Below are 72,089 nucleotides of genomic sequence, written 5' to 3' on the forward strand. Positions count from 1 at the left end.
GTGGTACGTAGAATGAAATGTGAATGAAGAATAACTTCTTGGCCATCCAAGAAATTCCTGAAGCAAGGCCTCTCGATCTAAAGCCTGTCCACGTTAAATTTCGGACACTCCACATCCCATGCGATTTTTAAATTTTCATAAGCCACTGAGAAGATCAATTTACGACCTGTTTTAAATACTGCTTGCTCCTTGTGGTATATGGAATAAATTCCGAGTGAAAATAGTCACGTAAATATCCACCCAAGTTAGGGACGTTGTACGGGTCGGGCAGGAGAGCGACATCGATCCTCGACTCGAGACCGACTGCCACAGCAGCTGCTGGACAGATGCACGCACAGTGGTTAAGATTCAAATGTGTTGCTTGCGTGGTTTCTTCTCCGATGGGACACGGAGGTCCACCCATAACGTGATTACATGCTTGCTTTTTGCTGGCGCATATGGACACTTTGTTAACTTATCGCATTCCTGCGCCTTGTGCCTTTCCCAACCACAACAACGACACAAGTTGCTACGGCCTGGGCCCTTAAAGTCTTTTTTATCTTCATTAAAGAGATTTTCAGCCCTAGGCTGGCTCATCTCTCCCTTAAAGTCGTAGGACTTATGTCCCGACTCTAAGCACCATTAGTACCAATCCAGTTTGTTTATTGGGAATTCTAACCAGACGATTTCAACTTCCCTCGCTCCATTACCTAGGGTAGGCTAGCTGGGTGCCAAAGGGACGACTGCTCTCTGACGGCAGAGAGGACGTCGTCCGCGTTCGTGATCTCGTCCAGTTGCTTACGCTGGAAGGTCACTTCCGTGCCCAACGACTTCACCTCGGCGCCGTCACCCAAGATCTCTTCCCGAGCAGCAGTCAGTCAAAAATGGTTGCAGCAACTTTATTGTGACTAAATCTGGTCACTTGTGACTAAAAATATCACATATGTGAAGCATGTGTGCTGCTAAGATTGGGTCAGTCGTCCCACTAGCTCTACGTTTCAGCACCAAGATCATTTCACCAGTCTTCGTGCGTCTGACGCTCCGCGCGTCCGGTCCCAGCGCCGAAAGCTTTTGGTCGCCTGCACCGACGTCTGCGTACTTATGCTTATCGGTTTTGAGTAGCAAAGCCTTTACTCTGTCCTTAACTTTCTTTGCGGGTCGAGATGCGCTCAACTTCCGCTTTGAGCTACTGACCAGCCGATGGCACTAGCCGGCAGGTACCCTCTTGCGGCCCGGCGACTTGCGTTTGGTTAGTGCCTTTTGCCTTTTTGGCCGAGAAGTCACCTTCTCGGGTCAACGCCCTTCGGGCATCACTACATCCCGATCTGCTCCGTCAAGACGACATTTGGCCTACTGCTTGGCTTTGCTCTGAGCACCTTCGCCGTTTTGCTGCCTGAGCCGTTTTTGGTTAGGCGCAATATTTTCCTCGTTGGCCGTCAGGGCAAAATCAATCACATCTTCTGCCATAGTCGATGTACCAAGGAAGGAGAAGGCCTCAGTTGTAGCACCTTTGTCGGTCTTCTCGCTTCTCCCCGGTGGCTGATAAAAGCGTCCTGTTCTTTTCTTACGACTCGAACACCAGCAGAATCTGTTTCAGTTCATTAATGATGTTCTGCCTTTTGCTTGCGAACTTAATAATATTATCGAGTTACTCGACGACAACCCACATCCCGGGTAGTGGTCTAAATATAGTACCCAAATCGGAAAGTGGTCTAGATTATAGACACTGTAGGTTCTATAGATGAGATGAGGCGAAGACGAGGGTAGCCAAACGAACTCTCAACTAGTGTAGCTAAACGAGTATGACGCCAAGATTGCAATCCAAGCTATGAAACGTGTGACGTCTTCCAAGCTATGAAACGTCGCATCTTAATCTCATTTTTTCACATTTTACATCTCACTATTCATTTCTCGTCTCTCACTTCTCACTCCTCGCTTCTCACTTCTCATTTTTTTGCTTCTCACCTCTCACATCACACATCACACACCTCACTTCTCCCTTCTAAATTCTCCCTTGTCCCTTCTCACTTCTCACATCTTACAAATTACTTTTTATTTCTCACTCTTCACTTCTCATCATTCACTTCTCACAACTCACTTCTTGTCCCCTCTCACTTCTCACATCTTACAAATTGCTTTTTATTTCTCACTCTTCACTTCTCTCCATTCGCTTCTCGGCTTCCATTTATCGCTTCTCGTTTCTCACATCTTACTTCTCACTTGTAGCTTCTCATTTCTCGGCTCTCACTTATAAATTCTCACTTCTCACTTCTCACTTTTCACATATCACATGTTTATCTCATTTCTCATATATCACCATTCACTTCTCACCTCTCACTTTGCACTTCTCGCTACTCAATTCTCTTTTCTAACTTCTTACTTCCCACTTCCCACTTCTATCTTCTAACTTCACTCTTCTAGCCTTCTCTTCTCACATTTTACTACTTTTCATTTCTCGCTCCTCACTTCTCTAATCTCACTTCTCACATCCTAGTTCTCTCCATTCAATTCAAGCTTCTTACTTATTTATCACTTCTCGTTTCTCACTTCTCACATCTTACTTCTCGTATTGAATTTCTCACTTCTCATTTGTCGCCTCCATCCTATTTCTCAGCTCTCACTTCTCGTTTTTCACTTCTCACATTTTACATCTCACTTCTTGTATTGAATTTTTCAATCTTCATTCTCACTTCTCATTTCTCGGCTCTCACTTATCACTTCTCGTTTCTCACTTCTCACTTCTCACAGCTTCTCACTTCTTAATCTCACTTCTCACTTATAGCTTCTCATTACTCGGCTCACACTTATTACTTATCACTTCTCGTTTCTCATTTTTCTAATCTCACATATTTATCTCATTTTTCACTTCACACTATTCACTTCTCGCCTCTCACTTCTGACTTCCCGCGTCTCATCTTTCACTTCTCACTTCTCACTTCTCTCTCCCAACTTCTTACTTCTCGCTTCTTACTTCTCATTTCTGCCTTCCTACAACTCCCTTCTTGTTTCTCACTTCTTACATCTTACATATTACTTCTCACTTCTCCTTTCTCACTTATGATTTCCCACATCTCAATTCTCACTATTTACTTTTCACTTTTCACTTTTCAAAATCTTTTTCCACTGTTCACCTTTTACTTCTCACTACTTGCATATCATTCCTTACTTCACACCTCCTAAATCTCACATTTCACTTCTCCCTACCGTTTTCTTTCTTATCATTTCTCCCTTTCTTTTTCTCACTTCTGACTTTGCACATCTCACTTCTCTCTTATCCACTTTTTACTTCTTCCTTCTCGTTTCTGATTTCTTTGCTTCTCTTGGGTCACACCACTCGTTTCTTACTTCTCAGTTCTTACTTCTCACTATTCATTTTCTACTCCTCACTTCTCACTTTACACTACTTACTTCACACTTCTCATTTTTCACTACGTACTTCCTACTTCTCTCTTCTCGCTTATCACTTCTTTCATCTTAAATCTCACTTATCGTATTTAATTCCTCATTTATCACTTCTCACTTATCGCTTTTCACTTTCCGCTTTTTACTTACCGCTTCTCGTTTTCAGTTTTCCTTATCACATCTCACATGTTTATATCATTAATCCCTTCTCACAATTCACTTCTCGGCTCTCACTTTTCACTATTGACTTCTCGGCTCTCATTCTCATTTCTTCCTTCTTATTTCTCACTACTCGCTATATCACTTCATTCTCCTCAATTCTCCCTTCTTCCTTCACACTTCTCACAAATTATTTCTCATTTCTCACTTATCACTTCTCACATCTCATTAATTATTTCTCACTTCTCATTTCTCACATATCACTTCTCAATTCTCACTTGTCGCCTCTCACAACTCACTTCTCACTTATTACTTCTCACTTCCTCACTTCTCGCTTCTCACTTCCTCACTTCTCGCTTCTCACTTCTCCCTTCTCATTTAATGGTATTAACTTCTCACATCTCACATATTACACCTTTTTTTTCTCATTTCTCACTTATCACTTCTCTTTTCTCACTTCTCATTCGGCCTAACGGCTGTGGCCAAATGACCTTCGGGACTTACGGCCTTCGCATCAAATGACCCAGCATCGTACCTCCATTAAATTCTCTAATTGTTTTCCTTTGAAAAGGACTTATTTTTTTGAAAACCGCGTAAAATCCGAAATCCGCGTAAAAAACGACTTTTGCAAAAATTGATCAAAAATCAACTTTTTACAATTTTCACGTGATTTCAAGACTTTTTCGAAAAATCGCGTAAAAAATCAGTGTAAATCCTAAAAACCGCGTAAATCCCAAAATCCGCGTAAAAAAGTCGCGTTAAAAGCGACCCACGTAAAAAAACAGTGTAAAAAGAGACCCCAGTGTATTGATTCACTATAATGTTCTACATGGCTGAATGTCTGTTAGTTAGTTTGGTATTTTTTATCCACTTGGACTTTTAGAATGTGTCTGTGAGTGACGGGATTCAATACCATCTTTATTTACGAGACTTCTGGAGTTATAATCACTTTAAAAATAATTTTAGACAAAGTTTTACTACATTTTTTTTAGGAAATTTAAAATATTTGACATTTTCTTACCATATTTACATGTAGGGGAACGGTTCGGCACTTCATCCCATAGCTCATATTTTCATCCTATTAAAAACAAAGCAACGAAAAGGAATTTGATTTGTTTCTTATTTTTGTGATTTTTTTCACCAGTGAGTACGTGTGTTAGCAAAAAGAAGCGACGATATTGGTGCTGTAATTCTTTGGTTTGCAATTAGATGAATATATGTTCAGTGAGATGGAAAACGCCCCTACATTTACTAGCTACTGGTTAGGTTGTCACATTTTCTTCATATGCTTTATCTAGCATATGTAAGACCGTATTGTGAAGATATTTACAATATATTGAAACTTTTTTGCCCTGCTACATTGAATTTTTACAAAGCAACGTTTTTACCTTTCGTTTGGAGCCAATTTGTAGAGGTCGAGCGACCTATAAAAAAGCCGTGTGATTATATTTTTACTTTGCGAAAATAGCTTTTCGTTCAGTTCAATCAAAGTTAATTGTCTATTTCCGGGGATTAAACCACCAGACTTGGACATTAATTTCCAATGTTATGAAAACTCATATGTGAATATGTATAATAGAGTGGGGCGTCAGGGTTATATTTTCAAATCAATGGTTTTTCGAAGCCATTCTGGGTCCTGAACAACTGTGCAGAATTTGGGACCGATTGGTTGCTTCCTCGCTTTCCGCATTGCGTTTGAAGTTTGTATGGAAATTAGTATGGGAGAACGTTTATTTTTGCATTTCTACTACTAGAGGTTTCAGTTCATCGTAAACCAAGTGGCACATTGCGTTAAAGTGTAACCCAAAGGATGCCGAGAATCTTTGCAGAAGAGAGCACGTTGCTGGAACGTCTACGAAAAAAGTTATAACGCTTCGAACATTGAGTGTTCAAATCATATGCAGAAAATCGTTTATTCTACCAGCACTGCCGTACTACGTAGACCAATAATTTAACTGAGTTTTATTTCAACATAATTGATCTTTTAGGGCCTTAGAGCTAATGGGAGCTATCCGGAATTATTTCACAAAGAAAAAAATCCGCTAAGAAGGAAGATGGGTTTTGCCCTTCAATAACCATAGGTTGCCCGGTAGTGCTGGCAGAAACATTGATTTCTTGCATATGGTTTGAACAATCAATTTTCGAAACGTAATAACATTTTTTGTAGACCTTCCAGCAACGTACCTTCTTCGGCAAAGTCGTTCGGCATCTTCCAGACTATATGCTAACGTATTGAGTCACGTGATTGATGGTAAGGGTATGCGATAACACACTTTTTCCTAACGAAACGAAACGAAACGAAATTCAAAACGTCTATGTTGATTCGAAACGAATCGAAACGAAATATAAATTTACTTTCGAGACTTCGAAACGATACGAAATCAAGGTCCATTTAATTCGAAATTTTACGAAACGAAACGAAATTTTATTTTTTTTTCCGCGGAATTTTTATTGAATTGGTTTTACATTATGAACGCAATTCTGATTTCATTTTTTCGAAGTCAAATAACTGCTTTGCGACCAATAGAGTTATAGTAACAGAAGAAGCAGTCTGTGATAAATTGCCGCGTTCCCGTTGGCGATAAGGTAATATCCCAGCATTAATGCCGCTTTCAAAGGAATTCTTCGTGAACTGTGCACACTCAGTTTTTATTTCTGCAGTTCGGCTAAATCCGCACAGCCGTGTACCCAACAAAATAAAAAATGATATCCCGTCAAAAATGAGGTTTGTTAGCTGGGTTTCGGCAAATTATTTGCTGATTTTCAGCAACTTTGACAGATATTTCAGCGAAAAACGTGTTTGATAGGGCTGTGCGAATCTTGGTAAAAGTTAATCAAAAAAATATTTGGTAGGCGTAGTAGCAGACACCTTCCTTCATATCTGGTACCAAAAAGTTTTCCATGAAAAGCTCCTACTGTTGAGAAAAGTCGCGTTAGATATCTTTCGCCATACATACTTCCAGTTGTTAACTCATGCTGGCTATTATCGCATATGCGTTATGGCCCGTTTACATATTTGCTAATTCTAGAGGACAATGCACTGTCCGACAATACTAGCGCGATATTAGCATAATGTAAACGCTTATTAGCGAGGACAATTCCTGTTTACATTGTGCTAATATCGCGCTAGTATTGTCGGATAGTGCATTGTCCGCTAGAATTAGCTCATATGTAAACGGGCCATTAGCGCTAGAAGCTGACTGCGCCAGGTAGGAAATAAACCACTGTATGCGATTCATTGCTGAGATACCGGTAAAAAGATATAAGTGTTTGCTCCCGAATACGATTAATTCTATATCAGTTCAGTTTTATATCAGTAAGTATATAAAAATTTAGAAATTGCGTGATTTTTTTTGTGTTCAATTTTAAATTCTGTTGAAAAGCTTATTTCCCTTAAGAATTATGTAATTATGCTAAAGCATACTTCAAATTATCTTATCAGCTCGATTTGATGCCCCGTTTACATATAGGCTAGTTCTAGCGGACAATGCACTATCCGACAATACTAGCTCGATATTAGCATAATGTAAACACCATTAGCACATGACATTTCCTGTTTACATTATGCTAATTTCGCGCTAGTTTTGTCGGACAGTGCATTGTCCGCTAGAACTAGCTCATATGTAAACGGGCCATGATGGTATTGAGCTAACTCAAATCCAGGAAATGAATGCATAGATTTTATTTTTTTCTTCCAGCATTTATATACACATCTGCCAGGCGTATACGCAGATAAAGAATAGTTAATAGCATACATTAGCGAACTAGAAGAATACTCTGCACCTTTCTAAAATGCACGAAGAAATGTATTTCAGATTCTATTTCAGAAATGTAATTTTTACAGCAGAAGTTTGCCAGGTATGAAGAAATAATTTTTCTTTTCTCGTACAAACAGTTTCCTTCCAAATTCAACCTTGTTATAGGAAGCTCGGAGGCCTAAGCGGAAGTTAAGAAATCGGCCTTTAGTAAGAAAGAGGCGGTCTAAAAAGACTTTTCAAGGGCCCTAGAAATCTGAGCCACGGCTTTGCCTTTTTGATAAAGTTATACTGATCCGATTCATATATGATTACATTCACACTCTGCGCCTGACGTCTTGAATGTTGAGTCGGATCACTTTTGAAAAAATAGGATAGAATAGTTAAAGATACTTTTGTTTTCTGTGTGACATTTCTAACAAAACACTGAAGACGTTTTATAGAAGAAAACTAAATACGTATTTATCGACTCAGAATGGGATTATGTAGTAAACGTTAATAGAAAAATGTGAATAACATTAAGTTTTAAAAAAGTTTGTTCTGCGGCGCAGCCAAAATTTTTGATAATACACGACCGCATGTGGCAGTATGGTTTAAGTTTAAATTTGTTTCGAAATTCCGCGAAATTCCGTTAAATTTCGTTAAAAGCTAGTTTTTTCTAGCGAAATTTTTGTAATTTTACGAAACGAAACGAAATCAAAAAATCAGATTTCGCCATGCTCAAATTCCGCGAAATTCCGCGGAATTTCGTTTCGAACCACCTGAAACGAAATTTTTCGAAATACCGCATATGCTTACGTGATTGATGATAAATTTAAACCGCTAGGAGCAAAAATGTAAAAAAGTACGTTTTTCCATACTAATCTCCATGTAAATTTAAAACGCGATGCGGCATGCGAGGCTGCAACCAATCGAGCCCATATTTTGCACTGTTGATTGGGGTCCCAAAAAGATTCAGAAAAACCTTGATCTCACTTGATCGGACGAAGTTTGCGTTTTTCCATACAACTGCGCCCCACTCTAATATGTACGTTATGTGGAAGATATTGATTTGGAAAATGTATTGGAGGTAACCACTTTCCCTTCGATGGGACTCGTACCCATGACCCTACAGTACGCTAGACTGGTGCTTTAACCAACTAAGCTACGAAGGACCTCCGTCGGCCTTCGCAACCTAGCGGCTACTGAAGCTCGAGATTCCCAAATTGGACGCGTAGTCAAATCACTCGCAATCCATTTCTCAAGCCAACACTTCCACATGTGTATAGTACACGTCCACATTAGAGGAGCCGACGGAGGTCCTTCGTAGCTTAGTTGGTTAAAGCATAAGTCTAGCGTACTGTAGGGTCATGGGTTCGAGTCCCATCGAAGGGAAAGTGGTTACCTCCAATACATTTTCCAAATCAATATCTTCCACATAACGTACATATTCACATATGAGCTTTTCGTTGACAATTGCCACGAAAACTCTTTTTTAGAAGAGTCGCTGAAAGCTGCGCGTTAGTGTTAGGAAAGTATCGAGATAGGAAACACTACACTTATCACTTCTAATTTTTAACTTTTCACTTCTCATTACTACTTCGCACTTGGAATTACTCATTTCTAATTTCTCACCTCTAATTTCTCACTACTTACTACTCACTTCTCATTTCTCACTTTTCACTTCACACTTCAGGTTTCTCATTTCTCTCTATTCCACTTCTAACTTCTAACTTTCCACTTCTTACTTTTAACTTCTCATTTTTCACTGAATTCTTTCTCACTCAATTCATTTCTCACTACAGTCCCTTCCTGATTTTGGCAATTGTTGCCAAAAACGGGAAAAAAATTTCATACAATTTTTTTTTTTCATTATTGGAGCTAAATACTTAGAATATGTACTACAAAATATGTGGAGTGTGTTTACGTGCATCATAATTGACTTTTTTGCGATATTATTCATAACACGATAGCTCAAACAAAATTGAAACAAACTCAAGAATGGTAATCAAACGATAATGTGAATAGTTAGTTAATTTCATAATACATATTTTATAATGAATAAAATTTCAAATTAACAATAGCGTCGGCCACGTCTCAACAAAAATTTGTGGTGATATAAAAACGTTTCTATTGTAGTCCATTGAAGTGCTGACTTCAATCTGACATCTCATATACATTTTAGTCCACCAAAAATGCTTTTTTTTATCAAAATTCACTATACTCGACGGATACAAGATGACTATATGTGCTATAAATTACGAATTCTTATATGAACTTATGGAAAAAATGAACGCCAGGCATAAGATGTTCCAGTGTTTTTGAAAATGGTAACGGAAATCTGCATTCTGCATATTGGTCAAGCGTATAACATGTAGTGTGAAAAAGGTTAACTACACTCGACTCACTAAAACCAAATCCCTTTGCACTAGTCGGTCTCTTAGCACTCAACCCTGGAATATTTCAGGCGGCAATGATTGGTCCATGAGCACAATGTGCACCTCGCACTACGAGTGACAGTGTGGCCAAGTGGAAGCTTGAAGATCATTTGCGGCATGCCACCTCTGACACTCGACAGCAGTCAACCTACGGACAAACTGGTGCTCGCTGCAGGTCATCGCACTCCAGTTCTCCATGCACTACTTTCATCATTATAACTTTGAAAAGATGGAAGAATCCTTCATCGGACTGAAGAGGGAAGTAACGCAGATCGGCCTAGTCATTAGCACTTTGAAGACGAAATAGGCTCAAGAGAAGACAACGGCTATCATGGCGAAAAAATCAAGGTGGTTGAAGAATTCGTGTACTTGGGCTCACTTGACCTCCGATAACGATACAAGCAGACAAATTTGGAGACGCCAAACGGACGTCAAAAACGGGTGTTGCCAAAATCGGGGGTAGACAAAAACGAGTGTTGCCAAAATCGGGATGGGACTGTATTCACTTCGCACTTCGATTTTTTTACATCTAACTTCTAACTTCTCATTTCTCACTTCCCACTACTCACTTTACACTTCACACATCTCATATCTCACTTCCGCCTTCTCACTTATTTCGTCTTCTATCTTACTTCTGACTTCTCATTTCTCACTTCGCACTTCTCATTTCACACTTCTCACTTTTCACTTCACATTTCGAATTTCTCACATTTCACTTCTCTCTATTTATTTCTAACTTTTCATTTTTCACTTTTCACTGCTCATTTCTCACTTATAACTTCTTATATCTCACTTGTGGTTTCTCATTTCTGTCTTATCATTTGTTACTTCTAACTTTTCTTTACTCACTACTACTTCGCACTTCTAACATCTCTCTTCTCACTTCTCATTTCTCACTCCTCTTTATTCGCTTCTCACTTTCACACTTCGAATATCTCACTTTTCTCAATTTATTGCTCACTTCTCCTTTTCACTGTTCACTTATAACTTCTTATATCTCACACCTGACTTCTCATTTCTCACATTTTAGTTCTAACTTCTAACTTTTCGCTTCTAACTTTTCACTTCTCACTTTTCACATTTTTCACTCATTTTTTCACTTCTCACTACTCTATTCGCACTTTTTACTTCAAATTTATCACTTATTTCACACTTCCCACTACTTACTTCTCACTTCTTACTTAGCACTTCTCACTTCCAACTGTTCACTTCTTATTTCTTACTTCTAAATTATTATTTCTCACTTCCCAATTCTCATTTTTTCACTTCTCGCTTAACACTTTTCACCGCTAACTTCTAACTATATCATGCATATAACTGTTTCTGACAAAATCAAGTGAGCGAGGTGAAAATGCATTGGAAATTTACATCGGCTTAGAGAATATCGAGAGATATCGACTTACGGAGAGAACGCTTTTTGCTAGATTCAATGGACTTTCAATTTCATCGAGTAAGTGAAAATATCGCGATACAGAACATCGAGTTTGGGAGAGTTCACATCAGGATCTCATTTTCAAGAACTAATCAAACTGGCGGTGTCATAGTTGGGTATTCCCATAAGGGTAACACGGCAAATGCTGGCTAGAGCGTATTGGTACTTTGGTTGGTACTTTGCGTACCTGAAGGAATAAAATAGAACCCATTTCACCATTACCCAGCAACTCCTATCCCTACCTCATCGTGGCGTTGGGCGGGATACGAGCAACCTTAGGAACGATCAGTGGGAACTACGGTCGTATGCTGACAGGGAAGGGGGAATTCGCTCCTCTCCGGAGGTGCAAATCTGATCGAGCGTCTGTTCCCCATGTTAGGGGCGGCTGATCATCGTCCGAGTGCCAGCGAGGGACTCTAAGCAAAACTGTGCACACCATGCTGCATCGTGTCAGCATCTCGAAGGCAGCCCCTTCAACGCGATGTTGGTAGCACAACCTTGGTAAGGTAGTCTACCAAAGATTCTACCAAGAAAGTAGCAGCAAACGGATGGATTCAACGGCAACAGACCTGGCAACGAATAAAGAACAACGATTGGAAAGTCGGATCTTGGAACGTGAGCTGCAGAAGGTCGGCGTGAGTGTGGCAGCAATCCAGGAAATACGGTGGCCCAGAACTGGAGAATGTGAATTCCGGGCGGTGGATCCCTTCGCGAACACTTCATTAAAGTTCCACATCTACTATAGCGGCGGCGACAGAGCAGAACGAGGAGTTGGCTTCATGGTGATCGGGAAGCAGATAAAGCATGTTATTCGGTGGAAGCCACTAAGCGACCGCATTTGCTTGTTGAGAATGAAGGGCAAATTCTTTAACTATAGCCTGATCAGCATCTATGCCCAACGAAAGGATAAGCCTGATGACGTGAAGGATGGGTTCTATGAGAGCCTTGATAAGACCTACGGAGAGTGCCCAACACACGATGTAAAGATCGTCATGGGGGTGCAAATGCGTAGATCGGAAGAGAAAGTTTATTTCGCTTTGTCATTGGTACGGAAAGCCTTCATTCCGCTACCAACGTCAATGGTCTGCGATTTGTAACCTTTGCTGCTGCTAGAGGGATGGCAATAAGCAGTAGAATTTTCCCAAACACACCTGGCAACATCCGAGTGGAGAAACTTGCCCATAGATAGACCACGTGCTGATCGACGGACGACATTTCTCACATGTTATAGATGTAAGGTCCTTCAGAGGTCCAAACATTGACTCGGATCACTACCTTGTAGTTGCAAAAATGTGGGCGCGACTTTCCAGCGTCATGGATTCACGGAACAACAGAACGATGCGTTTTAATATCCAGTCTTGTCAGTTGAAGGAGTTGCTGAACAGTTATTGCCACAACAGCGCAGAAAGTGTTAGGCACTGCACAACGACGCCAACGAAATGGTTGGTTTGATCAGGAGTGCCAGCGAGTGACGGATGAGAAAAATGTTGCTAGGAGCCGAATGCTAGTGGCTCGTACCCGTTCCAACAGGGAGCGGTACAGTGTAGCAAGGGCAGAAGAGAAACGAATCCACCGCAGAAGAAAAAGGCAACACGAAGAGAGTGTGATAGCTGAAACGCAGGAGAACATGGATAGAAACGATATGCGGAGGTTTTACGCAACTGTCAATAGCGCGCGGCATAAGACTGCGCCAGTGCCCGCCATGTGCAATGACCGAGAGGGGAATTTGCTGACAGACAAGACTATGGTGGTAGCCAGGTGGAAGGTGCAATTCGAAGATTTATTGAACATATTCGGCGACGGTCAAGCGGTGGAACCACCAACGTTGGACGAGATAAAGAAGGCTTTAAACGAGCTAAAAAACAGTAAAACTGCTGGGTAGGACGAGATCCCGGTCGAGCTTCTCAAACACGGAAGTGAGCAGCTGCATCAATCAATCCACCACATTATCCAGAAAATATGGGAGGATGAAGAACTGCCTGCCGGCTGGTTGGATGGCCTCATATGCCCAATCTATAAGAAAGGGCACAGACTAGAGTGTGCCAATTACAGAGGGATCACCCTTCTGAACTCGGCGTACAAAATCCTGTTGCATATCCTGTTTAACAGACTGAGACCGCTTGAGGAGTCCTTCGTCGGCGAATACCAGGCAGGTTTTCGTGAGAGCCGATCAACGACGGATCAGATGTTTAGCCTGCGGATGATCCTTGATAAATTCTGGAAGTACAACTTGCAGACTCACCATCTGCTTATTGTTCTCAATGCAGCGTACAATTCAGTGAAAAGAAATGAGCTGTGGAAGATAATGTTCGAACATGGTTTTCCGGCGAAACTGATTAGATTGATACGTGCAACGCTGGATGGCTCGAAATCAAGTATTCGGATTGCAGACGAAGTGGCAACCTCGTTTGTGACCTTAGACGGATTGAAGCAGGGTGATGCACTTTCAAATTTATTGTTCAACATTGCACTCGAGGGCGCTATTAGGAGATTTGGCGTGCAGAGTAGGAGATTCGGCGTGCAGAGGAAAGGCACTATTATCATACGGACGCATATGCTTCTGGGCTTTGCGGACGTCATCGACCTCATTGGAATTGATCGCAGAGCTGTTACCGGCGGGTAACATTTGATATTTAATCCAAATCATCTCTAACCACCTCTAACGGTCAATTTGCATTGGATGCGCATGGTCACTGGGCAGCCGATGCACGCGCGAGGCGCACCAGTGCGATGATTTATCAGGGTGCCGAGTGGGTGTTGAGCTCCACTGAAATGGAGCAGTGGAATTCAAGAAAGGAAGAAGAGCGCGACCGATGGTTTTTGGGTGGAAAAGATGCTTTTGACTGCACCGAGAGGCAGTTTATGTGAAGCGATAAAGCGAGTGGCATCAAAAAGGAAAGTGACCAATTCCTCCGGGAGAAAACACGTTTATAACACGTTTTGTTAAAGAGCAAGATTGATTTCGGTTAAGTTGCCGTGAATACTGTGGAATCATCGTGGCCAACCTCCGAAGAAAGTCTTCACCGTTTCCGTATAGACAGTTCTGCTTCTCGTGATAAGTGAGCTGTGCGTACCCGGAGCCGGTAAGACGCGCGGCTACAAAGCAAGACCATGCTGAGGGTGGGTGGGTTCGATTCCCGGTGCCGGTCTAGACAATTTTCGAATTGGAAATTGTCTCGACTTCCCTGGGCATAAAAGTATCATCGTGCTAGCCTCATGATATACGAATGCAAAAATGGTAACCTGGCTTAGAAACCTCGCAGTTAATAACTGTAGAAGTGCTTAACGAACACTAAGCTGCGAGGCGGCTCTGTCCCAGTGTAGGGATGCAATGCCAATAAGATGTAGAAGAAGAAGATGAAGCGTACCCGGAGTTAGTCACTCCGTTGATACACCCGGTCGCCATCATACGTCCTACGACGCCGCCGAGGGTTATTTCACGGAACCGCCACCGTTGCGATAGCCATTCGAGTTTACCACGCCCGCCGCCGGCGTTCTCCGACGTAACTACGCGGACTTCGACCCCGTCAACCCTCCGCTCGGCCGCCATTCTTTTTGTAAGAAGACGCCATCGCAGTTTTTCCCGACTTCCACCAATATCATTGGCAATCAACATTCTCCGGGCAGCATTGCCGCCGCCCATCTTCGGCGTCCAGGAAACGTGAGCTCATCCAGGCCGACTTCCTCGTGGCCTCTCCGGAATACCGCCGAAAAAGTCAAGTTTACGCTACATACGTCAATCGCCGTGACGCGACCCCGTCCAAGCCTCCACATCTGCTAGCTCCGGTGGAAACCATCCGAAACCGGTCAAGTCCCCGTAAGTTCCCGAAGTTCTCCCCGGCGGCCACATTCGACGATCGCCAAAACGCCTTTCCCGCCACTTACATCGACGCCGATCCGCCCCGTTGTCAACCGGCGGAAACCCAGGAACTACCCGTGTATGGAGCTGAGCATCCCAATAAAGTGCCGACTGACAGTGAGTAATTTGCGTAAGTTAGGTTCCCGTGATCCGAAACTCTTCTACGTCCGTACGCCCTGAGACCCGGAACCCCAAAAGAGGTCTTGAGCAGCTACTCCAAAGACTGCCGTTAGCTCTAGACCAACAGTCTGGGGTTTGCTGCCGGTCTCCCTCCGAAACCGAGCTTTGTGGTTCCGGGGTCAAACGAAGGTCTTATAGAGCAGTAGTGGAGGCTTTTGTGCCACTGAAGATGGAGACGGCTAGGATAGGCTTAACCATTAACTCTACCAAGACAAAGTACATGGTGGCAGGTAGAGATAGAGGAAGACCTAGTGGTGTTGGTGCTGACGTAGTACTAGATAGGGATGTGTTTGAAGTTGTTGAAGAATTTGTTTACCATGGAACAATATGCAACCGAGAACCGGATAGAGGCCGGCGTCTTCGTGGAAGGCCACGAACACGCGGTGGAATCGGACCTGGGGACCAGGTGCCAATAGCTCTTTCGTATGACAGTTTGCATGGTTTGCTCGTTTCAAGTCGAGGTGCGCAATGCCCTGTATTCTTGTTTCCTATTTAAAATTGGCCAGATGGAACTATGGAACTAAGCTATGGCCAAAATACTATTTTAGATAATGCACGCGAAAGGCACCATTACCAGGTGGATTAATCTGGGTTTTTGATGGCGAACATTGTAAATATTATCGGTCGAGTAGTTATATACACGAGAAGAAAAAGATATTACTAAAAAAAAAATCCATTAGAGAAAATGCAATAATATTGAGAAAATGTGGTCATCAGTAAAAGTAAACGATCTCATCATGAGTTTAAACATTTTGATTTTCAACGATTTCTTTTACGATACGAGCGGTATATCTTTGGATGAAACGACCCAACACCTGTCGCTACAATGACGATTCCGCCATAACACTTTCCAATCGCCGTGAATATGTAGTTCCTTTCCTTTGTTTGAAATGAGTCGAACCTATCCTTAATTTAACGATTCTATAGAATGCAGACGAAACCTTCCCAGAAGCACAGGAACTGTCTACTCGTCCGACCGAACAGCCTCACACGCCAAACTTTATCAGTCTCTCGTTCTTTTATTATCGTTCCACCTGGCATGCTAGCTGTTGGCAGCAGGCCATCAATAGCAATCATCTATCGAAACGGCCCGCCGGCAACCATCCGACAGTCGGCGATGTCGTCGTTTCGATAATGGCCATATTTACTACTCTTTTCACCCGCTCGCTACACGGTTAGGCTCTTCAGCAGTCAGTGGTGAGCTTCCGATAGTTGAACATTCAGAGCTTGCGGAACAGGTGGCCACACTTCTTGACTCTTCCTTTGTTGGCTGACAAAACTTTCACTTCCCTGGTTGAAGCAGGAACTGTCGTGTGCCAGGATCAGCTTCGAAAAATTCACGATTGATCCACCTGATGGAGGGAGCGAATCAATCCCATTGCGGAATATGAAAAGATATCAAACAGTTGTTTACTGTAAAAGTGTGAATTTTGTCAAAACTATATATTTATTAAATGGGTTAAAGATTTTTAGGATGTTAAACGATTTCAAGACCTGTCAGTGGAAAAAATGTTGTCACATCGCCTGACAGCGTGCCGACTAAACGCTTACCTTTGAAGTTTCGCAAAACCGCGAAGACTCATTCCATGGAATAAGAAACACTAAGAGAGCACCGAGGAAACACTAGGATACGAGAAGTGACAAAAGCAATTTTCGCCGCAAGTTTGTTGGATATTTTTTCTTTTGTCGCCCTCTTTTTCGCCACTTTTTGGGTGTGCCTTAGGTTTCACCTGTTCACCTTGTGACTGACGACGGCGGTGACAATGGAGAGGTAATGTAGCCGGTTTGACGATGATGATGGCTTTTTTTTCAGCGAAAAGATGGAGCTTGTTGGAAAGTAAATTTTCCGTACTGAATCGCTTCCGGGATATTGAACAAAGTTCGATGCGTGTAGTACAGAGGAAATTCTTGTTGCGGGGAAACATGGGATAATTAGCATCACTTAACAAAGCCAGCTTATGAAAAGCCTGGTGTCGAACAAAAATGTCTAGCAATTCGAATAACACTTACCCTTATGTTAATATTTTCCAGGAAATGTACCATGGTGTCAAAATTGTGGATTACATATTATCAAAGTGACATATACTTTTGATTTTTTCTGAAATTTAGGGTAAGGTCATTAAAAATTATATACGAGCTGTTATAATGTTTGTTATCGGAAAATAGTGTGCACAATACAGTAGCGATAAACTGTAATCGATTGTACAAATAATACGGAGGATAAAAGCGCCTCGTGCTATCAGGTGCGGAAGATTGGGTCGGCATCGCTTGCTCGCCGATTTCTAACCTACGGAGAATTTGAGGGCTAGTGGAGGGAGTTTGGGCAATCCGCCTGGGTGCGAACTATCGCCTCGTGACTGCGCGCCACAATAGTCCACCTGGAGAGCAACGGCCAACGGAAAAATCTCGGCCTCGTTTGTCACACTACATATTGGTGGTTTCTAGCGAGTGTTCTAGAAGGGGAAGACAGCTTCGCCAGCAAGATGGACCCCGCCCTTTGACTCACGTGCGCCCACGATAACCACCTTATAAAGCCTCGACTAATCTCTCAGAATCCAACCACGCTGCTCTACAATCGTCAGCAATTTGTCGGGATCTTTCATCACATCACCGAGCCGTTGCATGTGGTAGCGACGCCGATCCTATACGACTAGAGCGTCCTTCTTCCCGAGACATCAACACGCAGTTGGGCGTGTTGACGACTAACGCCATAGGCCAGGGATTATCCGTCGTACCACCACTAGCATATCACCTCTCGATCATTCCCTCGAATATAAAGGATAGGTGGTGTGAGTAACCACCGAGTTTCTGTAAGTACGCCGCATGTTATGATATGGTACACAAGACAAGTGTTGAAGAGTAGATGATCACTGTAAAATAAAATTAAGCACATCCAAAATCACGAATGCACACAGTTAGGATAGCAGTGACGTCACTCCTAGGGCAAGAGAGAAGTAGATCATTCTCCGTATACGATAGCAATTCTAGTAGAGACAAAAATTGGAAAGAAATGCCCGTTGAATTAAAAAAAAAATTTGTTCTACAATTATTGAATCAGAACACATTTTGCCAAACAACCCTTTCGGTCAAATGACCATTTCGGTCAAATGACCCTGTTACCGCGATGAGGGTCTTTCGAAATGGGGAATCAGTGGTCTTGATTAGAGTTAGAAACGAAACGACCTTTATTGCACTCCGTAGAATTTACTACAACGAGGTTCGAGTGATATGACCACTTTATTCAAGGTATGGTGTGTGACTGATTTGATTGTTTCTCAATCTCTCGGCTTTAACTCGCAAAGCGGGAAGATCAGTGGATAAAGAATGTGCAAATTTATCTAAATCCCTATCAGATCACTATCGGCATATTGCTGAATGCTGCGATGGATTATTTGCGTATGATAGACAAGGTACACTAGATCATTACAATTCAAGCAGTTAGGCTGGCACATAAATTCACGTTATGCGTGAACATACCGGCCACCGTTAAAAAGGCGGGTTTTAACTCCTATCTTAATCTACCGATAATAATTCAATGTTCGTTAACCTAACAATAACTTAGTATGGATATTAATAAGAACAAGTCATAATTTTATCTTCGGAATTCACTTTAGATATGTTCGCTTCACAGTTGTCACTGATGTACGATGGTTCGCGTGTCGTTAAGTGTCCTAGTGAGCTGCTGCGTCTAACTTCGTCTGTTGTCGGGGCTTCTTGTCGGGTTGTTTACTACTGATCGTATAATCGTCGTCGACAGCCACGTGCGTTTTCGGAACGACCTGTACCGTGCTTGGCTTAGTGTGTGTTGTTGAGACTGCTTCGATCACGTTTCTCCTCGCGAGGACATCGTCGTCGGCTGGTAATTCTCTGGAACAAAACATAGGCGGCTTTTTCAACAATATTTGATAACAAAAACAAAACTTAACTGGCTTGGAGGCTACCGGCCTCCACGGGTCCTTTTACGGACGTTGATCGTCGGCACCAAACTACTGAACGTAGTTGTGCGTCGAGGGATGAACCAGTGGTTATTGGCAGCGACATGACATCTTCCCGAGAAGTGTTGTATTCGAGTACAAGCTGAGCTAGCTTCTCTTGATCTTAGCCTTTCCTGTTGCAGAACCAAAAGTCTCTCCGACATATAATGGATGCAATTGGATGCAGCATCAGATCGTTGATTAGCGGATAACTCGTTGCTCGTCATAGCAGCAGACGTCGTCATCGCAGGCGAATATGGAGGATGAAACATTCCATTAGTTTTTTTATATAACGTTGATTAATATAGACTTACATGGATGGGAGGTCTTGCGACCCCCCAGTGTTGCGCAGTTGAAAATACTGCGATCGATGGGAGAGTACTAATTTCCATTAAGTACGTCAGCGGTGGGATCACCGCCAGGCTGCTGAATGGGTAAAACGCAGATCTTCGTAATGGCGCGTCGAAATTCACCGTCTCGTGTACGGACCGTTACCACTCGAATGTACTCGTCGTCCCCTCGGAATACCTGCGTCACTCGTCCTAGTCTCCACTTGAGCGGTGGAAGGTTGTCGTCCTTCAATAGAACCATCGTGCCCACCTTGATATTGTCACGTTGCTGTGTCCACCGGGTTCGAGGTTGCAGTCCGGAAAGATAATCAGACTGCCACTGCTTCCAGATTCGACGGAGGTATTCTTGTGTCTGTTGATACCTATCTAGCCGATTGATCGGTACTTCAGCCAGGCTTGGCTCAGGCACCGCGATGAGTGGACGATGCACTAGAAAATGCCCAGGAGTGAGTACCTCCAGATCATTGGGGTCTGCAGTAACCTGTGTTAGGGGGCGAGAGTTGAGACAGGCTTCAGCTTGAATGAGCAGGGTTAGCAATTCGTCCTGTGTTAGCATAATATTGCCCAAAGTACTTCGAAGATGCTTCTTGAGCGACTTAACAGCCGCCTCCCAGAGTCCGCCAAAGTTAGGAGATCTTGGCGGTATGAACTTGAAAGCAATCCCGTCTTCAGCGCAACTGCTTGTTACGAGATGCTGATGATGTTGTGATCCAAAGAGACGGACAAGTTCATCTAGTTCTCGTTTAGCTCCTCTAAAGTTTAGTGCGTTATCGCACTCGATAAGTTGTGGCTTGCCCCTTCGACCCACGAAACGTCTTAATGCAGCGATAAATGAACTGGTGGACAAATCTGCAACACATTCGACGTGAACTGCCTTTGTCACCATACAGACAAAAATGGCGACATAACACTTGATTGGTGCTCCTTTTCTACTTGAACGGCAGTAGAAGGGCCCACAGTAGTCGACCCCAGAACGGAGGAAGGGCTGTGTTGGGGTGACACGTTCTAACGGCAATTCTCCCATCAGCTGTTCCATAACTTCGGGTTTGCAGCGGAAACATCTTATACACGAGTGCACCACTTGCCGTGCTTGATCACGGAGACGAAGTGGCCAGAATCGTTCCCGCACAGCTGCAGTTATCAGTTGAGGTCCAGCGTGAAGATTGTTGAGATGATAGAAGTTCAGAATTCGATCAGTTAGCGGATGTTTGTCCGGCAGTATCATGGGATGTCGTTGATTAAACGGGACCGGTGCGTTCCTTAACCGGCCACCAACACGCAATATACCATTAGCAAACCGTGGCGAAAGCGTTTTCAATCTTGAACTCTTTTTTACCTGTCCATCGCGAATTACATCGGCGATGTCTTGAGAAAATCGCTCTTCTTGAGCAATCCTAACCAGTTTTTCTGTACTTCCAGCTAGTTCTTCTGTTGATAAGAATCCCGTGCGTCTCTCAGTACGGTTAACAGGGTTAGAGTTAAACCGAAATCTAAGGATTAAAGCTACAATCCTTGTTAATCTAGTAAACGACGAATAAAGCGAGAACAATTCGTTCGTTTTCCGCACTAGAGCTGGTAGAACAACGGTACGTTCTTCTAGTTGATCCGATGAAAAGTTTTCCTCCACTGGAGAGGTGAGCGATGGCCAAAACCGAGATGGTTGTCGAAGCCAATCTGGACCGTTCCACCACGGGGCGAAATCCTTCAATTCATTCGGAGGCATTCCGCGAGATATTACGTCCGCTGGGTTTTCTAACCCGGGTACGTGCGCCCAGATTCCATTTGCAGTGATCTGTTGGATCTCTGACACCCGATTAGCCACGAAAGTTTTCCAACGGGAAGGGCTTGAAGAAAGCCAGTGGTAGACTATAGTCGAATCAGTCCAAAAGAAATGTTTAGCGTGCAGATCTATGCTGGATTCAACCTTTTCGATCAGATGGCTAAGAAGCAATGCTGCAGAAAGTTCGAGCCTTGGCAACGTTATAGATGGATTCCTCTTCGAGTTTCCAAGTGGCGCAACCTTGGATTTTGCGGTTAGAAGGTTCACGAAAATTTCTCCGTTCGATGCGACTATCCTGACATAAATGCATGCACCATATGCACGAATGGACGCATCACAAAACCCATGCAATTCTACAGAGATTGCAGTGGGAGTAGAGAGGACCCAACGAGGAATACTTATGCTTGCAATGTCCTGAAGGTTGTCACGAAATTCCATCCAACGACGTTGAGCACACTCATTCAGTTCATCGTCCCATGTCCTACCTTCTCTCCACAACTCTTGCATGAACAGCTTTGCTTGCACTACAATTGGACCAACAAGTCCCAGAGGGTCAAAAAGCCGTGCGATATCCGAAAGTACGATACGTTTCGTGATTGGGAAGGAGTTACTGTGCTTTGGCACTTCGAAACAGAATTCATCAGTGCTAGTATTCCAGTGTAGACCCAGTGTCTTTACCGGAGAGGCGGGCTCGAGTTCGAAAAGAGTACGTTCATCCTTCATGAGATCAGGAACGACTTGAAGGATCTGAGGATTGTTAGACGCCCACTTTCGAAGTTGTAGTCCAACAGAATTCGTCAGCTGGTTTAATTGTTTGACCAGTTCCTGGCCTTCTTCTAAACTGTTGGCACCAGTGAGCAGATCGTCCATGTAGAAGTCTTTTCTTATGGCAACTGCGGCTGCAGGATGGCTTTCTGATCCAATTTCGGCGAGAGTTTGGAGACATTTCGTGGCGAGATATGGAGCCGAAGACGTTCCGTATGTCACAGTTGTGAGTTGATAGGTTCGCATTGTTTCGGAGGGCGAATCTCTCCAAAGAATAAGCTGGAGTTGCTGATCGACAGAGTTCATCCCAATTTGCCTATACATTTTTTCGATGTCAGAAATGACAGCGAATTGAGGGATGCGAAACCGCAGTATTATCGAAACTAGGTCATCTTGCACTTGCGGACCAACCATGAGGGCATCATTCAAAGACATTCCGGTGTCAGTCGAACAGGATGCATCGAACACCACTCTCAACTTCGTGGTGGTGCTATCTGGTCGAACGATGCAGTGGTGTGGGAGATAGTACGCTGGATGGCGTGGATCTGGATTATCTATCAGCTTCATATGTCCCAATTGCTCATACTCATTGATAAACGCTGTGTATGCTTGTTTTAGCTGTGGGTCGGCATTGAGTCGGCGTTCCAAGGATAGGAACCTACGAGTGGCTATGACTTTCGAGCTACCAAGCCTTGCGAATTCTGATTCTCTCTTTGGCAGAGTAACGATGAACCGTCCGGTAGAATCCTGAACTGTGTTTCGAGCAAAATGCTGCTCACATGCTGCTTCTTCTAACGATAATGTGCTGCTTGAGTGACACGACTCAATCTCCCAGAATCGTGCCAATTGTTCTTCGATGGTAGAAGTGGAGTAAGCGATGTTTACAATGGAAGATTGTGGAATTCCTGACTTGACTTTCCCTGACACCACCCATCCTAACGCTGTGTTCTGCAAGCTGGGCTGATTAGGTCCTATTTTTATTTGTCCTTCTCGTAACAAATCGAAGAAGTTTTCTGCGCCGAAGATTAAGTCGATTGGGCCTGGTTGTCCGAAGGATGGATCTGCTAACACGATGTCCGATGGAAATGGAAGACTTAAAACATCCACCGCTTGATTTGGTAACTCCATCGTGATTTTTGGAAGAACATGGAATCGCCAATTGGTCTCAAAATCAGCGTGATGAGACTGGATGCGGGCGACGACCGAATATTTGGAAGATGTAGAAGAAAGTCCGACTCCGCTGATTGGTAGAAAATCTTTCGTCCGTTTCAGCTTCAGCTTCTGGACAAGCTGCTCCGTTACAAAATTGAGTTGAGAACCGGAATCCAAAAGAGCACGCGCCCACAACGATTGACCCGCCGGATCGAAAATCTTCACCAGGGCTGTTGAGAGCAGCACAGTTGATGGAACGCGATGATGTTGCTCGATGGTCGACAGAGAGACGTGTTGAGTTGGAAGGGCAGAGTTGGTGGGGGCTTGGGTCTCATTCGACGAAGTGGAGAACTTACTTGCATGAGAGGACTGCGAGTGGTTTATGTGAGCGGAAGGCGAAGAGGATGACTGCGAACCAGACGACGACGATAACTTCGATGATTGGGTGTGGGCTTGTTGGCTGGATGATGGGTTGGTTCTTTGATGCAGCATCGTATGATGTTTTTGGTTGCACACACGACAGGCTCCACTCGAACAGTTCTTCAGTTGATGGGATGGCGAAAGACAGTTAATACACAATGCGTTCTTCTTCGTAGCATCGAACCGCTCGGTAGGTGTCATTTTCCGAAAGACTTCACAATGGAAAGGTGAATGTGAAGACTGCTTACAAAAGGCACACATTTTGTGTGGTTGTGACGAAAAGGCTGAATGAGCCGAGGCTGACTTGGAGGGGATATTGTGATATGTTGGAGTTGAACGAGAAAGGTCAGATGGTCGAGGCTTCGAGGTTGTTACCGATTGCAGAATTAAACTGTGGCTTCTCAGGAAATCAATCAGCTCTTCGTACGTAGGAACATTGGAAGATCTTCTATGCGTCTCCCATTGACGCATGGTAACTGGGTCGAGTTTGGAACTGAGCATGAACACAAGAAGTGTGCTCCAGTTTTCCGGATGTTCTCCAACCTTCTCTAACATTCGAAGGTTACGTTCGTATTCGTCGATGAGTTTGTTGAGAGCCTCATGACACTCCTTCTTCATCGACTCGACACCGAAAAGTGCTTCAATGTACGACTTAACAATGAGGTATTTGTTTTCGTACCGCTTTTCTAATAATTCCCACGCTACGGAATAGTTTGCGGATGTAACATCAATCACTTCGATCACACGTTTGGCTTCCTTCGAAAGTGTCGACACTAAGTACGAAAATTTATCTACATCGCTAAGCTGAGGAGTAGAGTCAATAAGCGATTTGAAAGTGTCTCGGAATGTTGGCCAGTCTTTAATAGATCCATCGAAATGCGGAAGTTTAATTTCCGGAAGTTTAACACGAGACTGTACACTGGCTATCGGTTGCCCAACGGGTTGCCCAGTAACAAAATTTGATACACTTGGTTTTTGCAATTTGGATTTGAGAAAACCTTTGACTTTCAAATATGTGAGCTCGATTTCAGCACGTGTGGCCCTAATTGTTAGATCCAATTGTTCAGTTGAATCCTTTTCTAATTTCAGTGATTGTCCTAGTGCTTTTTGAAATTCCTCGGATAATTCCAACTCTAACCTGACTCTTTTAAACTCGCTATAGATTTCCTCCAAATAGTCTTGCCACCCTGCAAGCATGGGAATATCAGAATCCTCATTGTACTTCTTAATATTCTGGTCAAGATTGTTGAGGGAATCAACACAAAACCGCTCCTGCTTAACGAGTCGTTTTAGTTCGGAAGTCATCTTTTCCGCCTAACAACACCAGAACAACCCAAATAAACTGCGTTTCACACACGTGCCTTCCAAATTGCCAATCAGCACCCAAATTTTCCCAAAAAATGCTCACTTCCGAAACCACTCGAGTCATGCAATATTGCGAAAAATTCAATAAGTCAGTGATCTGAACTTATTTTTAGTATTTCTTGCCACTCAGGTCACATGCAAGTGTACTTACAGTCTCCGTTGGGGCATAGAGAGAACCCAAGCCAAGCCACGCTTCCAAACCCAAGCCACGCCAACGACGACGACAATAAGATGGAACGATGAATAGCACAATAGGTATGCCCGTGCTGCTATACTGTGCCTGGATCCAGCGTGGAGGCAATGTGGTTTCACTATCACTTTGTTCGAGGCGAATTAATTTAAATTTTCGCACCATACAACACTTTCTGTTGATTTCACAGTTTATAGTAATTGAACAGAGTTTCTTTTCTCGATCCACTTTTGTACATGTCCGTGGAATACGTTCAATTCGTCACTTTGTCCACGCGTCTTTGAACATTCATATGTTTCAGTCACTTTCACTTATGTCCACTTGTTCCTTTTTCACGAAATTAACAACGAATCGACCGCGAATCGCAAACACTGTTCCCGACAGTTCCCTCATCCGGTTCGAAGGACCAGATTCTTTATGTTACCGCGATGAGGGTCTTTCGAAATGGGGAATCAGTGGTCTTGATTAGAGTTAGAAACGAAACGACCTTTATTGCACTCCGTAGAATTTACTACAACGAGGTTCGAGTGATATGACCACTTTATTCAAGGTATGGTGTGTGACTGATTTGATTGTTTCTCAATCTCTCGGCTTTAACTCGCAAAGCGGGAAGATCAGTGGATAAAGAATGTGCAAATTTATCTAAATCCCTATCAGATCACTATCGGCATATTGCTGAATGCTGCGATGGATTATTTGCGTATGATAGACAAGGTACACTAGATCATTACAATTCAAGCAGTTAGGCTGGCACATAAATTCACGTTATGCGTGAACAGGCCCTTTCGGCCTAATGACCCTTTCAGCCAGAGATCAGGCTTTTTTCAGTAGGGCGGGAATTTGCATCCATACACCGGTGGGCTACCGGCGAACGGGGTTAGCTGCCGCCGACCCGCTAAAACCACCCTGTTTACAGACCCTCTCCCCGGAACAGTCTTGCATTACTTGGAAGGGCATTACTTCTGGGAGGGGTACGTGCGACTACGCATGCCCATGTAACTAGCTACCCACTAGCTTCAAACCTCATCACTAGCTACCCGCCCATTTGCATCCCGTGATACCGTGCGGTAGGCACTTATCACTCTGAGGCACGCTAGCCTGTGTACACTCTCCAGCTTCTGCAGGTTATGTTCGACGCTAAGTGCGTCTGTTGGAGCGCACCCCCGAGCGATTGGACAACATCCTGGGTAATGCCGCAATATCTGTCGAAGCTCTGCAGGCGTAATCGACGTGATTGCCGAAGTTCAGTCTATCGTCGATCAACACCCCGAGGAGCTTCAACTTCCGCTTGGAAATGATCTCACAGTCGCCTACGCGAACCACTGCCTCCTGTACAGACTTACGGTTGTTAAAAACAACCAAATCCGTTTTATGATGAGATACCCAAGCAACGCCACTTGTTTCTCAGTGAGTAACAACAACTGTGGTGTGACCTACTTAAGGTCTGAGTTATGCTCAACGCGTCGTATTTGAAACTCCTTTGAGACACAAAAGCACAGGAGGTGGAGCCTTTTTGCAACATCGTGCGGTTACAATAAAAATAAACACACAAAATCAACCGGGAATCGAAGCATGCACCATGAGATGTGTTGCCTTCTACTATAACCATCACACTATCAATTTTATTTAGAGATTCTGTTACAAGTGCACTACATTAACAACAAAGTTATTTGTAGCTTAATTGTACCTTTTAAGGGACATGCAGGGACTGTCTCAATTGAGTTCAAAGTGTTTTCAACATATTAGAAACATTGTGGTAACAGCAATGAACCGAAGTGTTATCAATTGTGCAACTTATTTGTTTTGTTTTTGATATGAAACACATTGAATTCCAAATCACCCAAGAAGTAAGCTACGTGGCATATTGCGACACCACTTAAACGGTAATGAAACATTGTGTGTTTCTGAAACTTCCTCAATGTATATTAATTATTAGGAACAAACAGCTATTTGGAAGATGTTGCGCGTACTGCTTGGGTAGCCCCAGCTGCCTTGAGCTCATCCATTCCTCTACTATATCGATCGCGTGGGCCGCCGTCAGTTCCACCTCAACAATCGACTCTCCGTAAACCTCCAGCGTTATGTCGTCAGCGAAGCCAACGATCTTAACACCTGGGGGGAACTTCAGTCTTAAAACACTGTCGTACATAGTGTTCCATAGCACCGGGCCCAGGATAGATCCCTGAGGGACTACTGTGGTGATAGAACCACTACCCTCCCCTTCATCGGTCTCGTATAAGAGTACGCGATTCTGGAAATAGCTTTCCAAAATGTTGTACAGGCCCACCGGAATGTCCAACCGGAGTAATAAAAGCGCGATGGCACCCCAGCTTGCTCTATTGAATGCATTCTTGACGTCGAGCGTCACAATCGCACAAAATCGAGTTCTCCTCTGCTTGCGTTGTATCGCTACTTCCGCAGTTTTCACAACCGAGTTGATAGCGTCCACCGTGGACCTACCCTTACGAAACCCAAACTGATTGCTTGACAGGCCGTTCGTACCTTCGGTGTACGGGGTCAGCCTGTTGAGGATGATCCTCTCAAGTAACTTCCCCGTGGTGTCCAGTAGGCAGATTGGTCTGTACGCCGATGGGTCACCTGGTGGTTTCCCGGGCTTCGGCAACAGCACCAGCTTCTATCGGGGAAACTGCGCTCGTCGAGGCATCTCTGCATGGCTGTCCTGAACATGTCTGGGTTAGCCATGATCGCAGCCTTCAGAGCGAGGTTTGGCACTCCGTCGAGCCCCGGAGCTTTGTTCGTGTCGAGGGTGCAGGCCACCGCAAGAAACTCTTCCTTCGTCACCGCTGCCACTTCAGCCGCACTCGCGTTCTGCGGTGCTGGAGGTGGCCAACGATTTGTGGCATGGGACGGGAAGAGAACCTCGATAATGCGATTCAACATTTTCGTCGACTGTTCGGGAGGCGCCAGCACCCCTCTGGTTTTCGCCATTACTATCCTGTAGGCATCGCCCCAAGGATTAGCATTGGCGTTCAGGCATAGGTTGTCAAAACACTTTCTTTTACTACTACTGATGGCCTTGTTAAGGGCCAACTTCGCAGCTTTGAACGTTAAGCGGCGTTCATCCCTTAGTTGCTCAGAGCGAGCTCTCTGCATCCTTCGCCTAGCCCTAAGGCAGGTTGACCGAAGGTTTGGATTGCTGCGAAGGATTGCTGGAAGGGATTGCTGCGCTCCACCAGTATGCTGGAAGTCTACCGTTCCTCGGTGGTGCCCTCCTCTGCATGCTGGCATCGCATGCACGTGACAAGACAGCTGTCAGTGCGTCCCCTGCAAGACTGTCGGTGTTACCCTCCAGTCCCAGTGCCGCGGTGAAAACTTTGCTGTTGAAGCTTTGGGCCTTCTACCCACGGACCTGACAGAGATTTCTCAATCTCGGTTGCTGCACACCACAGCTGATCACGTCCCCCGGCTAGGCCGAGGCTACAGAACGTAACATCAATGAACGACTCCACCCCATTCCAACGGAAAGTGCTGGTTGAGCCGTCATTGGCTAAACACGACCTCCAACTTTACTAGAGCCTCTAGTGAAGCTTGACCTCTCTGATTGGTGCAGCGGCTTCCCCACTCCACCGCCCAAGCATTGAAGTCACCCGCTATGACAACCGGCTTCCGACCTACGAGGTCGGACGATAGCTTATCTACCATCCGGGTCGACAGCCTATCGACCAATTGCTCTATTGGCCACTGTGGTGGGGTATACCAGCTACAGTAGAACACCCCGTTGATTTTAGCTATGGCGACACCTACGACAGGTGTGTGTACGACCTCTTGGACCGGGAACCGGCACGTTGTTCAGATCGCCGCCATCTTGGAGTCGTCCGCGACCAAGTTTCCGTTTTGGCAGGGACACGGTACGGATCTGCAAGAATAGCGAGGTCGGTCTCTGACTCAGAGCTGCTAGCCAGTAGCACAATGGTTAAGATTCAGCTGTGCTACAGGCACGGCGTCTTCCTATTGCCACCACCGAAGGGACAAGTAGGGCCACCCATAACATGGTTACGAGCTTGCTTCCTACTAGCGCAGATAAGGCACCTTGATGCTTTATCGCAGGCCTGCGCAAAATGTCCCTCCTCTCCACAACGACGACACAGGTTACTTCGGTTCGGCCCCTTGCACTCTTATGACTTGTGACCAGATTTGAAGCATCTAAAACACTTTTCAACTGAAGATGGCCGGAATATGCTTACTGGGCATATTAACTATCCAACCTTCAGTTTCCCGACCGCCAGAACCTTTTTGACGTCCAGTACCGGTAACTTGAACCAAGCTACCTGCGTGCCAAAGGGCCTACCTCTAAGGCGAATAGAAGACCGCTCGACTTCTATACCGCACTGCTCTGTTAACGATGAGATGAGGTCCTCTGCCTCGGTGACCTCGTAAAGCTTACACCGGAGGGTCACCTCGGTGCCCAGGGACCTCACTTCCACTCCCTCACCCAGGACCTCCTGGGCCAACCTCTTATAGGCGGTACCGCTCGCTTTTGCTCTACGCTTCAGCACCAAGATCAGCTCACCTGCCTTGGTGCGTCTGACGCTTCGCACGTCCTCACCCAGTGTCGAAAGCTTTTCGGCACCTCGCATGATCTTAAGGACATCGGCGTACCTCTCTTTGTCGGTCTTGTCCAACAACGCCTATAAAATGTCATCTGCATGTCATTTGACTGATTTGTTCATAGCTTTCATCAGAAGCCAAATTTACTTCATTATTTTAGTTGTACTAATAACGCTTGAGTAGGGCTATACATTGCTCTAAATATAACATCTGAGGCTAGAGAGTGAAAACTATAAAATGTCACGTGTCATTTAAATGACATATTTACCAGATTACATATTTACAGCAATGTCCTGTTAGACAAAGTTGTAGGCAGATTTAAACGCTATAAGTTCGTCATACTTCATTAGTTTATAACGGGTCGGCCAGTCGCGTTTCCGGTTTAGAATTAGGCGGCTTATGCCCTACTCCTGGTAGGAGACCGCCCAACGAGTTTTTGCTGCCCGGCTTGAGACCTTCTTAGGGGAAGGGTCACTTTTCTTAAAGGGAAAGCTGACTGGCTAACCTGCATACGTCCGTCGTACTTCTCGTTTCCGGGCGGACACAACTAATTCCAAGAAATTTCCCCAGATAAATTCTTCCGATATCCGGCCTAGAACCAAAGTCATTCAGGCAACCCAAAAAAGTTACCCGTTTCACCCCGTCCAAGATTGAAAAGCGGTCAGAAGTCAGAATCGGGCTGACTACCCAGTAAATGCATCCAAAATATACACTAATACACTGCTCACGAACACTAGACACTAACTAAATACATTCAAATAGCAAATTTTGAACCGGTCTAACGGTCTCGATCGAGATATTTCTTTCGGCTCTGATCCCTCCCATGCATGAGGCTCCAATCAAGGTTTACATGGGTTTTATTGCAATTATATCATCTCCCTGCATTCGCCTAGGACTAGCATTTCCCACTGTTTCCCTCTGAGCTATCTGTGTGTGCGTGCAATTCCCTAATCTCTTCGCCGGCGGTACAATTCCCTACTCTCTTCACATCTCTTTATTCCTCTTCTCTTCACCGGAGGTATCTCCGGCTACGCGACTCTCCTCCTCGGCTAATTCCGACAACTTCTCCTGCAAACTCACTCTCTCACATGCGGAACAGTGAGCCGTCTTCAGAGGACTACTGACGTACTCACAAAAACAAATTGTTGTGCCTCTACTGGGTCACATGGGGGCTAGGGACGAACTGTCGAAATACAAAATGTCGAAAGAACAAAAGGTCGAAAGACAAAACGTCGAAAGACAAAAGGTCGAAGGGACAAATTATAAAGGGACAAAAGGACAAAAGGTCGAAAGGACAAAACGTAGAACGGGACAAAAAGTCGAAAAGGATAAAATGTCGAAGGGCAAAACGTCGAAAGAAACTTAAGATCAATAGAATCAAAAAGTCGAAAGGGACAAAATGTCGAAATGGACAAGGAACTGAAACGGAGAGAGTACTGAGGAACTGAAACGGAGAATCTAGCACCACAATTTTTAACAATTAAATAAAATTCATTCAGTGAGTACAACTAATAGATGGATGTTGAGTTTTTTAAATGTCACTTCGATCTGTCAAAATGGTGCACACCGCACATCAAATACAGTGACACACCGCACAGATCCAAGTGACATTCAGAAAACCTAGATATTCATCTATTATTTGCACTCATTGAATGAATTTTATTTAATTGAGAAAAAATAGTTTAAAATAAAAGAGCAACTTTTTTTGCCAACTGTATAGGACAACTATGTCTTGCGCAAAACAAGTTTTTTTTCATTTCCTAAATAAACAATCTTTTTATTTCTAACCGAACTATCTTATCTAGATAATATTGTTTCATCATAATATTGTTTCATAGTAATTACTCCTTCTTTGAAAATTGCTCATTCTTCAACTTTGATTGATGTGATGAGTGTGTTATTTCTGCTTGAAGTTAAATGCATTTCATAAATTCTTTTGGAATACACCCAACTTGTTATCAACTTGTTCTTGATCGACCTTTTGTCCCTTTCGACATTTTGTCCTTTTCGACCTTTTGTCCTTTTCGACCTTTTGTCCTTTTCGACTTTTTGTCCCGCTCTACCTTCTGTGCCTTTCGTCCTTTTGTTCTTTCGACCTGTTGTCCCTTTCGACCTTTTGTCCTTTTCGACCTTTTGTCCTTTTCGACTTTTTGTCCTTTTCGACCTTCTGTGCCTTTCGACCTTTTGTCCTTCGACCTTCTGTCCCTTTCGACCTTTTGGCCATGGCCATGGATGACACAAACAATTATGCAATATGCATGCATTTTAATACTCACGGTATCAACTAGCTAGTCATTGAGGAGGACCTACGGATGGGGCCGTAGCTGCTTTGCGCACTATTCCGGGCCAGAAACTCACGCCGACGGGCGGCGTGTTGCGTCGATTTTGTGGTCACTCACTTCCTCCTTCGGTGCGCGGGCTTACGCATGGGCGCGGTACAAGCGTCCGTTCGTCTCCTGGCGCGCAAAAGCAAAGCTGATGCGCCGTCGGTAGTTTGCCTGACGACGAAGACGTCGTAAACGGCGATCTGCTGCTATGCGGTTGGAGGACGTGCAACTTGATTGATGTTGATTTGCGGTGGTTTGGCTTCGCCTGCCAAAGGCGCGATGTTGGCTGTTCGCAACCTTCTCCGGCCAAGTGTACCCCAGGAATCTTTGCAGCCGATGCGTGGGGTCAAAAGCGATCGAAACGGATGGGTGTAGTGTGTGTAGTGTAGTGGCTTCGCCTATGCTGCCACAGACCTAATTAACATTTACAATAGCACATACGCACGGGGCTTAGGTCACATCTTATATTCAAAAGTACACAAGTTTACCTTTCTGAACAGAAATCTACGCACACTGAATCTCACAGGATTAACGACACTGAGCTTTATGCTCGACTAGAGGGAAACAAGAATATAAATTAGCTAACACCTAATATGAATCTATGTCACTTTTACCTTCAAAAACACACTACGGCTCGGATCAAAACAAAGGTCAACGCAACTTCAAAAGACCGGCGTGCGGGTCGTTGGCTAATGGTTGATAGCTAACTTCTGGAAATAGTTCTAGGAAAATTATACAAACGAATGCATATAACATTCTACAACACTGTAGTGACCCTTTCGGCCAAATGACCCTTTCGGCCAAATGAACCTTTCGTCCTTATAACCCTTTCAGCCAAATGACCCTTTCCGGCCAAACGACCCTTTCGGCCAAATAACCCTCTTGGCCAAACGATCCTTTCGGCCATATGACTATTTCGGCCTAATAACCCTTTCGACCTAATAACCTTTTTGACCCTTTAGATCAAAAGACCCTTTCAGCCAAACGACACTTTTGTCCTAATAACGCTTTCGGCCAAATCACCCTTTCGGCCAAACGACCCTTTTGGCCAAAATACTCTTCCGGCCAAATGAACCTTTCGGCAAAATGACCCTTTCGGCCTAATGACCCTTTCGGCCTAATGACTCTTTTGACCAAAAGACCCTTTCGGCCAAACGATTCTTTCGTCCTAATAACTCTTTCAGCCAAACGACCCTTTCGGTCAAATGACCCTTTCAGCCAAATGACTCTGTCGGCCTAATGACCCTTTCGGCCTAATGACCCTTTCGGCCAAATGGCCCTTTCGTCCTAATAACTCTTTCGTCCAAACGACCCTTTCGGCTTAATGACCCTCTAGGCCAAAAGACTTTTTCAGCCAAATGACCCTTTCGTCCTAATAACTCTTTCGGCCAAATGACCGTTTCGGCCAAACGACCCTTTTGGCTAAATGACCCTTTCGGCCAAAAGATCCTTTCGGCCAAACGACCTTTTCCCCCAAATGACCCTTTCGGTCAAATGACCCTTTCGGCCAAATGACCCTGTTGGCCTAATGACCCTTTCGGCCAAACGACCCTTTCGTCCTAATATCTCTTTCGGTAAAAAGACCCTTTCGGCCAAATAACCCTTTCGGCCAAATGACTATTTCGGCCAAATGACTATTTCGGCCAAATGACCCTATCGGTCAAACGGCCCTTTCGCCCAAACGACCCTTTCGGCCTTATGACCCTTTCGGTCAAACGACCCCTTAGGCCAAATTACCCTTTCGGCCAAACGACCCTTTCGGCCAAACGGCCCTTTCGCCCAAACGACCCTTTCGGCCTTATGACCCTTTCGGTCAAACGACCCTCTAGGCCAAATTACCCTTTCGGATAAACGACCCTTTCGGCTAAACGGCCCTTTCGCCCAAACGACCCTTTCGGCCAAATGACTCTTTTGGCCAAATGGTATATTTGGCCAAACAAGTTTCGGCCTAGTAGCATTTTGCCAAATGGCTTTCGGCCAAACGACCTTTCCCCGTCAAGACAATCTACCACGATTGCCGCAGGCAATTAGGTTTTACCAGGTTATTAGGTTACCAACGAAAAATCGGTGGTGGCGATATCGCAGGAAACAGCAGAGGAGAGGTGATCGCTTGGAAACTCGGCTGCTGTGGAAGACAGACGATCTACGGTTTTCGGCAGCTTCCCAATGTCCCTGCAAAAGATGAAGCAGTTGGAGATCAAATTCAACATAAATCCGGTGCTGCATGAAAATGTTTGCCGGCAAATAGAGGAGCACCAGCAGAAAGGTTACGCTCACATCCCGAAAAATCCCGGAATGATCAGTCTCGTTTGGAGCGCTGCGGCGACGGTGAGAGGTGCTAGCCTTAACTCTCAGTTGCTGTTAGGGCCGAATATGCTCGTTCCACTAGTCCTCTTCGTGAACCGGTCTAGGGCCGAAAACCTCGTTAATAAAGACAATTAAAAAAAATAGTCCTCTTCGGTTTTCGCGAATGGTGGATTGCATTCGGTGGTGAATTGAAGGAGATGCAGCACCAACTAAAAATTCACCCCGAGGACAAGCAGTAGTAGCAGCGGTTAATCTTCCGGAAATCTCCAGAAAAACAACCCAGCAAAAGCGATATACGGGTCGAAAAGTTCCCCATGCTTGGCACAGTTTGTGAAAAACTGGAACGCGGAGGAGTTGGCTGCACAAAATCCGGAGGCATCGACGGCATCGTTATCCATCGTTATCACGTCTACGATTATTTCGACACCATCGACAACGTGGAAGCGGCTGTTAAGCTGGCGAAGGACGTTAGATTAATCCACCTGAGAGCAGGATTCGAGATCCGGAAATGGGTGTCAAACTCGCTAGCGTTTCTACGGAGTCTATAGGAGGCAGACTTCTGGCAACAGATCTCCTGACACGACACGATGGCAACAGATCTCCTGACACTTACAGGGATGCAAGCGGCTTCTGTAGCCAGACGAGTACTATCTGATAGCCAGAGGACGATGCTGCTAACCTTAAAATCGAATGTTCCCAAGACCTTGTAGATCAGTCTCGCAAGAAGATAATCACCCAACAGCTCTATGCGAGGAATAGTCACTTTCTTTATAAGGACCTTCGATTTGCTGCACAGCAAACTGAGACTTGCAGTTCTGTCGGGGAATATGCTGCGCAGACCAGTTTGCATACGTCCGAGAATCCATGTATCTCGACGGCGATGTGGTTCGGGCTTACGATGCATCTAGGAATCCTGATGCTGTTCACGTGTTTTTCGAATCGAACAGTCTGCTTATCTCTTACAGCACAGATGATCGCTTGGTCCATGGGCTCGATTCGTTGACGAGATGTTTGGTGATGAATGCAAATTTATCCCGCTAAGTCCCAGCATTTTTAACACTTCATCGCAGCCGTTGCTCAGATTTACCAATTTCTCACGATCAGCTTCAGGGTTACGGTGCAGCAGCTCAGGTGCGTTAGAGCTCCACTTGCGGACAGGGAACTCAGAAGCTTTCAGCATGCCAAGAAACTGAGTTTGACACTCGATAGCTTCTGAAACGGTGTTGGCTCCAGACAGGATGTCGTCGACGTAGCAGTCTTCACGGATGATCTTGGCTATCATTGGGAAGGAGTTGGCTTCCTCGATGCTCAACTGTAGCAAACATCTGGTTGCGAGAATCTGGAACAATGGGGTTCGGCTTTTAGCTAGATGCTCTTATACACTGGGGTAATTTGTTACGCGGTTTGTTTTGTTGAATAGGAATGTTCTTGAGAATGTTTAATAGTTGTAATACATCATAAAGTGAGTAGCTTTAAACGTATTGGATTTTCTCTGAAAAACCCAGATCTTTTGTTTTGATTCTTTGAAACGAAATACTTTTTAAAACGAAAACAATTTTATCTCCTTCTCACGAAATAACTCCCGGTGATGTCGCTTTATCGAAACTTCGTATTGCTATAAGCGTTCTCTTATTGGAGCGCATTTGCCTCCTCCCACTCCATCGTTTCTACACAGTACTCAGTACTGCCAGAAGTGAACGGGACGACATACATCCGGTCTGGAAACTAATCCGGTCTTCCACGCGATTTCACCTTTCCGTCTTTCCGGTTCAGACGTTGCCGGTCATCCCACTACCGGAATTCAATGGTCTGACTGAGCTTCCCCCAACTCCAGCCGGCTGCATGGCTCCAAATTAAAGTGCAAGATTACAACGGCTCAGACAGCACCCCGAACATGGACGCAATTTACCGTCACCTGTACTCGTGTGGGTCCATTGCTGCAATAGAAATGACTCCGCCCCAGTCCCCACCAATAATCCACCGGTTTCGCAGAACTTACGGTGGCTGGGAGCTTCTGTGCTTCCGAATTTTGGCACTGGTTCAAGGGAGACCGGATCCACTTTTTCCCGAAAGCGCTCCAGCAGCCGTTGGGTGCAGTACCAGTAATGTCAGTTGCTTCTTGTTTTCAGCAAATCTACCTGCCACATCGCCAATGACGACGACAACGATGGCAAACAGACACATCCGACGTCCAAAGCCAAAAATGTCCACCGGCGGAAATGACGTCCACTACTGTGAAAAGGACGACAACGACGACGACGACGAATACAGGATAAGGCAAATTAAAATATGCACTCCGACAGCTTTACTCACCTGTCCTTTCGGCGAGGCACTAACAACACTGCAATTCCGGTTGCATCTAGTTTTGTGCATCAGCGAGTGGCCTTGTACTTCCGGATTTCGACTGTGCAGTAAAATAACATGGCTTTTGAAAATGGGAAGAGGCAAGCGAGCAAAAAAGGTGCCACACACGTGTAGGTTTGTTTGCATCCTTCGGCCATGGAGGTGACTATTTATGCTGTTCTCGGTTGCACTCTTTGCAGTCACATTTATCACCGAGATTAGGAGTTGTGTTGGTTTTTTGGCACGTAGGTAGGAGCCTCCCGGTCCGAGCAGTATGCCTGGCTTGGTTTGAGCTGATGCCATGGCATTGGGCTACAAATGTTTGGAAACGCGGTCGTTAACAAGAGTTTTTGGGAGCGGGACAATTTGCCACTGGCAACTGCTAATCTATCGAGGCTACGGTGGCCAGTTGGTCAAAGTGATCCATCAGGATTTATGGTTCAGATATATTCAAGAAAGAGTTGTATAATGCCGGGAAATTAAAACAAAAACAAAAGACATTAGTGGGATTATAGAGAAAGGTTGTAATACCATGGCCGACAATGTATTTTTTGACGAACGCTATTTAAGCGTTCTATAAAAACTCATGTTCATGTTGTATTATCGTCCATCACAGTCATTTAGAACAAAGTATGAAAAGGTAGTATGTCAAAGAGAAGTACGGATAAATTTTCTGAAGAATTCTATGAGCAGGGGAAAAGGGGATTGTAGAAGGAACTTCTGAAAGATATTTCGAAGAAATTCGGTGGGAGCTTTCGGAGAAATTGCGGGGTAAATTTCCAGATGTATTGCGGGGGAACTTGCGGGAAATTTTCGTATGAATTCTGAGGGCAGGAAGGATTTTCGGGGAAAGTTTCCGGAGGAAATCTGAGGATGACTTCTAGAGGAATTGCAGGTGGTAATTCAGGTGGATTTCTATAGAAATTTCAGGAGGAATTTCGAAACAATTTCCGAACGGATTCCGGGGAATTTCTGAAAGAATTCAATAATGAAATCCGGGTAGTATTCTGGTAGTACGCTCTTTATGGAGATAGAAAAGGAATTTTTAAAGTAGTTACTACGGCAATCCCTAAGATTGCTTTTGCAGGGCTTTCCGCACGAGTTACTAAAGGAATTTTCAGAAAAAACTTCTGAAAATATTTATGGAGAAAGCATTTACAATAAACATAAAATTTCCCAAATAATCCAAAATTTTCATAAACAATTGAGAATTTTCTACAAAGCAGAAATAAATTAGCACTTTTAAAATCAAAAATAGCTATTTTTAAAGAAGATTTTTCCATTAAGAAAAAATTCCATAGATAGGTCAATATTAGCTAAATAAATCAATATTTATAAAATTAACATTAACATTAACATTAACATTGAGCAATTCGCACAAATTCGTAGGTGGTACAAGCCAAGACTATTGTATGAGAGTAGCATTACTTTCATCCGTTACCTCAGATATTGATTTGGGACTAATCACTATCTCTTAGATGGAAGCATTGCACTCTCCAAGAGTCGAGATCTGTCCTGGCCACGTCCTTGCGAATGCTGAGGAAGGAGAAGGATGGTTTGTTGGACACCTACTTAAGAAAGATGCAGAGAACTCTACGACCTCTCATAGGTGCCACGGGAGGTTTTGGGATTGTGTGGAAGGTTATAACAGTAGGAATCGTTTTGGTAGAACGTGAAACACAGAAAGAACTAAGATAGAAATACAAAGTAGGAAAGGGACGAGCCTGGAATTGAACCCACGACCTGCTGCTTATAAGGCAGAAGCGGTAGTCACTAGACCACCGAGCTCTGAATAAATCAATATTTATCAATTTTTCCACAAAATAAATATTGTTTTTTCCACAATTAATTAAAAACTTTCCGCAAAAATATCAATAGGGTAAATGATCCAATAGAGGAAGAACCATGCATGTTTCAACACTATTCATTCTCCTAGAATTAAATGAAATTTCATTTCGCTTACCTTGGATATATATATTTGGAAGCGTTCCCCATCTATTTTATTGGAAAAATGCTTCCGTCGCACGTATTCCATGTATTCCGTCATAAATTATTGGTACACTGTTCCAATAGTTGCGGTATTTTTTAATTTGTGTTCCTATAGTTGCTAATCCCATTGTTTAATTACGGGACTCGCAACTATAGGAACACTACCGCAACTATTGGCTGCACAGGTGATCTTTTAGTAATGTATTTTGTACCAGTTTTTGAAGATACTCAATGTTGTTTTCACTTGCTACGTATATTGACATATCGTTTTATCATTAGAGGTAATGGGTTGCTGCGTTTGATTCGTAGATTTAAAACCGATACAATACGGATGGGTTATATATGACCCAAGACGAAAATCAGCTGTCAAAAATCAGTTTAAGGAGATAGGCCTTTGCTTTCTTCAGCGAAAATGTTCATAATTAACTGCTCCATTCAGGAAAAATATTGCACAGGTCAGGTTTCGGGAACTACGATGATCTAGAGCATCCAAACTATCCTTGAGTTGTAACTTTGATGTTCTTAGGATTATACACCATACTTTACCATATTCTTGTTTAATAATTGAGATTTAAATGCTTAATGATGAAATCCTGTGCCTGGCTAGCGGTATAACAGATCTTTTTCAATATCTACGATACTCCAAACCGTCCTTGAATTCAGATCTTAATATTCAAATCGATCAACAAGAAGATCTACGATGTCCTCACTATTTTTATGAGTTGGAATAGCTCCACAGTACCTCGTAACACCATTACAGACACACCACAGAATTCGATCAATATCTACGACACTCCAAACTATCCTTGAGTACAGATCTTAATATTCAAAAGGATCAAATGAAGATCTTCGATGTCCTCACTAGTAGTATGAGTTGCAATATCTCTACGGGACTTCATTACACCATTACAGATAAGCTGCAGAATTCATTCGACATCTATGACACTCCAAACTATCCTTGAGCACAGATCTTAATGTTGAATTCGATTAACATGAAGATCTTCGATGTCCCTACTAGTATTATGAGTTGGAATAGCTACACGGGACTTCGTTACGCCATTACAGACAAACTACAGAATTCGTTTGACATCTACGACTCTCCAAACTGTCCTTGAGTACAAATCCTAATATTCAAAACGATCAACAGGAAAATCTTTGATGTCTCAACTATTTTTATGAGTCGGAATAGCTCGTGTATGGTATCGTAGATATTCTGGGAAAGTGATTATTTGAATAGTGTAAGGATGTCCCATGGGGCCCTCCTTGACCGTAAGGTAAGACACGTGGCTACAAAGCAAGACCATGCTGAGGGTGGTTGGGTTCGATTCCCGGTGCCGGTCTAGGCAATTTTCGGATTGGAAATTGTCTCGACTTCCCTGGGCATAAAAGTATCATCGTGTTAGCCTCATGATATACGAATGCAAAAATGGTAACCGGGCTTAGAAACCTCGCAGTTAATAACTGTGGAAGTGCTAAATGAACACTAAGCTGCGATGCGGCTCTGTCCCAGTGTGGGGATGTAATGTCAATAAGAAGAAGATGAATGATGTCCCATGGAGCTTCTCAAACTAACATATAAGCTCAGAAAGCTATGGATTACTCTGTTGATCTTGTAGATATTCAATATATGAACTTAAGAATGCTGTGGAGTATCGAAGATATTCTGGAAATGTTATAATTTTCTTATACTGGTGTAATGATGTCTCATGGGGTTTTTGCATGCTAAATTGCCGTTGAATTAATTTGTTGGTCTTTTGGTAAATATTCTGGAAAGATTGTATTTTGTATATACTAGTGTAATGATCTCCCATGGGGCTTCACCAACTAATACAAGCCTATGAATCATTGGTTTATTGGTCTTGAAGATCTCCAATATCTGAACTCGAGAATGATTTGCGGTACCGCCGGAACTGTGGTAATGTTGTGATTAGTATATACTGGTGTAATGATGTCCCATGGGGTTGCTCCAACTAACACACAAACTCAGGACCGTATTTTTTTTCTTCCTAAGCAATGGAGGGGGAATCTGCTCAACAGACATTCTGGGTTGTCCAGGAAGTGCGGGGTTAGGGACCACCTCCAACAGCAAACGAGGAAGGCAGGACTACATCCCCGACCCGCTAAACCGTTTCCATTGCCGCCAAGCCCATAGTCCCTTCGGTACAACCAGAAAGTAATGCTTCAAAGGGGGGCCAGTGCACGACGTACCCTCGAGGTTAGCTGCGTGTCCTTGCAGCATCGAACATCGTGACTCGCTTTTTTAGAAGAACACCATGGTATCGTGCCAGCGCATTGCCGGCTTTCCAGGTGGCCTTACCACGCCCTATGCCCTCGGAAGGTAGGAAGGGTAGACTTCGTGCCTGCTTCCCTCTGCACGACTGGTATCAAAAATCATGATGCCGCGTGCACCCCAAATTGACCTCTCTGCGATAGGGTCTGTTCGCCAATACACAGAGGGACTTGCCGACGCGGCTCCTACGCCTGACGAGAATCCCTTTCCGTTCTCGGGCTCGGAACCCGCCCGGTTGACCGATACCATGTTGTTCTTCGCGCGGCCACTTGTTCGATAAAAGGATCGAGTTCGACCACAGGGCACCGGTATGACCCATGAAGCCGACTCCGAATCCTTGGACCACCTCTTATTTGCGCCTGAACTAGCCATCCTTCAGTCCACGCGTCACCTTCTGTGTAGCTCCGAGACGATTTGGACGATAGCCGATAAAACGGCGTTCCATACAACTTCATCTTTACACATCCTCCAAACTAGGTTGTCCGGGGTAGTGTCCAGACCACATGTGACAATCATGTGGTCACGCATTGCGCGAAAACGTGGGCACACGAACAACACGTGTTCCTCCATTTCCTCTAAACCTGCGCACACCGGCACACCAAACACTCGGGCGAGGCCGAGCAAGCCAGCTGCGTTACCTGCACTGTGATTTTGCTGCACGCTAAAACGCCGGGCACATGGAACCCCCCATGGGGTGCTTGCTGTTCACAGCTTTGCTGGAACAAATCACACAATTGGGAGGGTTCGTGCAGCATTGTGCCTTATGTCCCTCCAATCCGCAGCGTCGGCAGAGATTGCTTCTGTCAGGGCCTTTGCAGTCCCATTGCTTGTGCCCCGGTTCCAGGCACTTGAAGCAAGCTTCGAGTTGCTCGTATATGCCCACAGGGCACACCGACCATCCCACCTTGACGCTCCCTAACTTGACTACCTTGGAGGCATCCGCTGCAGATAGCCGAACCAATGCTACCTGCGTCCCTGCTGGACCTTTCCGTAGCCGAACGGCTGCGGTGGGCGTCTCCACTTCACACTGTCGCCGCAGTGCCGTGACGAGCTCTTCGACTTCGGTGATCTCGTCCAGGTCTTTAACCCTTAGATTCACCTCCGTCGTGAGTGCCTTCATCTTGACCGTCTCGCCTAGAACTTCCTCCGCCAACTTCTTGTAGGCGGCGTTCTTCTGCGAGACGCCCCGCTTCGGCTCGAGGATCATCTCGCCCGTCCGGGTACGTATTATTCGACGTACGTCGGCGCCGAGTTCACCGAGCTCGACGTCACTCCTCATCGTCTTCAATACGTCCGAGTACTTAGCCTCGTCCGTCTTGATGACTAGGGCGTCACCCCTGGAGCGATTGGCGCCTACCCGAGACTTTTTGCTACCCTCACTAAGCATATGCGGTATTTCGAAAAATTTCGTTTCAGGTGGTTCGAAACGAAATTTCGCGGAATTTCGCGGAATTTGAGCATGGCGAAATCTGATTTCTTGATTTCGTTTCGTTTCGTAAAATTATAAAAATTTCGCTAGAAAAAACTAGCTTCTAACGAAATTTAACGGAATTCCGCGGAATTTCGAAACGAATTTGAACTAATCCATACCTTATATCATAAAAAAAATTTTGTCTGCGCCGCTGAACAAAATGGTTAAGTTGTTTTCAAAACTTTAGGTTATACAAATTTTTCTATTAACGCTTACTCAACCAATTCTTAGTCGACAAATACGTAAGTAGTTTTCTTCTATAAAACGTCTTCAGTGTTTCCATGATTAAAATTTTGTGATATTTTTTTACTATTTGCACAATATGAATGCGGAATGATCGCGTAGCAGAAATTTGTTTAACCAGTTTGCAATCGATCGTGTTGATGCTGATCACGCCAGCTAGTGTGGGAGAACGCGAAGTGATAAACATTGGCGTAACTAATGGAAAATTCTAGGGGGGTCTAACTTTTTTTTAAATTATTTCTACTTTTTCACTCAAAACAATTAAGTTATCGTTTTCGCTCAATGCTCAAAACAACTAGTATATATTGTTCGCAAGTTGGCCGACCAAACAAACATTGACCTATTTACATACAACACATCCATTCACGACTTGAACATTATAAATTATGGTCCACGACACTCAGCCTATAAAAAAGAAATGTCGTGAAAAAATCATACGAGCCTTAGCAAAGCAAAATTGGATTGGAAATTGGATCTGTGGATTTTTATAATCCATCCAACAGCATTCCAAGTTCTTTCTCATCAAAATTTAAATTACCTCTCATTAAAATCTGAGAGATTTGCCAAAACTTTGTCGAAAATAAAGAAGCCTAAATTGTTTACTGAAAATTTTAAATTTTCAAGAAATAGCAGCATTACGAAATCCCTAAAACACTTTACCAGACAAATAGGAAATGCCTGAATTGGATAGATGCATATGAAATCAATACCAAATTTTCAAAACGACTTATCTGCTTTTGTAAACAAAGATTCAAACGACGATTTGGCGATTCTGATAGCACTCCCAAGCAAACCAACAGCATCAACGCGTAGCAGGAGCCTTCGCCTACGTGTTTATAGGGTTGATTTGCGTGGGAGTGCTATCAGAATCGCCAAATCGACGTTTGAATCTTTGTTTACAAAGGCATATAAGTCATTTTGAAAATTTGGTTTTGAAATATTGTATCACATTTTTGATTCTGCGCCTTGTAGGTCTATTTTAGAAAGCATGAGATCATAATTGTTTTCCACAAAACTTCAAGAAAACTTGAAAAATTTTAAATATTGCTCATTTGCTGAGAAATTTGATTGATAAAATAAGGATTTGTTTGAAATTCTTCGGTCATCTAAGCATGCTAAAGACTTTAAGCCAAATAGATCATCATACTTAGGCTTAGCTTCAAGTTCTTGACAAATAATCATGTTCAGACAAATACAAAAAATTCTGATGATAATCACAATCCTGAGACATATAACGTCCTGTAAAAATTTTTAACTACACAGTAAACAATATATTATGTATCTGATTCTGTTATAAATTTCTAACAGAATATGTTATCTTTGTGATAAAACTGTAGCATAATTTGAAATCTTTTTGTTTAAAGTAGTGTTATTTTTTATATAAATTTAGTTCTTTTAACAACATTTTGCTTTAAATTTGTAACAAATTTTGTTGAATAAATTTAAAACATAATAACGTATGTTGATATAATTTAGATATGGGCTTTATCATGAGGCATAGCCTCCGAATCAGCTCATTATCGCAACAGATTCCGAAAAACGTCTCTCAAGGTATGCCACTTATCTAGAGAGTATACAGACATAAAAGTGAAAGATTTTGTCTTTCTCCTTTGGATTCAAACCCTGTGGTTTTCAAAAACCAAAAAAAAATCTGAATTATTCGAAATTCAAAAACATGAAACTAAAAACAGATTCAACAGATTTGAAAAGAGAGAAGATGATTAAAATTCATTATCTGTAGTTAAGCTCAGACAGCTAGATATGTGCAATACTTATGTGAAGTAGCAAAAATTCTAGGGGGGGCTATTTGGATCCTAGGTGGGGCTGTAGCCCCCCTGTATTTACGCCAATGGATAAAACTAATGTCTGCATCAAAGAGCACAAAATTATTTAGTGCGGAATCGATCGTGTTGTAGAAAATTATTAAACGAAGCACATTGATCTTGCGTTGGATTGATTTGAAACACAGTTTTCATCTTCTTGTTTTCAAAATAGCTTTGTTTACAATAAATATTTTGTCACTTACCAAGGGGTTTCACATGAATACTTTCTCAACTAACCAGCAATTCCTTTTCCGTGGCGCTCACGGAGATACAGACCATACCTCGGTATCTAAAAACAATGAGTGTTACACTAATTTTCCTCTCCTAATACTAAATTGACTATAAGCATCATGGAAACTCCGAAGCAAGTATACAATAAGAATAACTTTTTTGTATCCCAAGAATATTATTTAATTGGTGAGCTATGCATATTTGCTGTTTCTCGGCCAATCATGATTAGCAACTACGACGTGTACAGTTAAGAAACGTTATTAAGCTGTTCTTCGACTATTTGCACAATATGTGAGGAACATTGCAGATTTGTGGGCATTTCTAGATCTACGCATGGAATTTGCAAAAAAATCCAGAACGGGTTGGAAGATCATTTAAATTGCTGAAAATTCTTTACTTATGATTGCTTTCAGCACATACTGACCATAACAGCTGTTCTCATCTGCCAAAGACACACACACAATAGATCAGTTTGTCGAACTGATTGTATATAAGACTATCGGTCTGTGAAATGCACATGATTATTCTAGTGAGCAAATGTATGCTATATATGTAGACGAGGAATAAGAAGGAATAAATTTTGGCAGACACACCCTTTTCAAATTTTGATCTAGTAATATCAATTCTATATCTGCGTATACGCCTGACAGATGTGGATACATAGTTAAGTATCCCACTAAATAAAAAAATAAATCTAAGCATTCGTTTTCAAATTTTGACTAAGCCAATACTGTAAAACCACGCTGACAAGATAATATGAAGTATGCTTCAGCATAATTACATAATTCTTAAGTGAACTAAGGTTTTAAACGAAATTTGAATCCGTATATGAAAAATCCCACAATTTCTTTATTTTTATATACTTTATATAAAACTGATATAAAGTTGATCAGATTCAGGAGCACACGCTCCACGATGAATTCCTATGAAAGCGGCACAAATGCTGGGGTATTGCCTTATCGCCAATGGTATATGCGGCGAGAATGTGGAGATTTATCACAGATTACCTCGTCAGTTATTATAACTCTTTTGGTCGCAAAACAGTTATTCGACTTCGAAAAAGTGAAATCAGAATTGCGTACATAATGTAAAACCAATTCAATAAAAATTCCGCGGAAAAAAAATCAAAATTTCGTTTCGTTTCGAAAAATTTCGAATTAAATGAACCTCGATTTCGTATCGTTTCGAAGTCTCGAAAGAAATCTATATTTCGTTTCGTTTCGATCCGAATCAACATAGACATTTTAAATTTCGTTTCGTTTCGTTTCGTTAGGAAAAAGTGTGTTATCGCATACCCTTAACCCTCACTCGCCTGGGCCTTCTTTTCGGCCCTTGATGTCTTGTTCTTGACCAGGGTCCAGGAGGCGTCATCCCCCTCTATTTTCCTGATCTGGGGCTTCTGTGAGCTCTCAGCCTTCCGTAACCCCTTACCACCGTCTTTCATGGGTGGATGGACCTTTCCAGGTCCTTCCTCCCCCGGTTTTGGAGGTACGTGGCCGGGGTTCAGCTTCCCAGCCCCACTACCCTTGTTCGGGGTAGTAATCCTCCGCGTTTTGGAGCGGCCCCCAGGGATCTCATCCCCTGGAGACTGTCTCCCCCGTTTTTGTGTCTGCTCCGTTGGAGCAGTCACCCCCGACGTGCCCGCGAATACTTGAGCCTCAGTCTGGGTAGACTTTGGCACCACCGTCTTCGCTCGCACGCCCTCAGGCGACTCGACCTTGCCCAAATCCGCGAATTATTGGGCCTCCGTCTGGGTAGACCTCGACTCCACAGATTTCACGGGTTCGCACTTGGCTGTCCCGACCGCCTTTTCCAGCTTGACGTCCAACATCGACTTTCGAAGTTTCAGCAAGCTCCTCTTGAGGTCCTTACTGATATTATGCTTCGATGACGCAAAGTCGATGATGGCGTCCAGCTGTTCCGTCGTCACCTCGAAGGCCGAAAGCCCATCGCGTTTGTGGTTCATCGCCTTCACAAGCCATGGGCCGTCTGTAACCTCTACCGGCGTAGCCGAAGAGAAGGTTAAGTAACCCACGCTGGCGCTGCGCAATGAGCTGCCGACTATTGCCTCTGGCCTCCTAGGCGGAGACCTGAACAACCCACCTCTTGCGAAGGGGTTGTCGCCTACACTACTACCACTAATTGAAGAATTGACTTGGTTTTTCATTTTGGTCCCACGAGTTGCTCAGGAAAAGAGGTCCACCACGCCAGAGCCCAGCATGACGCGGTAAGGGACAATTACTGTGGAGGGTGCCCAGATACCCCACAGGCTCCGTTAAAGGCCTAGCTCATTATTCAACACCCGGCCATGCATCCCCTCGGCACGGGTCGCTTATCGCCTTGGGATTAGGGGTTAGGGACGATGGTCGCCTTGGTCGCACCCACTCACTCTAGCTGATGTCAGAAGGACAACAGTGCCCAGGCTGCACTACCAGCTAAGTACAAAACCCTTAGCTGGCGGTCGATTGTCATCGGAAGACCCGTGGAAGCGTGAGATTGGAACTTGTGAGGGCCAGAGCTGTGTAGGTCGCTCCTTCCCAGATGTCAACTCACCATTTCGCAGCCCTGTGTGTATGTGTGCACAAAAAGTCTAGCTCATTTTTGTGTACTTACCCTTAAGGTGATTATAGAATGAAGCCAGAAAATCGGCCATTTTGTAAACCACGTGCTTTTCCAATATTTTTTTCAAGCGCACGAGATGAAAGAACCATAACGCGTATGGGGCTGAAATAATGGTAGATCGTTTGCTTAATTATGCTGAACAATCATAATTTGATTTTCGGCACTGTACGAAAACTATTCCGCCAGATTTGGGCTTATTAAAATGTATGTAGATAAACGTGTGGTGAATTTGAAATTCACCACGGGCTTCATTCTATAATCACCTTAACCGACAACAGGTTGCTTTCGACGCAAAATTATGTCCCATTGTTTCCTATCGAAAACTGGCCCGATCGGACTATGGGATTCGAAGCAATGCACTAAGGAGTATTTCAGCCCAAATCCTGCCCAAAAGTCAAAAACAATATTTTTAGATATCTCCATATTATTTTTCATTTTTGTACTCTCAAATAGTAATACTAACTTGCCCTGGGATTTTTGGATCAATATAGATTACTTGTGAGCAATGCTGGCTGCCAAAACTTCACCATAATTTCTCGGGTACTTATCTAAAAGGACGTATGTGATTTTGTAAACAAAGATTCAAACGTCGATTTGTCCAATCTGATGGCACTCCCACGCAAACCAACACCACCAACAGGTAGCCGAAGGCTTCCCCTACCTGCCTGTGGTGATGGTTTGCGTGGGAGTGCCATCAGATTGGACAAATCGACGTTTGAATCTTTGTTTACAAAATCACATACGTCCTTTTGAATAAGTACCCGAGATTTACATGCTAGTTTTAACGCAATCGTCCATGAAAAAATGTTCATGTTTTATCGTGTTTTTCTGGGTTTTTATTGATTTTTATGTTGAAAATCAATATAGGTACCAATAGTGAGGGTATGTAAAATCCTTTCCAAGCACGATTCGATCTGAAATTGTTTTTAGGTGATCCATAATAATGATATTAATTGCTAGCTTTTTTTACCTTTTCTACAATAATATGTTTTACAAAATTAAACTTTTAATTAGGTTCCAAACCCGATCAAGCAACAAAATTGTCAGCATTGAAAAGATTGGAGTTTCCTCAATAAACTCCATGAAAAACATTTCACGCATCCTCACGCAATCGTGAGTTGTTCTTATTTGAATATAGTGAAGTTTTCTAAGAATAGCTAAGCGAAAAAAATAAATATTTATGATTTTAGCGTCAAAAGCTCATAAAATAAATCGTATCCAAAGAAGAGCTGGACTTTGATAAAAAGCATATACATTTTTCGGATGTAAAAGGTTGTTAAGAAATAAAGCGGTTGAAGTGCAACGAATTTATCTGATCTGCTCCATTGAATCTAATATCAATACATTATCCAGGGACTTTAACATTATCCGATGACAATGTATAGTCGAAGTGAACAAACAAAGCACATCTTCGGAAATCTTAGTAAGTAATAATTAAAGAATGAAAATTAACATAAAAATCATACTCATTGACAGAGTCAGAGGAGGACACCACTCGTCGCAAGCACGCTGTAGCTCCCAAAGGCAGCGTTCTTACGCCAAGTGGTGCTCTACCTAATAGCAACAACTGACGCCGCCGGTGGTCATACTTCACTACTAGTTTAATACAAAGACCACAACAACAAAAAAATACGCTTTGCTGTTAATTGAATGCATTTACAGCCGACAAAATTATAAGCATAGTTTTGGCCACGCTTTTACACTGCGTACTCCTATGTGCAATGGCCAAAATACATTTGTCGACTAGAGAAATTCTCACTCATTTTTAGTCAGCCGGTTTGCTCTCAACAAGTTGCATTAGACGTAGAATCGTGTCCCATTGTTTTCTATTGAAAATTGGCCGGATTGGACTATGGGCTCAGAAGTTACGGCCAAAATCCTTTTTTTTTTCATACCAAAAGTGCGTAGAAGCTACTCACTCGAAAGAAACGAGAAAGGCACCATTACCGCTAGGTGGATTAATCTGGGTTTTATTGTGTAAGGAGGAAATTATAAAAAAACTCCCAAAATGCTGAGCATCATTGATCAAGAATTAAGAAGTGAAAATTGAGCAGTGAGATGTGAGTAGTGAGAAGCGAAAAGTTAGAAGCAAGTGTAACGAATGAAAATGAGCTCGCCACCGTTCGCAGCTTAAGCGCCACTTCCGTCAAAGGAAGACCGCGAACGTATTTCCCGTCCGGCCAGAGACTCTAAATTCAAGGCGGGTCAATTCAATGGCTCAAACACCGTATACCTCTTCCATCACCCACCCGTCAAAGACTCCGAAGATTATAATCCGACTAAGGTTTAACCAAGTTGAAATAAGCGAAAAGTACTAAAAAGAAACTAAAAACTACAACGAACCGTTCACTTCAAAAAAGGTTGCTTCGACCATGGGATGAGTTGAATGTCAAAGAATTCTTGAGCCTTCATACGTGTATTATTCTACATATCGTGCCTAACTTGTCCCGGGACCAGATTCTTCCTAGCTTCATCTAATTCTAAATACATTTTGTGGATCTGACCTGTTTTCTGTTGAGTCGACTCTCGAACAATTTCTCGGTACGAAGTTGCTTCAGGCTGCGGTAGTTTCAAACGTCGGATTCTTGAGCCAATCCCCAGATGGCGTACTCTGTCGGCGGTGTTAGAGTTGTCACCGCTATGCGTTACTCACACGTGTATTGTATCTCTGCCACGTAACCGGGTGGCTGTACTCCCAGTCTAAACTCAACTGTGGTGTATAGTTTGACTGCCGACCACCGAACGGCGAGAGCGTATTCCGTAGCGTGGGGTTTCCCTTCTTCACGGTGGGAGGCGTTACTCAAGAAAAGCGAAAATGGTTTTTCTTCCGAGGGGCCCGACGACGTATGGTAGGGTCACGTGGTTGGCATGTGACTTCCAAACTCCAACAAAAAACCCACTACGATGCGGGTTTTAACCTTATTAAACGGAGATCGAAGCACAATCGATCTCACCTGGCTTCCTTTTTAGGTTTCCTTTTGTTAATTTTCAAATATAAATGTGGTGACTCCCACAAAGTTTTGTTTGTTTACCAATTCTAACTATTTTGGTATAACTTTTGGTATAGTTTTTACTAACTTGTCGGACCACTTTCTATGCACCTCTTATGGTTTTCACAATCTTCACTGAAGTGATCATACCCAAATACAGATACTGAGTGGCGCGATCCCGAATACAAAAGTTTTTTCGTCTTGCTTTTCCCCGTTTAGATTTGCCTCCCCATTGTCCCATCAAGGGAGGAAATTCGAGAAGGTTCAGTGGAGCATTTTTTTGAGTTTGCGTTTTATACATTCGTAATCTTTCACTTCATATTCAGAGGGCACTATATGCATGCTGTCAGTCTTGAGGACGATATTCATCGTTACACAAGAAATGAGCAGTGTGAGCAGTGAGGAGTGAGAATTGAGAAAAAAAGAAGTGAAAAGTGAGAAGTAAGAAGTGAGAAGGTGAGAACTGAGAAGTGATAAGTGATGACTGAGAAGTGAAAGCGAGATGAAATAAGAAATGTGAAGTTTGAATCACTTCTCACTTCAATCAGTGACAAGTTAGGAGTGAGAAATGAAAAGTGATCTTCCCCCACTTCATTCTTGCTGCTCTCTTCTTCCTCCTTGCTTATTTCTTCCTTATTCTTCACTCTCCTTCTCTCTTCTTTTTTCTTCATTCTCATTTTTTCTATTTTCTCTCTTTTCTTTTATTTTTTCTTCCTTCTCCTTTCTTTCTTATTTCTTATTCTCTCTCCTTATTCCTTATTTCCTCTACCTTATTTCTTCTCCTTTCTTTCTTTTTTTGTTCTTTATTCATTTTTCTCCCACCCTCTTCCTTCTTTCTTCAACTTTCTTCCTTCATCCGTCTTTCTTCTTCCCTCTTCATTCTTTCTACTCTCCATTTCCTTATTCCTTCTTTTTCTTTTTTCCTTCTTCTTTCTTTCCTCTTTCTTCTTTCTTCCTTCTTTCTTCTTTCTTCCTTCCTCATCCTTTCTTCTCATACTTTCCTTCTTGTTTTTTTATTATTTCTTCCTACTTCTTCCTCTTCCTTATTTCTTTTTCATTCTTATTTCTTTCTTCTTCCATCTTTTTTTTTCGTCTTCCATCTTCCTTCTTTTTTATCTTATATTTCATAACACACATCTTACTTCTCACTTCTCAATTCCTACTTTCCAATGTCTCGCTGTCACCTTTTGCTTCTGTTTTCGCACTACTCCCTCATACTTCATCTTTTGATAAGAAACACAAAATATAGATTAAAGATTGAAGAGCACCCTTTGTTTAAAAGAAGACAGATTACGCCTTGATTACTTCAATTTCGCTAAATAATATCTTGTTATATTCTAGACAAAAATCTGTTCGTGTAAAAACTATTCTATCCTGAAATGTTGTTTTTTTGGGAAATACTTTTCGGAAAATTTAATTTTCGGGTAATTGTGACTTACGGATAAACGTCATTATACGGGAGATGCCATTTTTAGGTAAATGTCAATATTTTCGGCCATATGACTTGTTCACCAAACAATTTTGATGACCATATGATCAGTTCGACCCTATGCCCCTTTCCGGCCATAGATAGGTCGCTTCCAGCCAAACTGTTTTCTGCCTACTAACCGTTCCGGTCTTCTTTAGCCGTATGGTAACTTGCGCGGCTACAAAGCCATTCCGCTCCCGATCCGGTCTAGGGAATTTCTTGGTTTTCTGGGCACTGAAGTATCATGGTAACTTGGCTTAGAAACCTCGAAGTTAAACTGTGAAAATGCTTAGAGGACACTGCAAGGCGGTAATGTCCCAGTGGGGGATGTAATGCCAATAAGAAGAAAAAGAAAAAAAAAACTGTCTAGGTCAAATATCCGATTTTGCCAAATGGAATATGGGTGGATGACTTTTGACATAACGTGATTTTCGCCCAAATGGCGTTCGGCTAAAGGATTTTAGGTCAAACGACTCTTTCCCATTGGAAACAGTTTGGAATTCAACATGGTTAGGGTGATAAGAAACCCTTCTACAAAAAACATCTTTGTCGAAGTTAAAACTACTCATAATTCTGTGTATTTTCAAATTAAACTTTCCTACTTCTACACATGTGGTCTTTTCGTTTTTACTTAAAGGGATAGGGCTTGGAAATTTCCAAGTGGTCAGGCATTCGCTCCAAATTCCGGGTCGTCTTTGTTTGTCCCATTCGATTTATTCAACTATCCTCCTTATCGAACATCTTTCCGAGTAAAAGACTGCATCGCAGATCCTGAGCACGTATGCACTTAATCGTCGTGCGGTGCATAATTTGGCGCACGCAGAGTGACACAAAAATGCCACTCAAACGCCACCATCAGCGCTAGATAAATCCATCACTTTGCAGCGCGCGGAACGGACCATCGCTCATTCTCTCACCTTTGTTGCCAACCGCCACCAACCGTCATCTGATTCATCCATCCTTCGGCAAACCTGAACAAGCACACGGAAGCTTAACCCGTTTTTTGCTGTTTGCTCTGGCCTGGTGCAGCATCAACCGAGCAGCAACAACGAGCTCCCATAAATTCAACCGCACGCGATATGCAGCTCGGAGCATCCTTACTCGGGATCATAGTGCTTACCTACCTCTGCTGGTTTGCTGTGCGGTTTGGTTTCAAGCAAGCCGGAGAGAGTGCAGTTTGCTTGCTTGCCAAAGGACTCCCGGAAGATGAGCCCTTATTTGAATTCATCGCACATTCGTCGGCGGCGGATAGTGAGCTGCGCTAGGAGCCATTTGCTGGCATAATGATCATAATAATAATCACCCCTCGCCGGGCAGACACCAACAGCACCCCGCCATTACAGCAGTTGATCCTGCGGACGAAACACCCCCGATAGTGCCGGTGCTCTCGATATGTACGAAATTTGAACAACGAGCGATGGTGCTTGGTATTGTAATTCTCACACCTGGAATTATTTGCCAAGAATAAATAATTCAGGCACACCTTCGTCTTACGTGCTTACTCGCAAGAAAACCGACTACATAGTGCATAGTGGTGTCTTGGAGATTAAGATCAATGCACTTCCATGGCTTGGGTATGGTTGTTGGATATGAATATCAATGGGATTTACAGCAGGTGGGGGATCCAGAGGATCCAGGAAACGTTGGAAATAAGAGTTCGACTCGTCAAATCAGTCACGCCTCTTGGCGTCAAGGCTTTCGCTCCCATCCTGTCCCATTTCACTATTCGAATGCTTATCACTCGAATTGAATTGTGATGTCCGTTCAACAGAATACCTTAAAAAAGGGTTCCACCTCACTTTCATCCACCCATTTCATTCACAAAATAGGATCCCAGAATTGAATGGCTCAGCACGCTTCACGTGTTCTTCGGAGAATTGTTTACCTGTCTATCAGCAATAACCGACTACACCCAGCCGTCAAACCTTCGTCAAATGTCGTGAACTCATGAATCGAATTTCCGTCAGCCAGCGGCGTCCGTGGCCATGGCAGTTGTTGTCATCAGGTCCGTACCAATCATTCAGGTTCTTACGCCAGCCACCGACAGCCAAGCGAAACCGATAAGGAACGATACCCGCGAGGGTGAAGCACTTTTAGCACCACACGGACACCAACAACATCGTCGTTGCCTCGTTCTAACAGCAGCGGGACCGGGAACATTCATTTAGACACAGATCTTCAGACGATTGGGAGCAAACAACCGGCATCCCACTGGCAAGCCGCGAGCTTCGTTAGGCGTGGGCGATGTTTGGGTCTCTGCCCGGTTCCGGGAGCTCATTTCGATCCTGTCGGTTCCTTTCGTCAGCCGGTTCGATTAGCGAGCTTCCTTCCCTCCCCACACCGCAATGCTCGGTCAGACGTGAGCCCGGGGCTATGTGATATATATTGAGATAAATCTAATTTCTGCTCCACGTTGTTTGATGGCCGGTATACAGAGGAAGGAGGGACGGTTTAAGGACGCTTTTCGTTATGCCTTCGCACTCCATTGAGCATGGTAGCACCGCACCGTCAGACTGGCATACATAAGAGTGATGATAGGGGCTAAAAAGCATCGTCATCAGTCAGCGGTGGCAGCTTTGTCGCCTCCGCATGGCAAGCGGGGAGGAGCAAATTAGAGGTGAACAGCTTGAAAACTGTCGTTTGCTTGGCTCTCACGTTTGAGCTTTCCTCGTCCGGATTGGATGTGGGTGGACTTGGACTAGGCATTATCGGATAGGTTGTTTGTAGTAAATTGGCTTAAGTTCGCCCCGTAGGCAGTTTTGTGGATCTCTGGTTGAAACAACTTCCCACGTGATGACAGGTGAAATGTTTCTTGGGTGAGCTGACATATTACTGAGTAACTAATAATGGAGGGCTGGTGATGATGCTAAATTATTTTGGGGAAGAATAGATGAATGATGTTGGAAATAAAAAATGGTTATGACAGGGATTTTGATGGAAATATGAACGAGCATTATGATGATACAAAACCGGTTCTGTAATGTTCTAATAAAGTATCAATACACACTTATGAGATATCGTAATGGTTAGGACATATATTATGTGGAATTGATTATTACGTTATGATTTTCAAGACCAATGATTCAAAGTGATTTCAAGTGACTAATTTATACGAAGTCCTCGAATTTCAATATCCCATGAATATGAATATGAACTGAACGACAGGTAAAATTGCAGTTAATCCCAACAAACGAATTAAGATTCGATATTCAAATCAATTTGACTAAAATTTACAACAGAAATCGTTGCTTGTGCAAATATCATTAATTTTGGAGCATGTTATTGACAAGGGAACAAATATCCTAGGACGTCTGGATTTTCTGGACAGAATTCTCCTCCTAATCCCTGACAATATCTCATTCTTAGTATTACACATGATTTTCCCACTTAAAAATAATATCTCATTAAAGTAACTGTTAGTAGGTAGGTGCGGCATATCAACATCCCTCGGAAGCCTCCTTTCAAGAGGCTCGGAAGCCTCCTTTCAAGAGGCTCGGGAGCCTCCTTTCAAGAGGCTCGGGAGCCTCCTTTCAAGAGGCTCAGAGCCTCCTTTCAAGAGGCTCAGGCCTCCTTTCAAGAGGCTCAGGAAGCCTCCTTTCAAGAGGCTCGGAAGCCTCCTTTCAAGAGGCTCAGAAGCCTCCTTTCAAGAGGCTCAGGAAGCCTCCCTTTCAAGAGGCTCAGGAAGCCTCCTTTCAAGAGGCTCAGAAGCCTCCTTTCAAGAGGCTCAGAAGCCTCCTTTCAAGAGGCCTCAAAGCCTCCTTTCAAGAGAGCTCAGGAAGCCTCCTTTCAAGAGGCTCAAGCCTCCTTTCAAGAGGCTCAGGAAGCCTCCTTTCAAGAGGCTCAGAGCCTCCTTTCAAGAGGCCTCGGAAGCCTCCTTTCAAGAGGCTCAGAAGCCTCCTTTCAAGAGGCTCGGAAGCCTCCTTTCAAGAGGCCTGGAAGCCTCCTTTCAAGAGGCCTGGAAGCCTCCTTTCAAGAGGCTCAGGCCTCCTTTCCAAGATGCTCAGAAGCCTCCTTTCAAGAGGCTCAGGAAGCCTCCTTTCAAGAGGCTCAGGCCTCCTTTTCAAGAGGCTCCGGAAGCCTCCTTTCAAGAGGCTCAGGCCTCCTTTCAAGAGGCTCAGATGCCTCCTTTCCAAGAGGCTCAGGATGCCTCCTTTCAAGAGGCTCAGAAGCCTCCTTCAAGAGGCTCAGAGCCTCTTTCAAGAGGCTCAGAGCCTCTTTTCAAGAGGCTCAGGAAGCCTCCTTTCAAGAGGCTCGGATGCCTCCTTTCAAGAGGCCTCAGGCCTCCTTTCAAGAGGCCTGGAAGCCTCCTTTCAAGAGGCCTGGAAGCCTCCTTTCAAGAGGCTCAGAAGCCTCCTTTCAAGAGGCCTGGAAGCCTCCCTTTCAAGAGGCTCAGAGCCTCCTTTCAAGAGGCTCAGAAGCCTCCCTTTCAAGAGGCTCAGAAGCCTCCTTTCAAGAGGCTCCAGAAGCCTCCTTTCAAGAGGCTCAGAGCCTCCTTTCAAGAGGCCTGGAAGCCTCCTTTCAAGAGGCTCGGAAGCCTCCTTTCAAGAGGCCTCAGGCCTCCTTTCAAGAGGCTCAGAGCCTCCTTTCAAGAGGCTCAAGCCTCCCTTCAAGAGGCCTCAGAAGCCTCCTTTCAAGAGGCTCAGAAGCCTCCTTCAAGAGGCTCAGAAGCCTCCTTTCCAAGAGGCTCAGGCCTCCTTTCAAGAGGCTCAGGCCTCCCCTTTCAAGAGGCTCAGGAAGCCTCCTTTCAAGAGGCTCAGGCCTCCTTTCAAGAGGCCTGGAAGCCTCCTTCAAGAGGCTCAGGCCTCCTTCAAGAGGCTCAGAAGCCTCCTTTCAAGAGGCTCAGGCCTCCTTTCAAGAGGCCTCAAGCCTCCTTTCAAGAGGCTCAGGCCTCCTTTCAAGAGGCTCAGAAGCCTCCTTTCAAGAGGCTCAAGCCTCCTTTCAAGAGGCCTGGAAGCCTCCTTCAAGAGGCCCAGCCTCCTTCAAGAGGCTCAGGCCTCCTTTCAAGAGGCCTCAAGCCTCCTTTCAAGAGGCTCAGAGCCTCCTTTCAGAGCTCAGAAGCCTCCTTTCAAGAGGCCCCAGCCTCCTTTCAAGAGGCCTGGAAGCCTCCTTTCAAGAGGCTCAGAAGCCTCCTTTCAAGAGGCCCAGCCTCCCTTTCAAGAGGCTCGGAAGCCTCCTTTCAAGAGGCCCAGCCTCCCTTCAAGAGGCCTCAGAGCCTCCTTTCAAGAGGCCTCAAGCCTCCTTTCAAGAGGCTCAGGCCTCCTTCAAGAGGCCTCGGAAGCCTCCTTTCAAGAGGCCTGGAAGCCTCCTTTCAAGAGGCCTGGAAGCCTCCTTTCAAGAGCTCCAGAAGCCTCCTTTCAAGAGGCTCAGCCTCCTTTCAAGAGGCTCAGGAAGCCTCCTTTCAAGAGGCCTCAGGCCTCCTTTCAAGAGGCTCAGAAGCCTCCTTTCAAGAGGCTCAGGAAGCCTCCTTTCAAGAGGCTCAGGCCTCCTTTCAAGAGGCTCAGGCCTCCTTTCAAGAGGCTCCGGAAGCCTCCTTTCAAGAGGCCTCAGAGCCTCCTTCAAGAGGCCTGGAAGCCTCCTTTCAAGAGGCCTCAGAGCCTCCTTTCAAGAGGCCCAGAAGCCTCCTTTCAAGAGGCTCAAGCCTCCTTTCAAGAGGCTCTCAGCCTCCTTCAAGAGGCTCAGAGCCTCCTTTCAAGAGGCTCAGAAGCCTCCTTTCAAGAGGCTCCAGCCTCCTTCAAGAGGCTCAGAAGCCTCCTTTCAAGAGGCTCAGGCCTCCTTCAAGAGGCTCAGAAGCCTCCTTTCAAGAGGCCTCAGAGCCTCCTTTCAAGAGGCTCAGGCCTCCTTTCAAGAGGCTCAGGCCTCCTTCAAGAGGCTCAGAAGCCTCCTTTCAAGAGGCTCAGAGCCTCCTTTCAAGAGGCCCAGGCCTCCTTTCAAGAGGCCTGGAAGCCTCCTTTCAAGAGGCTCAGCCTCCTTCAAGAGGCTCAGAAGCCTCCCTTCAAGAGGCCTGGAAGCCTCCTTCAAGAGGCTCCAAGCCTCCTTTCAAGAGGCTCAGAAGCCTCCTTTCAAGGCTCAAGCCTCCTTTCAAGAGGCTCAGAAGCCTCCTTTCAAGAGGCCTCAGGCCTCCTTTCAAGAGGCCTCAAGCCTCCTTTCAAGAGGCCTCAGGAAGCCTCCTTTCAAGAGGCCTCAGAGCCTCCTTCAAGAGGCTCAGAAGCCTCCTTTCAAGAGGCTCAGAGCCTCCTTTCAAGAGGCCTCAGAGCCTCCTTTCAAGAGGCTCAGGCCTCCTTTCAAGAGGCTCAGAGCCCTCCTTTCAAGAGGCTCAGAGCCTCCTTCAAGAGGCTCAGAGCCTCCTTTCAAGAGGCTCAGAAGCCTCCTTTCAAGAGGCCCAGCCTCCTTCAAGAGGCTCAGAAGCCTCCTTTCAAGAGGCTCAGAGCCTCCTTTCAAGAGGCCCGAAGCCTCCTTTCAAGAGGCTCAAGAAGCCTCCTTTCAAGAGGCTCAGAGCCTCCTTTCAAGAGGCTCAGCCTCCTTCAAGAGGCTCGGAAGCCTCCTTTCAAGAGGCTCAGAAGCCTCCTTTCAAGAGGCTCCAGGCCTCCTTTCAAGAGGCTCAGAAGCCTCCTTTCAAGGCTCAGAGCCTCCTTTCAAGAGGCTCAGGCCTCCTTTCAAGAGGCCTCAGCCTCCTTTCAAGAGGCCTCAGAGCCTCCTTTCAAGAGGCTCCAGCCTCCTTCAAGAGGCCTCAGAGCCTCCTTTCAAGAGGCTCAGAAGCCTCCTTTCAAGAGGCTCAGGCCTCCTTTCAAGAGGCTCAGCCTCCTTTCAAGAGGCCCAGGCCTCCTTTCAAGAGGCTCAGAAGCCTCCTTTCAAGAGGCTCAGAAGCCTCCTTTCAAGAGGCTCAGAAGCCTCCTTTCAAGAGGCTCAGGCCTCCTTTCAAGAGGCTCAGAGCCTCCCTTTCAAGAGGCTCAGAGCCTCCTTTCAAGAGGCTCAGGAAGCCTCCTTTCAAGAGGCTCCAGCCTCCCTTCAAGAGGCTCGGGCCTCCTTCAAGAGGCTCAAGCCTCCTTTCAAGAGGCCCCAGCCTCCTTCAAGAGGCCCCAGCCTCCCTTCAAGAGGCCTGGAAGCCTCCTTTCAAGAGGCTCAGAGCCTCCTTTCAAGAGGCTCAAGCCTCCTTTCAAGAGGCCTCAGAAGCCTCCTTTCAAGAGGCTCAGAGCCTCCTTTCAAGAGGCTCAGCCTCCTTTCAAGAGGCCTCAGAAGCCTCCTTTCAAGAGGCTCAGAAGCCTCCTTTCAAGAGGCTCAGCCTCCTTTCAAGAGGCTCCAAGCCTCCTTTCAAGAGGCTCAGGCCTCCTTCAAGAGGCTCAGAAGCCTCCTTTCAAGAGGCTCAGAAGCCTCCTTTCAAGAGGCCTGGAAGCCTCCCTTCAAGAGGCTCAGGCCTCCTTTCAAGAGGCCTCAGAGCCTCCTTTCAAGAGGCCTCAGCCTCCTTTCAAGAGGCTCAAGCCTCCTTTCAAGAGGCTCAGAGCCTCCTTTCAAGAGGCTCAGAAGCCTCCTTTCAAGAGGCTCAGGCCTCCTTTCAAGAGGCTCAGAAGCCTCCTTTCAAGAGCTCAGGAAGCCTCCTTTCAAGAGGCTCAGAAGCCTCCTTTCAAGAGGCTCAGCCTCCTTTCAAGAGGCTCAGAAGCCTCCTTTCAAGAGGCTCAGAAGCCTCCTTTCAAGAGGCTCCAGGAAGCCTCCTTCAGAGGCTCAGAAGCCTCCTTTCAAGAGGCTCAAGCCTCCTTTCAAGAGGCTCAGAGCCTCCTTTCAAGAGGCTCAGAAGCCTCCTTTCAAGAGGCCTGGAAGCCTCCTTTCAAGAGGCTCAGGCCTCCTTTCAAGAGGCCTCAGAAGCCTCCTTTCAAGAGGCTCAGAAGCCTCCCCTTTCAAGAGGCTCAGCCTCCTTCAAGAGGCCTCAGAGCCTCCTTTCAAGAGGCTCAGAAGCCTCCTTTCAAGAGGCCTCAAGGCCTCCTTTCAAGAGGCTCCGGAAGCCTCCTTCAAGAGGCTCAGGCCTCCTTTCAAGAGGCTCAAGCCTCCTTTCAAGAGGGCCTCAGAGCCTCCTTTCAAGAGGCCTCAAGCCTCCTTTCAAGAGGCCTCAAGCCTCCTTTCAAGAGGCTCAGAGCCTCCCTTTCAAGAGGCCCGGAAGCCTCCTTTCAAGAGGCTCAGAGCCTCCTTTCAAGAGGCTCAGCCTCCTTTCAAGAGGCCTCGGAAGCCTCCTTTCAAGAGGCTCAGAAGCCTCCTTTCAAGAGGCTCAAAGCCTCCTTTCAAGAGGCTCAGAAGCCTCCTTCAAGAGCTCAGAGCCTCCTTTCAAGAGGCTCAGAGCCTCCCTTTCAAGAGGCTCAGAAGCCTCCTTTCAAGAGGCTCAGAAGCCTCCTTCAAGAGGCCTGGAAGCCTCCTTTCAAGAGGCCTGGAAGCCTCCTTCAAGAGGCTCAGAGCCTCCTTTCAAGAGGCCTGGAAGCCTCCTTTCAAGAGGCTCGGAAGCCTCCCTTCAAGAGGCTCAGAGCCTCCCTTCAAGAGGCCTCAGAAGCCTCCTTTCAAGAGGCCCGGAAGCCTCCCTTCAAGAGGCCTGGAAGCCTCCTTTCAAGAGGCCCAGAAGCCTCCTTTCAAGAGGCTCAAGCCTCCTTCAAGAGGCTCAGAGCCTCCTTTCAAGAGGCTCAGAGCCTCCTTTCAAGAGGCCTCAAGCCTCCTTTCAAGAGGCTCAGGAAGCCTCCTTTCAAGAGGCTCAGAGGCCTCCTTCAAGAGCTCAGAAGCCTCCTTTCAAGAGGCCTCAAGGCCTCCTTTCAAGAGGCCTGGAAGCCTCCTTTCAAGAGGCCCAAGCCTCCTTTCAAGAGGCCCAGAAGCCTCCTTTCAAGAGGCTCAGAGCCTCCCTTCAAGAGGCCTGGAAGCCTCCTTTCAAGAGGCCTCGGAAGCCTCCTTCAAGAGGCTCAGAAGCCTCCTTTCAAGAGGCCTGGAAGCCTCCTTTCAAGAGGCTCAAGCCTCCTTTCAAGAGGCCTGGAAGCCTCCTTTCAAGAGGCTCAGAGCCTCCTTCAAGAGGCTCAGAAGCCTCCTTTCAAGAGGCCTCGGAAGCCTCCTTCAAGAGGCTCAAGCCTCCTTTCAAGAGGCTCTGGAAGCCTCCTTTCAAGAGGGCTCAAGCCTCCTTTCAAGAGGCTCAGAAGCCTCCCCTTTCAAGAGGCCTGGAAGCCTCCTTTCAAGAGGCCTGGAAGCCTCCTTCAAGAGGCTCAGACGCCTCCTTTCAAGAGGCCTGACGCCTCCTTTCAAGAGGCTCAGACGCCTCCTTTCAAGAGGCTCAGACGCCTCCTTTCAAGAGGCTCAGACGCCTTCTTTCAAGCGGCCTGGACGCCTCCTTTCAAGAGGCCTCGACGCCTCCCCTTCAAGAGGCTCAGACGCCTCCTTTCAAGAGGCCTCAGACGCCTCCTTCAAGAGGCCTCAGACGCCTCCTTTCAAGAGGCCTGACGCCTCCTTTCAAGAGGCCTGGACGCCTCCTTTCAAGAGGCTCAGACGCCTCCTTCAAGAGGCCTGGACGCCTCCTTTCAAGAGGCCTCAGACGCCTCCTTTCAAGAGGCCTGACGCCTCCTTTCAAGAGGCTCTGGACGCCTCCTTTCAAGAGGCTCAGACGCCTCCTTTCAAGAGGCCTCAGACGCCTCCTTTCAAGAGGCCTCAGACGCCTCCTTTCAAGAGGCTCAGACGCCTCCTTCAAGAGGCTCAGACGCCTCCTTTCAAGAGGCCTGACGCCTCCTTTCAAGAGGCTCGGACGCCTCCTTTCAAGAGGCTCGTACACCTCATTTCTAGAGGTTCGGACGCCTCCTTTCAAGAGGCTTGGACGCCTCCTTTCAAGGGGCGCGGAGGCCACCTTTCAGGAGGGTCGGAGGCCTCTTTCGAGAGGGTCGGAAGCCTCATTTCATGTGGCTCGGAAGCCTCCTTTCAATAGGCTCGGACGCCTCCTTTCAAGAGGGTCGGACGCCTCCTTTCAAGAGGGTCGGACGCCTCCTTTCAAGAGGGTCGGACGCCTCCTTTCAAGAGGCTCAGACGCCCTCCTTTTAAGAGGCCTCAGACGCCTCCTTTCAAGAGGCTCAGACGCCTCCTTCAAGAGGCTCAGACGTCTCCTTTCAAGAGGCCTCAGACGTCTCCTTCAAGAGGCTCGGACGCCTCCTTTCAAGAGGCCTCAGACGCCTCCTTTCAAAGGCCTGGACGCCTCCTTTCAAGAGGCTCAGACGCCTCCTTTCAAGAGGCTCAGACGCCTCCTTTCAAGAGGCTCAGACGCCTCCTTCAAGAGGCCTCAGACGCCTCCTTTCAAGAGGCCTCAGACGCCTCCTTTCAAGAGGCCTCAGACGCCTCCTTTCAAGAGGCTCAGACGCCTCCTTTCAAGAGGCCTGGACGCCTCCTTTCAAGAGGCTCAGACGCCTCCTTTCAAGAGGCCTCAGACGCCTCCTTTCAAGAGGCTCAGACGCCTCCTTTCAAGAGGCTCAGACGCCTCCTTTCAAGAGGCCTGGACGCCTCCTTTCAAGAGGCCTCAGACGCCTCCTTCAAGAGGCCTGACGCCTCCTTTCAAGAGGCTCAGACGCCTCCTTTCAAGAGGCCTCAGACGCCTCCTTTCAAGAGGCTCAGACGCCTCCTTTCAAGAGGCCTCAGACGCCTCCTTTCAAGAGGCCTGACGCCTCCTTTCAAGAGGCCTGGACGCCTCCTTCAAGAGGCTCAGACGCCTCCTTTCAAGAGGCCTCAGACGCCTCCCTTTCAAGAGGCCTGACGCCTCCTTTCAAGAGGCCTGGACGCCTCCTTCAAGAGGCTCAGACGCCTCCTTTCAAGAGGCCTCAGCCTCCTTTCAAGAGGCTCAGAAGCCTCCCTTTCAAGAGGCTCAGAAGCCTCCTTTCAAGAGGCTCAAGCCTCCTTCAAGAGGCTCAGGCCTCCTTTCAAGAGGCTCAGGCCTCCTTTCAAGAGGCCTCAGAGCCTCCTTTCAAGAGGCCTCGAGCCTCCTTTCAAGAGGCCTCAGAAGCCTCCTTTCAAGAGGCTCAGAAGCCTCCTTTCAAGAGGCCTGGAAGCCTCCTTTCAAGAGGCCTGGAAGCCTCCTTTCAAGAGGCTCAGGAAGCCTCCTTTCAAGAGGCTCAGAAGCCTCCTTTCAACAGGCCTGGAAGCCTCCTTTCAAGAGGCCTCAAGCCTCCTTTCAAGAGGCCTGAATCCTCCTTCAAGAGGCCTGGAAGCCTCCTTTCAAGAGGCCTGGAAGCCTCCTTTCAAGAGGCTCAGAAGCCTCCTTTCAAGAGGCTCAGAAGCCTCCTTTCAAGAGGCCTGGAAGCCTCCTTTCAAGAGGCCCAGCCCTCCTTCAAGAGGCCTGGAAGCCTCCTTTCAAGAGGCCTGGAAGCCTCCTTCAAGAGGCCTGGAAGCCTCCTTTCAAGAGGCTCAGAATCCTCCTTTCAAGAGGCTCAGGCCTCCTTTCAAGAGGCTCAGAGCCTCCTTTCAAGAGGCTCAGGCCTCCCTTTCAAGAGGCCCGGAAGCCTCCTTTCAAGAGGCTCAGAAGCCTCCTTTCAAGAGGCTCAGGCCTCCTTCAAGAGGCCTGGAAGCCTCCTTTCAAGAGGCCTGAAGCCTCCTTTCAAGAGGCCTCAAGCCTCCTTCAAGAGGCCTCAAGCCTCCTTTCAAGAGGCTCCAAGCCTCCTTTCAAGAGGCCTGAAGCCTCCTTTCAAGAGGCCTCAAGCCTCCTTTCAAGAGGCCTCAAGCCTCCTTTCAAGAGGCCTCGAAGCCTCCTTTCAAGAGGCCTCAGAGCCTCCTTTCAAGAGGCTCGGAAGCCTCCTTTCAACAGGCCTGGAAGCCTCCTTTCAACAGGCCTCAGAAGCCTCCTTTCAAGAGGCCTGAATCCTCCTTTCAAGAGGCTCGTAAGCCTCCTTTCAACAGGCTCAAAGCCTCCTTCAAGAGGCCTGAAGCCTCCTTTCAAGAGGCCTCAAGCCTCCTTTCAAGAGGCCTGAAGCCTCCTTCAAGAGGCCTGGAAGCCTCCTTTCAAGAGGCCTCAAGCCTCCTTTCAAGAGGCTCAGAATCCTCCTTTCAAGAGGCCTGGAAGCCTCCTTTCAACAGGCTCGGAAGCCTCCTTTCAACAGGCTCAGAAGCCTCCTTCAACAGGCCTGGAAGCCTCCTTTCAACAGGCCTGGAAGCCTCCTTTCAAGAGGCTCAGACGCCTCCTTTCAAGAGGCCTGGACGCCTCCTTTCAAGAGGCCTCAGACGCCTCCTTTCAAGAGGCCTCAGACGCCTCCTTTCAAGAGGCCTGGACGCCTCCTTTCAAGAGGCTCAGACGCCTCCTTTCAAGAGGCTCAGACGCCTCCTTTCAAGAGGCCTCAGACGCCTCCCTTTCAAGAGGCTCAGACGCCTCCTTTCAAGAGGCTCAGACGCCTCCTTTCAAGTGGCTCGGGAGCCTCCGTTCACGAGGCTCGGACGCCTCCTTTCAAGAGGCTCGGACGCCTCCTTTCAAGAGGCTCGGACGCCTCCTTTCAAGAGGCTCGGACGCCTCCTTTCAAGAGGCTCGGACGCCTCCTTTCAAGAGGCTCGTACACCTCATTTCTAGAGGTTCGGACGCCTCCTTTCAAGAGGCTCGGACGCCTCCTTTCAAGGGGCTCGGAAGCCACCTTTCAGGAGGCTTGGAAGCCTCTTTCGAGAGGGTCGGAAGCCTCATTTCATGTGGCTCGGAAGCCTCCTTTCAAGAGGCTCGGACGCCTCTTTTCAAGAGGGTCGGACGCCTCCTTTCAAGAGGCTCGGACGCCTCCTTTCAAGAGGCTCGGACGCCTCCTTTCAAGAGGCTCGGACGCCTCCTTTCAAGAGAGCCTGACGCCTCCTTTCAAGAGGCCTGGACGCCTCCTTTCAAGAGGCTCAGACGCCTCCTTTCAAGAGGCCTCAGACGCCTCCTTTCAAGAGGCCTCAGACGCCTCCCTTTCAAGAGGCCTGGACGCCTCCTTTCAAGAGGCCTCAGACGCCTCCTTTCAAGAGGCCTCGGACGCCTCCTTTCAAGAGGCTCAGACGCCTCCTTTCAAGAGGCCTCAGACGCCTCCTTTCAAGAGGCTCAGACGCCTCCCCTTTCAAGAAAACTCAGACGCCTCCTTTCAAGAGGCCTCAGACGCCTCCTTTCAAGAGGCTCAGACGCCTCCTTTCAAGAGGCCTGGATGCCTCCTTCAAGAGGCCTGACGCCTCCTTTCAAGAGGCCTGACGCCTCCTTTCAAGAGGCCTGGACGCCTCCTTTCAAGAGGCTCAGACGCCTCCTTTCAAGAGGCCTGACGCCTCCTTTCAAGAGGCCTGTACACCTCCTTTCAAGAGGCCTGTACACCCTCATTTCTAGAGGTTCGGACGCCTCCTTTCAAGAGGCTTGGACGCCTCCTTTCAAGGGGCTCGGAAGCCACCTTCCAGGAGGCTTGGAAGCCTCTTTCGAGAGGGTCGGAAGCCTCCTTTCAAGTGGCTCGGAAGCCTCCTTTCAAGAGGCTCGGACGCCTCCTTTCAAGAGGCTCGGAAGCCTCCTTTCAAGAGGCTCGGACGCCTCCTTTCAAGAGGCTCGGACGCCTCCTTTCAAGAGGCTCGGACGCCTCCTTTCAAGAGGCTCGGACGCCTCCTTTCAAGAGGCCTCAGACGCCTCCTTTCAAGAGGCCTGGACGCCTCCTTTCAAGAGGCTCAGACGCCTCCTTTCAAGAGGCCTCAGACGCCTCCCTTTCAAGAGGCTCAGACGCCTCCTTTCAAGAGGCTCAGACGCCTCCTTTCAAGAGGCTCAGACGCCTCCTTTCAAGAGGCCTCAGACGCCTCCTTTCAAGAGGTCTGGACGCCTCCTTTCAAGAGGCTCAGACGCCTCCTTTCAAGAGGCCTCAGACGCCTCCTTTCAAGAGGCTCTGACGCCTCCTTCAAGAGGCTCAGACGCCTCCTTTCAAGAGGCTCAGACGCCTCCTTTCAAGAGGCCTCAGACGCCTCCTTCAAGAGGCTCGGACGCCTCCTTTCAAGAGGCTCGGAAGCCTCCTTTCAAGAGGCTCGGAAGCCACCTTTCAAGAGGCTTGGAAGCCTGTTTCGAGAGGGTCGGAAGCCTCGTTTCATGTGGCTCGGAAGCCTCCTTTCAAGAGGCTCGGAAGCCTCCTTTCAAGAGGCTCGGAAGCCTCCTTTCAAGAGGCTCGGAAGCCTCCTTTCAAGAGGCGAGGAAGCGTCCTTTCAAGAGGCTCAGAGCCTCCTTCAAGAGGCTCGGAAGCCTCCTTTCAAGAGGCTCGGAAGCCTCCTTTCAAGAGGCTCGGAAGCCTCCTTTCGAGAGGCTCGGAAGCCTCCTTTCAAGAGGCTTGGAAGCCTCCTTTCAAGAGGCTTGGAAGCCTCCTTTCAAGAGGCTTGGAAGCCTCCTTTCAAGAGGCTCGGAAGCCTCCTTTCAAGTGGCTTGGAAAGAGCGAATAGAATCCAAAGCCGCGATAGAGCGAAAAAATACCAGAGGATCCAAACTTTTAGCTCGTCAACGATACCCGGCTCTGGAGAAGGATGTGAAACGCTCATGTCGACGGGACAAGCGAGCGTGGGCGGACTATCTGGCCGAAGAAGGAGAGAGAGCCGCAGCAACCGGGGACATTCGCCTTATCTACGATGTCTCACGTCGCTTAAGCGGGGCGAATATAAATGCTCGTAAAAAAAGCGATAATCAATTTTTATCGACCAGCAGAAACGCTAGTTCGAGGACTTCAAACAACTTTTTCAAATGCCATATCCTCAACATGATCTGCCTTGGATCCGACGCATAGCACGTGTCAATACCGAAGCTCCATCACTGCTAGAGATTCAAACAGCCATCCAACATGAAATCGAACAAAGCTTTAGAAGTCGTTCCAATATCTTGGCAGCGAATGTCGTCAGACGGCGGTTCCAAGATCGACATAGGCGCACGGATCAAGAAAGCAAGGGCTGCCTTTGCGAGTTTAAGAATTATCTGAACCGGTGCCAGCGAAAGTGGTACATAAACCATTTTCGTCGATTTTGTGTTTTTCACACCAACGGCTTCTATTAGCAAAGATCTGGTAAGGGAATGATTTTTGACAACTAAATCTGGAGATATACACTTTTTAATTTCTGGTATATATCACAATGGCAATTTCGTTGACAGGAAAAGTGGTACATGTACAGTTCTACCCGCTAAAATCAGCTTATTGAAAAGAAAAATCAACAACAAAGATGTTCCCGCAACAGATTCTAACTCTATTTGAAATTTCAAAATAATTTACTGCCGTTTAAAATAATTTTATAAATGAACATGTACCACTTTTACTGGCAACGATTTTCGGTTTCTGTTGCATTTTGTTCCCATTAATAGTGGTACATGTGCATTTTGTTCAAACAAACTTGAAATTTGTCAAGAAACTTCGCATATTTCTTATTACTACCTTTAGGCACACCAGTCATAACACGTTGGTACAGTTAAATTGCAGAAAATAGCTAATTCGAATTTTATTTTTGAGGTTTTTGGAAAAATGCGTCTCCTGTAAAATTTACTCAATGTAACATGTACCACTTTCGCTGGCACCGGTTCATCTGGAAAAACAGGCAGATAAGTGAACGCACCAAAATACGAATTTTCAACTCTAACGTGAAATCTGTGCTGTTATACGCTAGCGAAACATGGTGTGTACCAGTGGAGAACACTCAACGGCTACAGGTGTTCATTAATAGATGCCTGCAGTATACGATTCGGGCCTGGTGGCCTCACAAAAGCAATTTGGGATCGGAAGAGGGGCTGGGTGGGCAAAACTCTACGTAAGGGCGGAAACCAAATTTGTTAACAAGCATTAAACTGGAACCCAGCGGGACACCGCAGCATAGGCAGACCCAGAGGCTCATAGTGGCAAAGCCTCAATTAAGAAATAAAAGAAATGGAAGGAAATCTAACCTGGAAACAGGTTAAAGCGATAGTTGGACATCGCTCAGGATGGAGATCTTTCAAGTCGGCCCTTTGCACAATCTGCAGGCAAGCGCAGACCCAGGGGCTCGTTGCAACGTAGCCTCAATAAAGAAATAAAGAAAGTCGACATAAATCTGACCTGGACCCCAGTCATAGCTAAAGCGAGCAGCAGCCCAGGATGGAGAACTTATGATATCTATCTAATATATTAATATTCCATATGACGTTCCATATGACAGGATGCTGTACACGTTGCCCTTCATACTAATAGGGTCTGCCGTCGTATGACACTTTGACTCATCATTTCGGTGGGTTATGATTTTCTCAATTCTCATGCTACGCTTCTATTTCACAAATCTAACATTTACCCAGTCGAGAACATCTCTTCCAACGATCATCGAATTCGCCAGAATCCAGAATGTTATTCGGCATCAAAAATATATCGGCTTCTAATTCGACCCCATCCAGCTTGATCAGTTCTTAACTCTTCTCCCGTACTCGCACTTTGTTACCTCCAAATCCGAAAAAAGGGATGTCACATGATACAATATTGTTCAGTATAGCACCACAATTCTCTTTAATCGTGACAACGGTTAACACAGCAATCAATTAACTCATGGTGGTGTCACTCGTCATCTCAGGCTTTTGTTCATCCGGCATTCTTCTTTTATAGCGAGGGTATTAGGTCAGAAGATTTTCTAAACTTATACGTCGTATACTAGCCGGATATTAACAGGAGTAGAAGAGTTCGCCTTCGAAATCAGTTTCTTCTTAAGCCAAAATGGCAATCTCACATATTAAATATTTGCATGTTTTTTTCCTTTAGTTGATTCCGCATAACCATCTTTGCTCTGATATTCATACTTTACATTTAGTTGTAATTGCTACTCAATTATTGTCAGTTTGGGTGAATCCTAATCTAGATGTGGTGGCCTATCCCCACCTTTCAAAGCCTCAACATATCTGGCACATGTATTTCAAGCTTACTACTTATCCCATCATTAGGTATTCATAGTATGTGTTTCATTTCTTGTATCACAACATTTCACAGAATAGTAGTGGCAGGAATTTTCACAAACGCAGCCGCCCACTCCAGCTTTCTTCGTCGAGTTCTAGAACCCCAAAAAACAGCACGACCGTCTTCCGTGCAGGTCCCTTACGGAGACCAACCCAGGTGGCAACCGTCGATTAGCATTCCACTCTGGTAGAACACGGCTTGCCGAAACAACATTAATAATGCGGAGATCTAATTTCTCCTTCCCTGCTCGATCCAGCCATCAGCTCGAAATCATCAGCACCAGGCAACGGCCGTCAGTTCGTGCTCCAGCGCTCTAATATTGATGCCGGTACAAAACGGCGGTGTGTGGCTTTGGGGGCGTTGCGTTAGTGGATGACGAAGACAAAGCCGAACACGCAAGAGGCCATCTCACTCGGAGCATCAGTATCATGAGTGGTACATTTTTCACGCTATTATTCATACACGTTCGCAATGACAAGGGAGACAACACAACTTGTGGGGGTGAATGTCTTAAATCATCATTACTTTGATTGTCGGATTTTGGAACACCCGCTCGGATGGGTTGCTGGTGGATCGTTACATGCCGCCGCGTGTGGCAATGCCACCAGACCCGGGTGCCGGGTGCCAGGTGCCGGCTTGTGTCGCGTACGAAGCTTCTTATGTCGCCGCAATACGCATACCGTGTTCAGATTGGCAGTAGTTCACAATGAAATTTTAGTTTCAATCGATATTAAGTTCCTCCAATAGCTTGAGACAAGGAATTTAAAACTAGATACGTGGAACATCAAACATGAAACAGTCTGATTAGTTTCGACATGGTTCACAGTTCGAGAACCGCTGATCGACAACAACGACACTCATCCAGATGCCTAATAGGCGGTGATGAATCATCTCCCAGGCGAGATTCAGCCTTCGTCGCATCCCCACGTAGGAGAGTGTATCAAAGCGTCTCGAGATTTTTAAGCTAGAAAAATTGCACGCAAGCTTTCTACCACACTGCGGGACCGCTCAATCTTTCCGTCGCAGCAGCTTCTAATCAGTAAAACGAACAACTTACATGCGTCAGAAGTGAACGTCGTGCCATGCATAACCAAACAGAGCCACCTTCATCTTGGGGCCCTCTCCTCCGCGAGGCGAGGACTACGTACGAAAGGAGCGCCCATAAACCTGCGAAAAGCCAGACCAGACCATCAGCCAACCGGTGGCCGTGCCACGAATAAACGATGGGCGCTATTAAGCTCGGGTGGTATGTTGGTTTTTTTTGCACAAAACCGTGCCAATCTTTCCTCCCAAGGAGATGTGACTTGCTACAGCGCAAGTAAGAGGAATTTGTATTGTTGAAAACAGACAGAATTGTTGCGACACTCCCATAGGAGTACACTTTTCAGAAGGAACGATGTATGAACACCTCGGCAGCATGAAACGAGCATCGATGTTGGGGACTAAGAATCAATAATAGTTTTGGATAGTGGTTTGTTGTCAATTTCCCAAACTGGTGAATTAACTTAAATGACAGAAGGTAAACGAAATAAATGTTTCATGCATTCGGGTTTGAAGCTCAAGCTTTCGTTCTTCGTTTGATTGGCGAAATTCCGAGACAAATTGATTCCAAATTGGGATTTAAGGAAGGCTTTTGAATTTTCCTCGCCATGTGCGATAAAGGCAGGGAGCCAATAATTGATATACTCTTTTGTCATCAACTAAGCTTGTTACTGAAAACCGCCTTGCAACGATCCTTTATTAAAACACGAACATGATGCTATTTTTGTAATAAAGGTTAGATTTCCGAATATGCCCACAAAAATAGGAACGATTGTACCCCATTTAGCATAAAGTCGTTTGACATAATGGCCGTTTGGCATAATGGTCATTTGGCATAATTTGTTATTAAAGCTTTGTGAATGGGGAGCGGGCCATTTGGCATAAAGTCATTTGGCATAACGCCATTTGGCATAAGGTCATTTGGCATAAAGGCCATTTGGCATAACGGTCATTTGGCATAACGGACATTTGGCATAATTGTAACCAACGTCAAAAGTGAGGGTCTTTTGGCATAACGGACATTTGGCATAATTTGTCTTTGCGTGTCTAAATTGTGACTAAGTGGTGCGGGAAACACCCCGGAATAGTAAATATAACACCCGTCGATAACAATATTAAAAAGACATTAACATCTCGTGGAAAGAATGCATTTGCAATGCAATGCAAAAGTAGGCGCATGCCCGGATGAGAGCAGTGGTGGATGTAATCCCCTCTTTAAAAGTAGGCAGACAGATAACTGATATTTAGGCTGGCATCCGATACGTGTGTAAACATCCGCAACCGTTAATTCAAATGTATCTTAACCGCGTTTGGCAATTGATTGGAGATGGCGCAAGGATCATTGTTATTGAAAACGCAGCCCCAAGGTGGCTGTCAAATGCATTGGCTGCAATCGACGGTTATTATTCAGCTGCATCCATATGTATTGCCATAATCAGTTGAGTAGGTGGCAGTAGATGGCCAACGTTTATCAATTCAAAAGTTTACAGATGATTTTCAATAAAATGTGTTCTAGCCTAAATATCTGTTATCTGTGGTGATCCCTTCTTTAAAAGTAGGTGCTTGCCCGGATTATGGCAATGGAGGATATGATCTCTTCTTTCAAAGTAGGCGCTTTCCCGGATTAAAGTCATGGTGGAAGCGATCCCTTCTTTAAAGGTAGGCGCTTGCATGGATTATGGCAATGGATGATGTGATTCCTTCTTTAAAAGTAGGCGCTTGTCCGGATTATTATACTGGTGGATGTGATTCCTTCTTTAAGAGAAAGCGCTTGCCCGGATTGAGGCAACGGTGGAAGTGATCCCTTCTTTAAAAGTAGGCGCATGCCCTGATTAAGCCATGGTGGGTGCGATCCCTTCTTTAAAAGTAGGCGCTTGCGTTGATTATGGCAATGGAGGATGTGATCCCTTCTTTAAAAGTAGGCGCTTGCCCGGATTATGACAATGGTGGATGTGATTCCTTCTTTAAAAGAAGGCGCTTGCCCGGATTGAGGCAATGGTGGGTGTGATCCCTTCTTTAAAAGTAGGCGCTTGCCCGGATTATGACAATGGTGGATGTGATTCCTTCTTTAAAAGAAGGTGCTTGCCCGGATTGAGGCAATGGTGGATGTAATCCCTTTTTTAAAAATAGGCGCTTGCACGGATTATGGCAATGAAGGATTTGATTTGTTCTTTAAAAGTAGGCGCTTGTCCAGATTGCAGCAATGGTGGATGTGATCCCTTCTTTAAAAGTAGGCGCTTGCCCGGATTATGACAATGGTGGATGTGATTCCTTCTTTAAAAAAAGGCGCTTGCCCGGATT

At 45.4% G+C, this 72,089-nt stretch overlaps 1 protein-coding gene across 1 annotated transcript; it reads right to left on the reverse strand.

Moving 5' to 3' along the window:
* Positions 1–19,538: 19,538 nt before the first annotated feature.
* Positions 19,539–28,293, reverse strand: LOC134207109 (uncharacterized). Its single transcript, XM_062682827.1, has 3 exons — positions 27,866–28,293; positions 27,194–27,317; positions 19,539–24,428 (listed from the first exon to the last, which is right to left on the reverse strand). Exons 1-3 carry the CDS (start codon positions 28,291–28,293, stop codon positions 19,539–19,541), a joined length of 5,442 nt encoding a protein of 1,813 aa, XP_062538811.1.
* Positions 28,294–72,089: the final 43,796 nt, after the last annotated feature.

This window comes from Armigeres subalbatus, chromosome 1 (assembly GCF_024139115.2).
Source record: "Armigeres subalbatus isolate Guangzhou_Male chromosome 1, GZ_Asu_2, whole genome shotgun sequence".
Lineage (NCBI taxonomy): Eukaryota > Metazoa > Arthropoda > Insecta > Diptera > Culicidae > Armigeres > Armigeres subalbatus.

Excerpts from the sequence above, each read along its gene's own strand:
- LOC134207109 (XM_062682827.1), bottom strand. The coding sequence starts at position 28,293 with ATGCAGAGAGCTCGCTCTGAGCAACTAAGGGATGAACGCCGCTTAACG. Across the intron at positions 27,318-27,865 it reads ATCATGGCTAACCCAGACAT|TGTTTTAAGACTGAAGTTCC; the intron begins GTTCAGGACAGC and ends TATGTACGACAG. Across the intron at positions 24,429-27,193 it reads CGGCCCACGCGATCGATATA|CTTAGCGATGTAGATAAATT; the intron begins GTAGAGGAATGG and ends TCTACTCCTCAG.